Source organism: Somniosus microcephalus, chromosome 9 (assembly GCF_052327205.1).
Source record: "Somniosus microcephalus isolate GS21.2 chromosome 9, FLI_Smic_1.0, whole genome shotgun sequence".
Taxonomy (NCBI): Eukaryota; Metazoa; Chordata; class Chondrichthyes; order Squaliformes; family Somniosidae; genus Somniosus; species Somniosus microcephalus.
In genome coordinates, this window is record NC_140995.1 from 80641352 (window position 1) to 80713440 (window position 72089).

Consider the following 72089-nt stretch of genomic DNA (forward strand, 5'->3'; position numbering starts at 1 on the left):
TCTCCAACCGCCCGACCCGGGCCTCCCGCCTCTTGGTCGACCCCTTCGCATACTCCTGACAGAAGAGATGGACGTGAGCCTTGCCCACGTCCCACCATAGCCTCAAGGAGGGGAAGCCCCCCTGCTTCCTTCTCGAGTCGGCCCAGAACCGACTAAACAAATCCCGGAACCGTGTGTCCTCCAGCAGCATGTTGTTAAAATGCCAGTACGCGGACCCCCCCCGCGCGCTCAGCGGAACGAGCTCCGCCCACACCAGGTGGTGGTCCGTGCACGGCACCAGCTGCATGGAAGCTGCCGGAACGCAGGAGACGTACGCCTGGGAAATGTAGAGGCGGTCGATTCTGGACCCTCCTCCTCCAGGCCTCACGCTAGTGAAGGCGCTGGAGCCGGGATGGAGATTTCGCCAGACGTCCACCAAGTCGAAGGACCCGACCAGGTCCCTCAACTTCTCCATCGCTGCCAGGCATCGCGGGGGACCGTTACGGTCCCTCGCCTCGAGGGTGCAGTTAAAATCCCCCCCGAGGATGACGCACTCGCCCGCGTCGATGGAGCCTAGAAGAGCGGACACTTCCTCAAAGAAGCGCACTTGCTGCACACCGCCCTGAGGGGCGTACACGTTCACTAGATGGAGCGGCACGCCCCCCAGGCGAACAGTGACCTGGAGCAAGCGGCCCGGCACGTGCTCCTTGACCCCCAAGATCTCCGGCTGAAAATGCGGGGCCAGCAAGATAGCCACCCCGCTGGAAATGCTGGAGAGGTGACTCATGCTGACCCCTCCTTGCCACTCCAGGAGCCACGTGGCCTCGTCTCCCGGAATGGTGTGGGTTTCTTGCAGGAAGCACACCGCATACTTCCCGTCCCGAAGGACCGAAAGGTTATTAAATCTGCGGCGAGCCTCCCTGCTGCCGTTGATGTTGAGGCTGGCTATGGTTATCTTCATCTCAGAAGCAAAGTGCAACCTCTACCTACAACTAACGGGAGGAGGGAGCGCAGCCGCTAGTCGACCGCCACTCCCTCAGCAGCCCAGTGAGGAACGACCTGAGCTGACGCAGCTCGAGCGGGCTCATGTCCGCGCCCACGGCCTTGACGGTGGCGCGGACCGACCCGATGAGCAGCACCAGCTCCGACCACCTGGCGAGGGCCAGCTGGGTCTTGTTCTGACGACCGTGGCGCACGGCCACAAAATCCCGGAGTTCCCCGACGGGAATGAGGGGAGACCCGGCGAGGGGCACGAGGTCATCCATCGCCTCGTCAGCGATGGAATCCAACTCGTCCTCTGCGCCCATCACCGAGTCCCCGTCCTCCTCCGCTCGGCCGCAACAGCTGGCCCCGCCTCCGCCCGGATCCCACCCCCAGGATCGGTGGCAGAGGAATCCTCCTTGGGCTCCTCTGGGGGCGCCGGGCCAGAAGACGGCGGCGGTTCGGAGCCCCCCTCCGCCTCAGACGCTGGAACGACCGGAGAAATCAGAGAAAATACAAAACCGAACTCCTCCAAGTCGTCCGGCGCCGGAGACACAGTCAGAGGGCTTTCCTCTTCCGCGCCACCGGCCTCTGACCCAGCAGATGGGGTGTCTTCGGCTAAAACCTCGACCACGTCGAGCAGCCCCTGGGAAATGTCCGGGTCGCTTTGGGCGAGCTCACTTTCATTGAACTCGCCTGACCCAGACCCCAGGCCGTCCGATCCGTCGAGGGGTAACGGCACCGAAAGATAATCTATTTCAGCCGCGGGTTGTTCCGCGACCCCCCCCACAGGCAGGGTCTCGTCCCCATCCCCGGGAGGCGCGTGCTGGACAGACACATCTGCCTCAGCCTCCCGAGGGACAGGCGACCCCCGCCGAACGCCGGAGATGGTGACAGCGGAGGGGGGGGGCGCAGTACCCGCAGCGGGCAACGACTCCCCCTATTCGGAGGGACCTTCCTCCTCCCGGTCCTCCTCCTCTTCCAGGGGGTCACGCCTTCTTTTTAATGTGGAGGTAGCGAGGGAGACCTCCATGCCTGCAGGGGCCTCCTCCTCTGCTCCCTCCGACGGGGCAGGTTCGTCGGGTCCCTCGGGCCCGAGCCCGGCCGCAGGTAATAACGTTTCCGCCACGGCGGCGGCGGCCACAGGCTCGGGCACGAGGCCCCTCCCACCCTCGTCTGCCCCGACCAACTCCGCGATGAGCGCGGGTGTCAGGGGCTCTAAGTCCAGGGGCTCGCCCTCCGCGGGGGCCCCACCCTGAGATGTTTGGTTTTGTACCGTGACTTCTTTCCGCCCGGACGGGCGCCCTCCCCCCCACCGGAGGCCCCGGTGGCATCGGCCTCCGACGACGACCGCGCATCAGTGGTACCCGACGTGCGGACAGATCCGGCGGGGGGGCGGCGGCGGCGCCAGCCTCGGCCGCACCAGACGATCTGGCGGCCTTGGAGGTGGGGCAGTTCTTTCGGATGTGCCCCACCTCCTTACAGGCGTGGCACCGCACACCGTCCGATGTCCAGAAGGCGCGGTAGGCGGTCCCCTCATGAAGGACGACAAAAGCCCCGTCGGTGTCCTCCTCCCGCGCCAGCTGAATGTGGACCTGGCGCCGGAAGGAGAAGACGTGTCGAAGGCTGGCTTCCCGGCAGCCGAGCGGGATAGGTGCAATCCCCGACCTCACCTCCCCAAGTTGGCGCAGGTGGGGGAGGAGGAGCTCACCAGAAATGTAGGGTGGGACGTTGGAGATAACGATCCTCCGCGCGGTGGCCTCAAGAGGATCCACCGCCAGTAAGGTCCCGCCCACGGTGAGCCCCTTGGCGATGGCCAGGGACACCGCCCGCTCTGACCCCAGGAAGAACACAGCCTTCCCGTACATTTTTGAGGCGGCAACGATGGCTGAAGGGCCGACAACCCCAGCCATGGCCTTAACGCACGCCTCAATTGACATGTTGGGGTGGGTGTAGCTCTTCACCCCAAGCTTTTTGGTAATGAGTTTAAAAGGTGACGGGGCAGCAGAAGAAGCGGGAGCAGCTGTGGCTGTGGCTGCCACTCTCGCATACGCCCTGGCTGACCCCGCCACCGGCGAAGATGTAGTCGCCATTATGGGGTGGTTCTTTTTTTTTAAAAGAAAAAGCTACACTCACCCCAAGTCACAGGCCTGAAGGAGTTAAAAAGGCCTCCGGTTTTTTAAGTCTTCCCTTGAGCAGAGGGAGCTGTTAAATTAAAGGCCCACCTCTCCCCTTGTTGATTGGAATTGGGAGAGGGGCCTTCTCCCCTCTGCTCAAGTGGCAATTAGTAAAGAGTTTTGAAAAAGAGGTGCCTCCTGAGAGACAGAGAGAGAGACAAAGAGAGGGAGAGGGGGGGTGGCGGGAAGGAGGGAGGCCGCAAAGGCAGGGGCGCCACACAGGATGGTAGGTGGGTGGGTGGGTGTCGGCAGGGGGTGCACTCCCCGATGGAAAAATAAATAAAGTCTCTGCGGGTGGTCTTCAGGCAGGGGGAGAAGATGTCTTCGCCTGGGAAAGCTGGAGAAAAGCCTAGACTCAGCCCCACACCAGGTCTTCGCGATGAAGGCTTCACCTGGGCAGCTCCAGCTAACCCAGGCCAGGCAATGGAAGGGGCTTTTGACACCCCTTGGTCTTCCGGCCCGGTCTTCATTCCTCCCCCACCCACAATACAAAGTCTTTGGGGAATGCACCGAATGACACCGCCCTGCAGAAGTTCAATAGAAAAGAAGTTGTTCCTACCCTCCTTCCAAGTAGTGGGTGTTGAATGCCGCTCCTCTCCCCTCTCTCCCTCTCCTGGAATGGAGGCCAAATTGGGGAGGCAGTGATGGAAAAAGCCTCTCCTGTTGTAGATGCTGGCCTCCTTTTTCCCTCTCCTCTTCTCTCCCCAGGCACCTCGGTAGATGATGTTGCTGCCGGTTGATGGTAGTGGTGGCCTGGGGTCTCTCCTTCCCCTCCACTCCCTGGTCAAGGCGACCACCACTTTCCACTCTGCTGCAGCACGACCAGCTCCACAGAGAGCAAGGTCTGTAATGAGTGTGAAGGTGCTGGTCAGTTCCTTCAGTAACCTCTAGATGGCACCTTCGCTTGTTTGTTTTCCTTTGTTAATTGTTTCTAGTCTCCTGTGTTTATTATTTAACTGCCTTTTATTAGGTTTATTGGTTTCACCTGTTTTTGGTTGTATTTAAGTTCTGTGGTTTCTTCCCTCTGGTCTCAGTCCTGACAAGGGAGTTAGTCTTGACAAGGTGCTCTGTCTTGACTAGGTGCTCTGTTTCGAAAGCCATTTGCCTATGTGGTAGCTTGCCTTGACAAGCCAGTTGCCCTGTGGCAGCTTATATCGAGCTCAGTCTTGACAAGCCGGTTGCCTCACGGTAGCTTGTCTTGAGTTCCTATCTTGACTAGCCATTTGCCTATGTGGTAGCTTGTCTTGAGCTCCTATGTTTGTATTGTTTACCTGTGTGATTCTAGTAAAGTACCTTTATTTAAGACTGCATACCTGCTTCTCGCCTCGTCTGTCTGCACTTGGGTCCAGAACCAGCCTTGCCCGGACAGCACGGCCCCGTGTCTACACGGCCCCGTTGACAGCCACCCTGACAGTAGGACTGAGCCAGTATGGACCCAGCAGCGATGGAGGAATTTCGTTCTATTCTCATCCGTTAAGGTGCTTTCCTCGCCCTTCTTGCGTCACTTTGGAATATAATCCATTGAGCGTGCTAACTCTGGAAAACGATGGCTCTGCCGCTTACAAAGGGTATGATCATATGATCGTCATTACATGTACCTGCCGCTAGTGGATGAGGAGGATGATTTTGTCTTGAGATTTCTGAACATCTGCAGTTCGTGATCAGTCGGAATGGGGAATATCATTGCTTTAAAAGCCAAGAAAATTCGCTATGTGTACTAATACAGACTTTTTCATTTTTTGACTTCTAGTTCTAAATGCCCAGGAGGGTGTGTGACTGTGACTTTGGATTTATCAAGTTTGAGCCATTTAAAAGTGTGGATAATTTAAGCATATGCTCTATTTTCATTTCAATGATTATTCTGTGCCTTATGTCTTTATAATGAAACGAGGGCCATTTTATAATTGTCTGTTTCTGGTTATGTGCTTTATGGTTTGTCTTGAGCAATGTTTTGCTGCTTGTTTGCTCTCATGTTGTTGGTTACCCAAATTGCAGGAGGTGTATTGGCCATTTCACCACTGCTCTTGGGCAGCAAGCTTTCTGGGTTTTTTGTTTTGCTAAATGTGTTCTTGGTAGTTTTGTCTTAAGTAATTAGTCTCGTGGGTTTTTTTTAATGTTTGAAGCTGAGTGTCTAAATGTAGAGGCAATGATTGTGCTAAATGACTCCTTTTGTGGCCGTACAGGCATGGAGTTTTGTACACCAGGACCACGAGTACTGCCTTATCAGTCCTTTGGTTCCTGCTTTCAGACCTCTCCCTCCCCCCCGCCCCGCATGATTGAAGGTCAGCAAGCCTACACTGTTCGTCGCCTCCTTGATAGTCGCCGGGTTAGGAGTAGCATTCTATACCTGGTTGACTGGGAGGGTTTTGGTCCTGAAGAGCGTTCCTGGGTTTTGGCCCAGGACATTTTGAATCCTGAACTCATCAGGGATTTTCGCCGTCGCCACCCTAATCGTCCAGGAGGAACTTCAGGAGCCATTCCTAGGGGAGGGGGTCCTGTGAGGGTGCCGGTCAGTTCCTTCAGTAACCTCTAGATGGCACCTTCACTTGTTTGTTTTCCTTTGTTAATTGTTTCTAGTCTCCTGTGTTTATTATTTAACTGCCTTTTATTAGGTTTATTGGTTTCACCTGTTTTTGCTTGTATTTAAGTTCTGTGGTTTCTTCCCTCTGGTCTCAGTCCTGACAAGGGAGTTAGTCTTGACAAGGTGCTCTGTTTCGACAAGCCATTTGCCTATGTGGTAGCTTGCCTTGACAAGCCAGTTGCCTTAGTGGTTGCTTGTCTTGAGCTCCTATGTCTATAACTGTTTATCTGTTATGTTTTGCTTGTATTTGAGTTCTGTGGTTTTTCCCTTTGTTCTCAGTCTTGACAAGGTGCTGACAAGTTGCTCAGTCTTGATAACGTGCTCAGTTTGGACAAGCCAGTTGCCCTGTGGCAGCTTGTCTCGAGCTCAGTCTGGACAAGCCGGTTGCCTCACGGTAGCTTGTCTTGAGTTCCTATCTTGACTAGCCATTTGCCTATGTGGTAGCTTGTCTTGAGCTCCTATGTTTGTATTGTTTACCTGTGTGATTCTAGTAAAGTACCTTTATTTAAGACTGCATACCTGCTTCTCGCCTCGTCTGTCTGCACTTGGGTCCAAAACCAGCCTTGCCCGGACAGCACGGCCCCGTGTCTACACAGCCCCGTTGACAGCCACCCTGATAGGAGCGGTGCTGTCGCATAAATTCTTGGACGGCTCAGAGAGGCAAATAGCCTTTGCGTCACGATCACTAACCTCAGCCGAGCGTAACTACGCCCAGATTGACAGGGAGGCCCTCAGCCTAGTGTGGGGAGTGAAAAAGTTCAATCTCTATCTGCACGGGCAGAAATTCACCTTGCTGACTGATCACCAGCCTCTTGTCTCCATTTTTAATCCGAAGAAGGACGTTCCGGTGATGACTGCGCAATGACTACAAAGATGGTCACTTTTTCTAGGGGCGCACCACTATGAGATTGAATATAAGGGCACGAAACAGCATGGAAATGCTGATGGGCTATCCCGCCTGCCACTGCCTACTGCAGAGGAAACACCAGCAGTGGATCCTGTCGAAATATTCCATTCGACTATAGTTGAATACCTACCGGTAACTAACGCTTGTATCGAAAAGGAAACCCGAAATGACCCGACACTGTCTTGGGTATATGATTTGACGGTGAAGGGATGGCCAGCACATAGCGACTCACTGTTGCCAGCATTCTCGACAAGGAGTGAACAGCTGTCAGTGTGCCGGGGGACCTTGATGTGTGGATCCCGAGTGGTAATTCCACCCAAGTTAAGGGATAGAGTGCTCAATGAGCTTCATGAGGGTCATCTGGGAGGGGTAAAAATGAAAAGCCTAGCCAGGGCTTATGTGTGGTGGCCGGGAATCGATAAACAAATCGAGGACCTGACCAAGAGTTGCTCAGGATGCCAGAAAGTCCAAAATGCACCACCACAGGCCCTCTACACCCATGGGAGTGGCCCTCATCTCCATGGCAACGGGTGCATATTGATTTTGCTGGTCCATTCATGGACTCAATGTTTTTAATAGCCGTGGATGCGCACTCGAAATGGCCTGAGGTCATCAAAATGTCCTCCATCACCACGGAGAAAACTATTGCAGTTCTACGGACCATTTTTGCCAGGAATGGCTTGCCAGAACAGATTTGCTCCGACAACGGACCACAGTTTGTGTCCGAAGAGTTCCGGAGGTTCTTGAAAAAGAATGGGGTAAGGCATTACACATCCGCCCCGTATCATCCAGCCACAAATAGATTGGCTGAGAGGTTCGTACAAACCTTTAAGAAGGCAATAAAGGCTATGTACAATGACAACATTCCGCTGCAGCACAAGGTGGACAATTTCCTGTTCGCCTACCGGAATGTGACACATACAGTCACCAACCAGGCCCCAGCCATGATGTTCTTTAACCGAAGGTTAAGATCTCGCCTGGATTTGCTCAGACCAAACGTACAAAGAGATGTTGAGGGTAAGCAATTCCAGCACATCCATGAGAAGCCAACAAGGAGCTTCAATGTAGGGCAACCAGTCTTGGCCCGCGACTACCGAACAGAAAAATGGTAGCCAGGAACGATATGCACACGGCAGGGCCCACTAATGTACACAGTGGACGTTGGGGAGAGCATCGTGAGACGCCATGCTGACCAGATCCTAGAGTCACAGGAACAAGTCAACCCCATGCCTCGCCCATACGTACCTGGTGATGAACCCGACGTACAGGTCGCATCTACCCCAGAAACAGTAGCATCGGAAGCTGATGAACCAACCAACGACAGGGGGCCAGAATCGCCTCCGCACCAAGAGCAAGACACTCGGGAAAGGCACTATCCAGAAAGGATCAGGAAGCCTCCCCAAAGACTGAATATATAAATAGACTATTTTCAGCTAATGTTGCATGTTAAAAGTGTTAATTGTAATTAGTTTGATATTTAATTGTTAAATGAGTGTTATGGTACTGTTAATCTAAGGGGAGGAATTGTAATGTATGTACCTTTTAAGGGGGGGAACTATCTTTTACAGCTCATGCATACTGCAGTACCGGCAGTGACCACACCTGTATATAGCACTGAGTAGTAATCTGTACAGATCAGTTCCTGTTGTACCGTTTCTCCTGCAGTCTGTCTTATACACAGGCACAACATTTTCAAAGTATGCAGATGACACAAAACTCCAAAATGTAGTAAACAGCGAGGAGGGTAGTAACAGACTTCAGGTGGGCATAGACAGGTTGGTAAAATGGCCAGACACATGACAGATGAAATTTAATGCAGGAAAGTATGAAGTGATACATTTTGGTAGGAAGAATGAGGAGAGGCAATATAAATGATACATTGTTAAAGGAGGTGCAGGACATGGGGGTGTATGTACACAAGTATTTGAAGGTGGCAGGACAAGTTGAGAAGGCTGTTAAAAACCCATATGGGATCTTTGGCTTTATTAATAGAGGAATGGTGCACAAAAGCAAGGAAGTTATGCTTTAGGAAGGATGTGAAGGCCTTAGAAAGGGTGCAGAAGAAATTTACTGGAATGATACCAGGGATGAGTGACTTCAGATATGTGAAGAGACTGGAGAAGCTGGGGTTGTTCTCCTTAGAGCAGAGAAGGTTAAGAGGAAATTTGATAAAGGTGTTCAAAATCATGACTGGTTTTGATAGAGGAAATAAGGAGAAACTGTTTCCAGTGGCAGAAGGGTCAGTAACCAGAGGACACAGATTTAAGGTGATTGGCAAAAGAACCAGAGGCGACATGAGGAAACTTTTTTTACACAGTGAGTTGTTGTGATCTGGAATGCACTGCCTGAAAGGGTGGTGGAAGCAGATTCAATAATAACTTTCAAAACAGAATTGGATAAATGCTTTAAGGGAAACCATTTGCAGGGCTATACAGAAAGATCGGGGGAGTGCGACTAGCTGGATTGCTCTACCAAAGAGCTGGCACAGGCATGACAGGTCACATGGCCTCCTTCTGTGCTGTATTGTTCTATGATTCTATATAGTGCCTTTCATGCCCTCAGGACATCCAAAGTGCTTTTGAAGTATAGTCATTGTTATAATTTAGGCAAACATGGCAGCCAATTTGCCCACAGCAAGATCCCAGAAACAGCATTGAGATAAACAACCAGATAGTCTGTTTTTTTAGTGATGTTGTTTGAGGGAACAATGCTGGATAGTACACTGGGAAAACTCCCATGCTCTTCTCTGGAAAGTGCCATGGGATCTTTTACATCCATCCGAGAGGGCAGATGGGACCTCGGTTTAACATCTCACCCGAAAGATAGCACTCCCTCAGTACTGCACTGGAATGTAAGCCAAGATTATGCTCTCAAGACTCTGGAGTGGGGCATGAACCCATAACCTCCTGACTCAGAAACATAGAAACATAGAAGACAGGAGCAGGAGTAGGCCATTCGGCCCTTCGAGCCTGCTCCGCCATTCAATGAGATCATGGCTGATCATCCAAATTCAGTACCCTGTCCCTGCCTTCTCCCCATATCCCTTGATCCCTTTAGCCTTAAGAAATATATCCAACTCCTTTTTGAATATATTTAATGAACTGGCCTCCACCGCCCTCTGTGGCAGAGAATTCCACAGGTTCACCACTCTCTGGGTGAAGAAATTCCTCCTCATTTCAGTCCTAAATGGCTTACCCCTTATCCTTAGACTATGACCCCTGGTTCTGGACTCCCCAGCCGTCATAAACATCCTTCCTGCATCTAGTCTGTCCAGGCCTGGCAGAATTTTATAGGTTTCGATGAGATCCCCTCTCAATCTTCTAAACTCCAGTGAGTATAAGCCCAATCGACACAATCTCTCCTCATACGTCATTCCTGCCATCCCAGGTATCAGCCTGGTGAATCTTCGCTATACTCCTTCCATGGCAAGAACGTCCTTCCTCAGGTAAGGCGACCAAAACTGCACACAATACTCAAGGTGCGGTCTCACCAAGGCCCTGAACAGCTGTAGCAAGACATCCTTGTTCCTGTACTCGAACCCTCTTGCTACGAAGGCCAACATACCATTTGCCTTCTTAACCGCCTGCTGCACCTGCATGCTTACCTTCAGCGGCTGGTGCACAAGAACACCCAGGTCTCTTTGCACTTCCCCTTCTCCCAATCTATTGCCATTCAAATAATAATCTGCCTTCCTGTTTTTGCCACCAAAGTGGATAACCTCACATTTATCCACATTATAGTGCATTTGCCATGTTTCTGCCCAATCACCCAATCTGTCCAAATCGTACTGGAGTTTCTCGACATCCTCCTCACAGCTTACCCTCCCACCCAGCTTTGTGTCGTCTGCAAATTTGGAGATATTACGTCCAATTCCCTCGTCCAGATCATTAATATATATTGTGAACAGCTGGGGTCCTAGGACCGATCCTTGCAGTACCCCACTAGTCACTGCCTGCCACTCGGAAAACAACCCGTTTATTCCAACTCTCTGCCTTCTGTCCGCCAACCAGTTCTCTATCTAAGTCAATACCTTGCCCCCAATCCCATGTGCCTTAATTTTACACGCTAATCTCTTATGTGGGACCTTATCGAAAGCCTTCTGAAAGTCCAAATACACCACATCCACTGGTTCTCCCTTATCTATTTTACCAGTTACATCCTCAAAAAATTCCAGTAGATTAGTCAAGCATGATTTACCTTTTGTAAATCCATGTTGACTTTGTCTGATCCTGTCACTGCTTACCAAGTGCTCTGCTATTACATATTTTATAATAGATTCTAGCATTTTCCCCACTACTGATGTCAGGCTTACTGGTTTATAATTCCCCGCTTTTTCTCTACCACCTTTTTTGAATAGTGGGGTAACATTAGCTACCCTCCAATCCATGGGTACTGTTCCAGAGTCTATCGAGTTCTGGAAGATGACCAGCAATGCATCTACTATTTCTAGGGCCACTTCCTTAAGTACCCTGGGATGTAGATTATCAGGCCCTGGGGATTTATCGGCCTTCAGTTCCATCAATTTTCCTAACACCATTTCCCTACAAATACTGATTTCTTTCAGTTCCACCCTTTCATCAGGCCCTATGTTCCCCGGCATCTCTGGGAGGTTATTTGTGTCCTCCTTTTTGAAGACAGAACAAAAGTATGAATTTTGTTGGTCTGCCATTTCTTTGTTTCCCATTATGAATCCCCCTGATTCTGACTGCAAGGGACCTATGCTTGACTTCACCAATCTTTTTCTCTTCACATATCTATAAAAGCTTTTACAGTCAGTTTTTATGTTCCGTGCTAGCTTACTCTCATATTCTATTTTCCCTTTCTTAATTAATCCCTTTGTCCTCCTTTGTTGAATCCTAAACTGCTCCCAATCCTCAGGATTATTGCTTTTTCTGGCCAATTTATATGTCGTCTCCTTGGATCTTATGCTATCCCTAATTTCCCTTGTTAGCCACGGTTGAGTCACCTTTTTTGTTTTATTTTTATGCCAAACTGGGATGAACAAATTCTGTAGCTCATCCATTCGGTCTTTGAATGTTTGCCATTGCCTATCCACCGTCAACCCTTTGAGTGCCATTCCCCAATCAATCCTACCCAACTCGCTCCTCAGACCATCGTAGTTTCCTTTATTTAAATTGAGGACCCTAGTCTCTGAGTCAACTACTTCATTCTCCATCTTAATGAAGAATTCGATCATATTATGATCGCTCAGATTAAAGTCACCCATGATGACTGCTGTGCCCTTATTGCACGCTTCTTTAATTTCCCTTTTCATGCCATCCCCAACCTCCGCCTTACTGTTGGGAGGTCTATATACCACTCCCACTAATGTTTTTTTCCCCTTAGTATTTCTCAATTCTACCCATACAGATTCCACATCATCAGAGCTAATATCCTTAATTACAATTATATTAATCCCTTCTTTAACCAGTAATGCTACCCCACCTCCCTTTCCTTTTTGCCTATCTTTCCTGAATATCGAATACCCCTGGATGTTGAGTTCCCAGTCTTGGCCATCCTTGAGCCACGTTACCGTAATCCCAACCAAATCATATTCGTTTACCTCTATTTGCGCAGCCAATTTGTCCACCTTATTACAAATGCTCCTCGCATTAAGACACAAAGCCTTCAGGTTTGTTTTTTTAACGCTCTTAGACCTATTAGAATTATTATTTACTGTGGCCACGTTTGATTTAAACCGTTGATTTCTCTGACTGCCACTTTTGTTTTTCTCCTTCCTATCTTTTGCTTTTATCCCTGTTTCCCTTTCCTCTGTCTCCCTGCTCAGGTTCCCAACCCCCTGCCATTTTAGTTTAAACCCCCCCGAACAGTGCTAGTAAACCTCCCCGCAAAGATATTTGTCCCGCTCTAGTTCAGGTGCAACCCGTCCGACTTGTACAAGTCCCACCTTCCCCAGAAGCAGGCCCAGTGATCCAGGAAACTAAAGCCCTCCCTCCTGCACCAACTCATTAGCCACGCATTCATCTGCTCTATCCTCCTATTCCTATACTCACTAGCACGTGGCACCGGGAGTAATCCAGAGATCACAATCTTTGAGGTCCTGCTCTTTAATCTGCTACCTAGCTCCCTAAATTCTTGCTGCAGGACCTCATCCCTCTTCCTACCCATGTCATTGGTCCCAATGTGAACCATGACCTCTGACTGTTCACCCTCCCCCTTCAGAATGCCCTGCAGCCGTTCAGTGACATCCTTGACCCTGGCACCAGGGAGGCAACAAACCACCCTGGAGTCACAGAAACGCCTATCTGTTCCCCTTACGATAGAATCAAGAGTGCACCCACTGAACCAAGGCCAACCTGTCATTTTGCCATTCAAAAGTCCTACATTAACATTGCCTATGGGTATTTTAATATTAATTGTGTCCACATCTGGTAACGCTTATCCTGTCACATTTTTCATATGCTTTTTCTATTAGCCTGTGATTCTGTAGTTCTGTGCTTTAGCCAGCGGGTGGTGTTATAGGGTATATTTGTCAAACTCCATCTGAATTGTTTTGATCAGCCATTTTTTTTTATCATCAACTGACATTACTAATTTCCAAAATAAGGGTTTCAACAAACCAGTGATCAGAATCTTGCTTTTACAACAAAAACCTGAACAAAAACCTCACGAAGAATGCAAACTTTTCACACACCATTTAGATATAAGATAGGATTAGAGTTAAATGTGACTGGTGATGCCACTTAAAACAATGAACTCTATGTGTTGAGCTTATTTTGTCAAGAATAATCTAATTTATTGTTTAGGAGATGCAATTGAAAGCTGGAAAAAATTGACAGAGTACCACAAATCAGCCATGCATACTTCAGATAATAGATCTGTGGGCTGTGGAAAGCTAATTCACTTCAAGTTGTTGGTTTTTCAGTCAATTCTATTTTCAAACAAATCACCACATCACTGAATAAGCTTATTCGGTTAAAGTAAGTGAGTAATAAAGGCTGTCAAACACATCATGGTAAATCTAAAGACATAGGATGTAATTTTCATTTATCATGTACAAATCTCATAGATGTAGTTACTTCCATTAAAACTAATTGTCCCAGTAATCAACTAAGTATGCAATAAAATGTCAGCAGCACAGATGTACTGAGAAGCAGGCATTAGAAGCTAGAATACTCTCACATTTTTCAGAGCTACCAGTCTTTAATGTACTCATTACATAAAACAAAGTCACTTACAAACATTCAAAAATTAGCCATTTGCTTATTCCAAGGTGCCTCATCTCACAAATAATGGAAGAATGTATCTGGTCACTGAAGAGTTATAAAAGATATATAGTAACATTGGATCTGAAATCTGGACTAAGTAATGCTGAACTGATGAAGGGTCATCGACCTGAAACGTTAACTCTCTTTCTCTCTCCACAGATGCTGCCTGACCTGCTGAGTATTTCCAGCATTTTCTGTTTTTATTTCAGATTTCCAGCACCCGCAGTATTTTGCTTTTGTGTTGTGGCAATCTATTCTGTTGGCTAAAGTCTGTTACCAGTCATTGCTAAAAGGCTTGTTCTGGGCTAGTGCCAATGATTAATAAATCCAATAAATGTGTTCTCAAACAAATCTGTGGGGCATTCCTAAGGTCTGGAGAAAGCACTGATGTCTGGCTAAGAAACTATTAAGAATCCATGTGTATGGAGGTGGGAAAGCTGAAGGAATGTGCTGCACAGAGTGAGGGCCTTAAAGAACCAGCTTGATGGGAGGTAGTATACTCCACATTGTTTTGCTTTGCTAATAGTATAGTGACAAGTGTGGATGGTATTCATGCCAATTTGCAAAAAGCTGCTCTCATAAAGGTGGATGGGGGAAAAGGGGACTGGAATGGCATGATCTTGGAGAACAGTGCCAAGAAGTACTGATTAGTTTTGGAACTGCCCTTCTGAGGCGAGGGAGTAGGATTGTGTTTCATATACAAATACCCTCCAAGTTCCAAGGGTTGATGAACCTCTCTCTCAAAAATGAATGAAGCAAGGCTATCCCTATCACCCATCCTATTCAGTGTCTTCATCAACAATGTGTTGGATGGCATTGTAAGGGATGGTCTTAAAGTCTCTGGGCGTGAATTTGGGTGCTAACTTTTAACTTTTTGGAAAGTTAGCGTCCAGCGAAATCCATTGAAAAATGTTGCAAAATTGGGTGTTTTCATTCCAGGAGTGAAGCGGGGCAGTAAATGAGGCGCTAATGGTCCCAGTGGAGCGCTGCAGGGGCGCTATTGCCAGAGCACTACCCAATTCCAGCTGACTTGTGTTCAGCAATCAGCCTTCAAGCCGTGACTCGAGCTTATTCCAGCTCTTAAAGAGGAGGTAATTTCAAGCTGCAGCTGCTCATTATCAGCATTGCTGCACTTGAGTGCGACCTCTCAGCTACCAAGACAGCTTTGTGCCATGGCTGCTGCAAGGGAGAGGGCTACTCGATTCAGCGATGTGGAATTAGATATGTTCAGCTGCTTGTCTGACAATGTCTCAGCAGAGTTATGGCCGACAAAAAAGTTTCCCCAAGATGGCGCCTTTAAATAGCGCACGTGGAGCCGACTTCCGACTGCAATGCGACAGCTGATGTTGTTGTTGTTAGCGCCAGGCGGTAAGTGAGGGGGCGCGGCCGGATTTTGCATCCGGGGCACTGCACAAGGCGATGACGTCATCATCGCCGGGCATGGCCGAGCGGGGCAGTACCTACAGGAGCAGGACGTTAACTCTTAGCGCTTCTGCAAAAACCAGGCCCAATTTAGCACGGGGTGCTAATATTGCCGCACATGGGCAAAAACCCATTCGCATCCCGTTAGTGCCCCATGGAGGCACGAACAGCCGGCGCAAAGCAGCCGAATCCTGCGCCCTCGGTATTGGACATTTCTGGAAGATTTGCAGCACTCCTTTTCACAAATGAGATTATGTTGGCAGACTCACCTGGGGACCTAGTGCACTCTGCTCATCATTTTGAACAATGGGCTCACTAGTTGGATATGGTGGTAGGTACGGTGTTATGGTTTTGCATGGCACAAGAGGGGATCTTAAAGATGTTCATTGGAAGATTCAAGGGGCATTTGTCCTAATTGTTGATTTATATTGGTACTTGGGAGTCTTGGTCAGTATTAGCTTTAACCTCGAGAGCCCTTTTGGGACTACATTGAGAAGGAGCGAAGGGCACCTTGGCTCCTCTCATACTTCTTCAACAACAGCAAAATCCCAGTGCCAGTTATACCTGTGGTGTATAAATCATGAGCCCAAGCATTCACCTTCATGATTCAGAACTCTTTGGCATACAATAGTGTGGTTTCCTGTACCCTCTGTATAAGGTCCAGCAGCACACGGAGGTGGATTTGTGGAAAAAAGGTGAAATGGTTACAGAAATGGTGCACTCTGGCCTACACCAACCTATCTGTGAGTAACTGATGAGGAAACTCTGAGACTGGGACAAATCCTGCTAAGAAGTTACCTGAAGGCTGGGTATGAGAACATATTGCAAGGTTTGGATGGCAGAGAGTCAAGCAGATGCCATTAACAATTACAACTCGGGCAGATTCAGCACCACTTCTTAACCATTCAGACATGAGGAAAATAGGCCCCTTTATCTCAAGCCACAGAAGAGCCTGAAGCTTGTTGCTCCTTCAGCACCACCATCTCTACTCATGGCATTTTCTCGGTTTTCTCTCTCTGCTTCCTGCAGTACGTACTCTCTTTCCCTGATTTATATCAGTCTTTTTCTAGATAAGGTAGAAGAAACCCCTTTAGCATAAATAAATCAGCTGCAGAACCTAACAGAGTATAGTCTAAAAGAGCATAGTTTCAAAGTCTACATTTATCAGAGGATTACTTTCTACCAAAAATATTCTGATGATCCTTCTGGTGATTTTCTATAGTATTATAATTATTGAGCAGGTGTAAACAGAATGTGTTTTTCAAATACGAGGTGTCTGCAATTGATTATAGTATAAGCATCTCCTAATTAATGCAATTGATCTCACACTCCTTGTATGAGTTACAAACACTCTGGGTACTGCTGCTGTCAAATAACTACTGTATAAATATCTACTCTGTCATTTTACCATCAATAACTGACCAATAAGCATATTTTCACTGCTGACCTTCAGCTGAACTCATGAATTAGCCCAGTGTTAATTGCATGGGGAGGTCACGAGTGGAAAATATGAGTCTCAACACGATGGGGGGGGGGGGGGGCAACTACAGGCGGAATTATCAACTGGCCACTTTCATGTTCCCAGTACCCAACTTGAGTGACATTGGTGTAGGTCTGGAAGCAAGTCTTTCAAGCCACTAAAAATATCACAAGGGAAAAACAAACTGAGGAAAAGCTATGAAAAAATGGATCCACATTATCAACATGTTTCGTAATAATCAGGAGTCACCCAAAATTAGTTGTATTTTGTTTCAAGATTAATGTGTCTCAGCAGGCATTAGTTCAGAACACTGGAAAGAATAGAATGAGAAAAGGTAATTCAACAATACTTGTTTTATATTTCAGCTGTTCATGTTTGAAATACAAAGCTACTTCAACCCACCCGATGTCTTTTCAGTTAGAGAGCCATTTGCATTTGTTGGATATTGGAGACTAACTACAGACGTTGTATATGCAGACATAATTTTGAAGGCTATAATCACTTCAATAGGGATTTTTCAGACAGGCTGCATTCTTGGAACAGGCAGAAAAAGCCTGCTTTCAAAATTCCACTGGAGCACAACTGTGTTGTTCCCACGACAGGCTCAAATTACATTACTTGATATATTTTTTGAAGTTATTCCTCTTTCCACCGCCCCCCACCCATCTAATTTTCTCCTGCACTAAAAGGTAGGGTATTTGTACAGGCCAGACCAGTTCTCCAGTACTTACCCAATTTTTCCTGTGTGTGCATAAGCAGTGAATGTCAATGAGGGTGCCATCACAGCCAAACTTGATCCTGTCTCACTAATATTTTCCAAAAGGATTATAGCATGAAGGGAAAATAAAATCCAGATGTTTTAGATTTACCACTCAATTAATGTCTGCCCTCAACAACCAGCCACCCTCAAGAAAATGGAGTTTGTGGAAAAACTTCTAATCCAGGAAAGCACATCATTTATTTTTACCAGTGACTCTAAATCCTAGCAGTTTCTCTTTAAATAAAAGTCCTTTTGAGAAACAATTGGTTAATTTTCAAATATGTAGTCAGTCACATATTCAAAGCTTAGAAGGGGGGTCTGCAATGTTCCTAATTTTCAGTTTTCTTATATGTCTGACAAACGCAGCTAATGATTTAGCGAAAGATTTGCCTTCTAATACTGTGATAAAAAAGCTAATTTTGTATCATGTTATTTGCTTCTTTCTTTTTGTCACGGTAAATACAGCGTTATAAGCCAAGTTGGCTCACAGAAAATAGTCCAGCTTGTTTTAATACATAATAGCCCCAGAACAGATGTGATGTCTGCAATGTGTATCCAAGAGAGGAACCACACTATTCAATTCAAATACAAACACATTGAGTTTTTTTTTAAATCAATATATCTTTGATTGGCAGCTCTATTAAAAGATACATATTTAAATTTCCTTTGTCCTGGTCACATTTTTGAACAGTATTTCTCAGTCTGTTTTGTTTCAATCAAGTAGGGTGATGGATAGGCCAAAGAAACTCAATGGAAGGTTAACATCAAAGCACCACGAGGTTAATTATCAGAGACTTTGTACCATTTCATAACTAAATTTAGCACAACATTTGCAAATGTTTATTATTCTTTGCCTTCCGAGGAGAGGTAATTAAGCTTGTAACTACTGTAAATCTAGTGTATTAATGTTCTTATTTACTATTGGATAAACCACCTTTGCAGTTTATTGCTTAAAGCATGGTCCAGTGGAGTGTTTATTCTACCACCTTCTGAAGTCAAGGAAGCTCACATGAGAACGCGTGATGAGCAATAAGTCAAATATAGTGATTAAGGTTTGCTGTTCAACCTCTGGCATTTCTACAAATTACTTAAATATTAGGCAGGTAAAGACAACTGATTTGTAAGGAAGCAAAGGTTTGCCTATGGGAGTGGTCTTCAAATCTGAGCCCAAGAATAATATCTAGAGTAGAAAACAGCAAAACATATATAGCACATTTCTGAACTTATTAGGTAATGGTTATGTGATCTGTCCATCTTGCTAATAAGCTGTTTTGAATCTGTGAAATACTCCATTTATAACTCTTGCTTTTGTTTATGGTTTTGTAGACATGACATGGAATTCAGTCTTTATTCATTAAAACATAGAAGATAGGAGCAGGAGTAGGCCATTCGACCCCTCGAGCCTGCTCCGCCATTCAATGAGATCATGGCTGATCATCCAAATTCAGTACCCTGTTCCTGCCTTCTCTCCATATCCCTTGATCCCTTTAGCCTTAAGAAATATATCAAACTCCTTCTTGAATATATTTAATGAATTGGCCTCTACTGCCTTCTGTGGTAGAGAATTCCACAGGTTCACCACTCTCTGGGTGAAGAAATTCCTCATCTCTGTCCTAAATGGCTTACCCCTTATTCTTAGACTGTGACCCCTGGTTCTGGACTCCCCAACCATCGGGAACATCCTTCCTGCATCTACTCTATCTAGTTCTGTTAGAATTTTATAAGTTTCAATGAGATCCCCTCTCATTCTTCTAAACTCCAGCGAGTACAAGTCCAATCGACCCAATCTCTCCTCATACGTCATTCCTGCCATCCCAGGTATCAGCCTGGTGAATCTTCGCTGCACTCCTTCCATGGCAAGCACATCCTTCCTCAGATAAGGCGACCAAAACAGCACACAATACTCAAGATGTGGTCTCACCAAGGCCCTGTACAACTGCAGCAAGACATCCTTGTTCCTGTACTCAAACCCTCTCGCTATGAAGGCCAACATACCATTTGCCTTCTTAACCACCTGCTGCACCTGGGGGCCAGGTTTCCTGAAAATGTTTTTTTCCCTGAAAATGTCAGATTGGAGCACAAGGTATGTGCCAAAGGATTACTCACATCATTTGGTTTACTGCAGCATGTTGGAGAACAGCACAAGCATCTACCAGCATGCCTTAGAGCTGCCCTTCTTTCGCTGGTGAATAGAATTCTATTCGAGGCATGCACATTGTCAATGATCCAGAGCAGTTGTGGCTTCTAACTACAAGGGGTGCCTGAGTAAGTCCAGAAACTAGAGAGGAATGCAATACCAATGGCTCAGGTTTCACACATCTGCAGTATTTTGCAATTATATAAGCATAGATGATCATCTGGTGGTCCAAGGAATAATCAGAAACAGATTGGATTTTACTCTCAAGAAATGTGTAGGACACATTGGGCTTTATAGAAGATTGCAGAATATCATAAGGCTTGGGGAACCTCACTTACACTGCTTTCATCAATTTTCATAAGCCTTTCAACCCAGCACATCACTGAAGTACCACGCGAGAAAATGTAGAACCTACATTTAGAACAGTTGGGGTGTATTCAGAGTAGCGTTTTACAAAGCGACATTTTGGTTTAGCCTCTTGAAAATGGAAGCTATGGGAGCCCCTGGCCAAATTGTGTGTCATCCAGCTACAAGATATTTGCAAGAAAAATTAGACTTACCGACCCTACATCTATTGAAAGAGGAATGAGGCAAGGTTATCCATTATTACTCATCTGGTTCTGCATTTTCAATGATGTGTTGGATAGTAGCTTCAAGTATTTCTAAAAATATTACAATATTCCTTTTGGGAGACGAGAATTGTGTTGCTGAGAATCATAGCGTAGATTCTCTGGGGGCAGCCGGGGCCCGATTCTCCGGTGTACAGATGCAATATGCAAGGTACCTTGCCACAAGCGAGGACTCGGAAAATGTGCCCTCTAGTGCACTTCATTCATCATTAACCTATCTTTTCTCTACAGATGCTGACCTGCACTCTATTTCCAGCATTGTGTTTAGCATGTTTATTTCTTTTTACATTATATATGAAATGTTACTCTACATGGGAGATAAAAAAAATTTAACAGTATGTTATGGCATATCAGTATCTCTGGTGACATTTAAAATCTATTTACACTAATTATGAATATTTCATGAATTAAGCACCAACAATCCCACTCCAATTTACATGCGTGTTTCAAGAATTTAAATCAAAACAAAGTATCTTGTGTGTATTTTGGCATGATTTAAAAGTCAGTAAACAGCTCAGAGGAATATTTTCAAGAGAAAATAACTACAAAGTTTCACAGGAGAATATTTCTATTTGCTCAAATTTGCTAAACTCAGGCTTTTCAGGTTAATAGAGCTGGTAATGTGCAGTGAATATGGACACTTCAAATTAATTACTTTTCATATTGCCTTATTATATCAGTACTCCAAATATATTTTGCTAATTGTCAGCTTGTTCATCCCAGAAAAGTATTTAAATTGATTTCCGTGCGACAATGCAATTTTCTTGCAGGATAGCAATTGCCATGCTACAGAACCATGTCTCATGCATTAAAAAAGATTGAAGAGTTAAAAAAAGGGAATATTGATGCATACCAACCAAATGTTTCCAAGAAGGTATTTATTCTGTAGATGTGAAGAATATTGATCATGCCCACAGAAAAGAAACTTCATGCCAACAAAAAATAAAATCTGGAAGGAAGAATTTAAAGGAGTTCAAAACCTCAAGCTGGGTGCGCTTTGTTTTATTGGGTTTATCATCAGTCATGGTATGTTTTGGGGATAACAATGCCACCAAATGTAGTACAATAATGGAAATAATACATGTTCACTCACTGAATTACTTGCTTGTAAAAGCAGTAGCAGTGTTACTGAAATTCAGTAGACCATAATGTGTATGTCAAATTTGGCATTATGTCCTCTTGAACTGGAAAAATATTCAATATAATTGTAGGTTTTCTTCTTCCAAATGATTTGTCAAGACAATGAAACATTTAACTTCTATCAAGGATATCACTTGTCATTTAAAACTTTATAACCAGCTGCCTTTCAATGACTAGAATCTTTTAATCTGGTGGGGGGGGGGGGGGGGGGGGAGAGAAAGAGCAGGAAACAGAGCAGGAAGTAATGGAAGGTCAGAATATCTTCAGAATAATGAGCTGGAGGAGTTTCTGCATCTGCCTCCTCCCCTACCTGCCCCAAAGCAAGCCATCATCCAGCCATAATTCAATGGTGTCAACAGGGTTGGACTACAACTGTAGCTTCATACGCACTCATCACAGACAGCACAATTATCACAAATGCCTCAAATATAAAAATATTTTACATTTTATTGTACATAAACAAGTTTTTGAATACAAGTGTGCACATACTTGACAGTGAAAAAAGCTTCAACACTTGAATCACTCTCTGGTAACTTGTGCAGCCCCAGTAAAATACTTGGAAATGCAAACACTAATCTTTTGTATTTCAACTTAATTATGCTATGCTTTAAATCAGAAAGAACAGTTACATAGATGTGACTGATTTTTGATGTCTGAGCTATAGTTGATAAAGCCAAAATAAATGGCACTAACATTTAAAATAACCATCCACTTTGTTATTCTAAGTACCGTAAATGGTTTTCTTAAACTACAAAATAAATTGAGATTTATCCAAATTGCTGAGTTATTAGAAATGCTCAAGAGCCCTTTCAACAATATTTACACTGCAAAATTAAAATATAAAGACCCAATGGTTCATTTTGTTTCTGTATTGATTCCATACTTTTCCTTGAGAATTTTCAGTTGCTCTTCCTTTTTCTTTGTATCCATTTTTTGGAATGCCTATAAAAAAAATACATTTGTAGAACAAATGCTAAAATGAAGATCAGTGTGAAAACCACAAAAATAGCCAGACTTCTAAGCTACAGATTTACAAATGTGCATTTATGTCAATGGAAAATAGGAGTTACCAATTCTTCAAGTATTTAAAGTATTTAAGGTTTCAAAGGTCATTAGCCACAAATGTACACCTGGAAGAATTTACAGGACCAAGATTTCCTAAAAGCCTTGGACCCATGTTGCACTTTTTAAGCAAGGCAAAGAGTCAGCCATTGTAGCCTGCTCTAATGTACAATTGTTTGTGGATCCCTTATTAAGAATTAGATACTGTAGAATACAAGCCTTGCTAGAAAACTTCAAATTGTCCCCACCTCACCATGAACTAGATTCCTTTGCTTTCCCTGGCCATTCTCAGGCTGAACTAGAATATTGAAATCTTGGCACCCCGAGCAGATTTAAACTACACATGCATTGCCAAGACCACTTCCAGCTCTACATCACTGCACACCCCCACGCCTACCTCAGTTCTTCTGCTCCTGAAACTCTCATGCATGGCTTAATCACCTCCAGACGTGACTACCTCATGCGCTTCTTGTTCCACTCGCTTATAAACTCCAACTTGTCCAAAACTCTGCCTATCTGGTCCCACCCCAATTGCTGTACTCACTTCCTGTCCCCCTAAATTTAAAATCCTAACTTTGTTCTATAAATCCCTACATAGCTTTGCTCTATACTATCTCTACAATCTCCTCCAGTGCTATATTCCTTCACATACAGTCCATTCCTCGGACTCCAGCAACCTGTGTAATTGCCCTCCCCTTTCATCCTCCATTACAGCAGAGCCTTTTAAGCCACCTCGTATTCTTTGGAACTTCCTCTCGAAATCTGTCTCTACCACTTCAAAAACCTCAAAACCCATCACCTCAACAAAGCTTTGGATCACCCCTTCTAATCTCTTTCCTGGCTGAGTGTCTGTTTTCCATACTGCCATTCATGAAGTGCCTTGGATTTTTAAGCATTCAAGGCATATATAATTGCGAGTTGTTGATGTATCCATTCCTGTATTGATTATAACAGCAGAAAACGCTGGAAAAACTCAGCAGGCCAGGCAACATCCGTGGAGAGAGAAACAGAGTCAACGTTTCGAGTCGAAACCCTTCTTCAGAACTGAGAGAAAAGGCAAGAAATGAAACAAAAGGCAGTTTGGGGGCTGGGAAATGGGGGAGGGGGATGAATGAAGAGACATTAAGAGATATTCAAGGCGAGACGAGATGGTAATAGGACAGGTAAAGAAACAAAGGATGGCTCTAGATGAAGTGTGAAATGCGCTGACAGTGAAAGACAGCTGCCATGTGGGAGAGAAAAAAAAAGGAAAAGGCACAAACCAAAAATGTGGATAAAAAATATTAAAAAATAATAGGGGCCGAGGTTATGATCTGAAATTGTTGAACTCGAGAGAGTCCGGAAGGCTGTAAAGTGCCTGATCAGAAGATGAGGTGCTGTTCCTCGAATTTTGGAGTCCATTATTAAGGAGACAGTAACAGGACATTTGGATAATCATAATTTAATAGGACAAAGTCAGCATGGTTTTACGAAGGGGAAGTCATGTTTGACAAATTTGCTGGAGTTCTTTGAGGAAGTAACATATAGGGTGGATAAAGGGGAAACCAGTGGACGTAATGTATTTAGACTTCCAAAAGGCATTAGACAAGGTGCCACACAAAAGATTATTGCTTAAGATAAAAAAATCACAGGATTGGGGGTAATATTCTGGCATGGATAAGAGGATTGGCTATCTAACAGAAGGCAGAGAGTTGGGATAAATGGTTCATTCTCAGACTGGCAATCAGTAACTAGTGGTGTTCCGCAGGGGTCAGTGCTGGGTCCCCAACTCTTTACAATCTATATTAACGATTTGGAGGAGGGGACCGAGTGTAACATATCAAAGTTTGCAGATGATACTAAGATGGGAGGGAAAGTAGTGAGTGGACATAAAAAACCTGCAAGGGGACATCGACAGGCTAAGTAAGTGGGCAGAGATTTGGCAGATGGAATACAATACTGGAAAGTGTGAGGTTATGCACTTTGGCAGGAAAAATCGTAGAGCAAGTTATTATCTTAATGGCAAGAAACTGGAAAGTACTGTAGTACAAAGGGATCTGGGGGTCCTGGTGCACGAAACTCAAAAGGTTAGTATGCAGGTGCAGCAAGTGATTAAGAAGGCCAATGGAATGTTGGCTTTCATTGCTAGGGGGATAGAATATAAAAATAGGGAGGTATTGCTTCAGTTGTACAAGGTATTGGTGAGACTGCACCTGGAATACTGCGTACAGTTTTGGTGTCCATACTTAAGAAAGGACATACTTGCTCTCGAGTCAGTACAAAGAAGGTTCACTCGGTTAATCCCGGAGATGAGGGGATGGACATATGAGGAGAGGTTGAGTAGATTGGGACTCTACTCATTGGAGTTCAGAAGAATGAGAGGCGATCTTATTGAAACATATAAGATTGTGAAGGGGTTGGATCGGGTGGATGTGGGGAAGATGTTCCCGATGATGGGTGAAACTAGAACTAGGGGGCATAGTCTTAGAATAAGGGGCTGCTCTTTCAAAACTGAGATGAGGAGGAACTACTTCACTCAGAGGGTGGTAGGTCCATGGAATATGCTGCCCCAAAAAGCTGTAGAAGCTACATTACATAAATTTAAAACAGAAACAGACAGTTTCCTAGAAGTAAAGGGAATTAAGGGTTACGGGGAGCGGGCAGGAATTTGGACATGAGTCTAGGTTCGGATCGGTCATGGCCCTGTGGGTAGCGGAGCGGGCCCAGGGGCCGTGTAGCCTGATCCTGCTCCTATTTCGTGTGTCTAATTCTGTTAGATTCAGGAGATGGTTCTGTGATAGTGGATTGGCGGTTAGGATCAGATCAGCCATGATCTTATTGAATGGCGGAGCAGGCTCGAGGGGCCGATTGGCCTACTCCTGCTCCTATTTCTTATGTTCTTATGTTTACGGTGAGCTTCCGTGGAACAATGCAAGAGGCCGCAGACGGTGAGGTCTGAGTGTGAATGGAGCGGTGAATTAAAATGACAGGCGACCGGAAAGCTCGGGGGTCACCCTTACAGACTGAACGGAGGTGTTCCGCAAAGCGGTCATCCAATCTGCGTTTGGTCTCCCCAATGTAGAGGAGACCACATCGTGAGCAGCGAATACAGTATACTAGATTGCAAGGAGTACAAGTAAATTGCTGTTTCACCTGGAAGGGGTGTTTGGGGCCCTGGACAGTGGGAAGGGGGGGGGGGGGGGGGGGGGGAGGTATATGGGCAGGTGTTGCATCTCCTGCGCTTGCACGGGAAGGTGCCGGGCGAAGGGGAAGGGGTGCTGGGGGTGATAGAGGAGTGGACTAGGGTGTCTTGGAGGGAGCGGTCCCTACGGAATGCTGAAAGGGGAGGGGAAGATGCGTTTGGTGGTGGGATCACGTTGGAGGTGGCGGAAATGGCGGAGGATGATGCGTTGAATGTGGAGGCTGGTAGGGTGAAAGGTGAGGACAAGGGGAGGGAGGGGCAGGGGTGGGGGTGAGGGCAGAAGTGCGGGAGATAGAACGGACCTGGTCGAGGGCCGTGTCAACCACAGTAGAGGGGAATCCTCGGTTGAGGAAAAAGGAAGACACGTCAGAAGCACTGGTGTGGAAGGTGGCATCGTCGGAGCAGATGCGGCGGAGACGGAGAAACTGGGAGAACGGAATAGAGTCCTTACAGGAGGCGGGGTGGAAGGAAGTGTAGTCCAGGTAGCCATGGGAGTCAGTGGGCTTGTAGTGAATGTTGGTCAATAACCTATCCCCAGAGATGGAGACGGAGAAGTCGAGGAAGGGAAGGGAAGAGTCGGAGATGGGCCATGTGAAGATTAGGGAAGGGTGGAAATTGGAGGCAAAGTGAATGAAATTGTCTAATTCAGGGCGAGAGCAGGAAACGGCACCGATAGTCATCAATGTACCGGAAAAAAAGAGGTGAGGGAGGGGACCCGAGTAGGACTGGGACAAAGTGTTCCACATATCCCACGAAAAGGCAGGCATAGCTAGGACCCATGCGGGTACCCATAGCAACACCTTTAATTTGGAGGAAATGAGTGGAGTCAAAGGAGAAGTTGTTCAATGTGAGAACAAGTTCAGCCAGGCGGAGGAGGGTGGTGGAGGATGGGGACTGGTTGGGCCTCTGTTCAAGGATGAAGCGGAGCGCCCTCAGGCCACCCTGGTGGGGGATGGAGGTGTAGAGGGATTGTACGTCCATGGTGAAAAGGAGGCGGTTGGGGCCAGGAAACTGGAAACTGTTAAAGTGACGGAGGGCGTCAGAAGAGTCGCGGATGTAGGTGGGAAGGCACTGGACAAGGGGAGAAAAGATAGGAAGAGATAAGTTCCGTGGGGCAAGAACAGTCTGAAACGATGGGCCTGTATTGATTATATCCATCACACTGCACTTTAAAATTGTGAGCCAAGTACTGAAACACTTACCCTGTTTGCATTGTAGTATAAAACCACGAGGTATCTGTTGCACACATTGAATCCAGATAAATGGTCACAAGCATTCTTGGCATCAAAAATGTCTTCATACACCACATATGCAGTTCCTCTCGTCTCAGGTGTATTTCCACTGCAATAAATTTAAGAGTTATTTACGCAAATTCAAGATTGTTAAAATTACATTGTTTAATAAGTTTCATTAATAGTTTATTCTAGCAATTAATGTGCAGAATTGGCATTACTGTATTACAGAAAGCACTACTTCACAGAGGGTAATGGAAATCTGGAACACTCTCCCACCAAAAAGTTGTTGAGGCTCGGTCAATTGAAAATTTCAAAACTGATTTTTGTTAGGCGAGTGTGTTAAGGGTTACGGAAGCAAGGCAGATAGATGGAGTGAAGGTACAGACTGAATGGTGGAACAAGCTCAAGGAGCTGAATGGCCTACTCCTGTTCCTATATACAGCATTTTTAAATCTCTCAGTTAGAACCATTAAAGAAATTCCAAAATTAAAGAAATTACAAATTTCAGTAAAAGTATGTGTTCTTTTATATAAGAGATGCCTGCAATTTATCTAGTGAGCTTAGGAATCAGCAATATATCAAGCAACAGTCAACTTCTCTTAATACTAGGTTTGAATTTGAACCATACCAATCATGTTAAAGTTGACATCAACGAGTAGGATAAAGGATATCACTGCCCTACTGACAGACAGCCAAAGTCCCATTACATTTAGTGGTAGCAGGGGACTTCTCCCCGGTGTCCTGGCCAATGTTTATCCCTCAAGCAACGTCACTAAAAAAAACATTTTATCTGGTTTGTGTGCAAATTGGCTGTTGTGTTTTCTACATTACAACAGTAACTACACTTCAAAAGTACTTAATTGACTGTAAAGCTCTTTGGGACATCCTGAGGTCATGCAAGTCTTTCTTTCTTAGCAGTGAGCAGCTTAATTTCTTCATTCATATACTGGCATGCTCATATATAATTTTAGTTTAAAAAAAAAACTTTTGGTTTTCATGTAGTGACAGCTTTCAGCAACAATGGATCTTCTGCAATATTAGACTTTACCAAGGTATTTGGCCTTAAAATAGTTGCATCTTCAGGACCAAACCAACACAAAGACTCTAGTAAGAAATAGAAATAAGAAAGCAACTGGCACAGCTGAAACGTTGACTATTTCTCTCTCCACGGATGTTGCCTGGCCTGCTGAGTTTTTCCAGCATTTTCTGTTATATGGGCACATCTTGTTTAGACCAGTGTACCGGAAACACAAAGATCACTTTGATCTCCCTTCTTTTGCTCCAAACTTGTGTACTTCTACACATGTTGAGTCATTAAGCTGTCCATGTCTTTTTTTAGAACAATTCAGAGACCACACTGACTGCTGATGACATTCTCTGCATTCCTCGGTGATACACATTTAGAAACTATTGACTCCCATTTCCCTGGCTGCTATTTCAGACTGAACCCAGTGGTGCTAAACAATAGTGCCCCATTCAACCCGGAGCTCAGCCTTTTATGCCACATCCCATCTTTCACTGAAACCAGATTATTTCATCTCAAACATGTTTGACTTATAACCCAGCCTCCCTTCCACCATTATTGAAACTCATACAATCACCTCAAGGACTCTTCCTTAAATGTCAGTGTCATTTCTACCCATTACAAATTTCAGCTCATCCAGAACACGGTTTGTACCCTCATCACCTTGACATGTATGCTCAAGCTGTCAGGAGATGCATCAACACCAGATTCATCAGCCGCACTCACAAGACAGTCCAGAATGTCACCCGAGCACAACGCAACGCCATCCACGCTCTCAAGACCAACCGCAACATCGTCATCAAACCAGCAGACAAAGGAGGCGCCATCGTCATACAGAACAGAACGGACTATTGCAAAGTATACCGACAACTGGACAACCAGGAACACTACAGTTACCCGCAGATCGACCAAACACACCCACCAACTCAACAGACTGATCCAGACCTTCAAAGCATCCTACATGCTCTCATCCCACGTGGGAGACTTCTACTGCCTCCCAAAGATACACAAAGCCAACATACCCGGACATCCTATCGCATCAGGCAACGGAACCCTGTGTGAGAACCTCTCTGGATATGTCGAGGGCATCCTGAAACCCATCGTACAGGGAACCCCCAGCTTCTGTCGCGACACTACAGACTTCTTACAGAAACTCAGCACCCACGGACCAGTTGAACCAGGAACACTCCTCGCCACGATGGACGTCTCGGCACTCTACACCAGTATCCCCCACGATGACGGCATCGCTGCGACAGCCTCAGTACTCAACACCAACAACAGCCAAACTCATCCGCTTCATCCTTGACCACAATGTCTTCACCTTCGACAACCAGTTCTTTACCCAAACACACGGAACAGCCATGGTGACCAAATTCGCACTCCAATACGCAAACATCTTCATGCACAAGTTCGAGCAAGACTTCTTCGCTGCACAGGATCTCCAACCAACGCTATACACCAGATACATAGACGACATTTTCTTCCTATGGACCCACGGCGAAGAATCACTGAAAAGACTACACGATAACATCAACGAGTTCCATCCCACCATCAAACTCACCATGGACTACTCCTCAGAATCGGTTTCATTCTTGGACACACGAATCTCCATCAAAGACGGACACCTCAGCACTTCACTCTACCGCAAGCCCACGGACAACCTCACGATGCTTCACTTCTCCAGCTTCCACCCTAACCACGTTAAAGAAGCCATCCCCTATGGACAAGCCCTGCGAATACACAGGATCTGCTCAGAGGAGGAGGAACGCGATGGACACCTACAGACACTGAAAGACGCCCGCGTAAGAACGGGATATGATGCTCGACTTGTCGATCGACAGTTCCAACGGGCCACAGCGAAAAATCGCACCGACCTCCTCAGAAGACAAACACGGGACACAACCAACAGAGTACCCTTCGTCGTCCAGTACTTCCCCGGAGCGGAGAAACTACGCCATGTTCTTCGCAGCCTTCAACATGTCATCGATGACGACGAACACCTCGCTAAGGCCATCCCCACGCCTCCACTACTTGCTTTCAAACAGCCGCCTAGCCTCAAACAGACCATTGTTCGCAGCAAATTACCCAGCTTTCAGGAGAACAGCGACCACGACACCACACAACCCTGCCACGGCAACCTCTGCAAGACATGCCAGATCATCAACACAGATACCATCATCACACGTGAGGACACCACCCACATGGTACATACTCATGTGACTCGGCCAACGTTGTCTACCTCATACGTTGCAGGAAAGGATGCCCCGGAGCATGGTACATCAGCGAGACCATGCAGACACTGCGACAACGGATGAATGGACACCGCGCAACAATCACCAGGCAGGAGTGTTCCCTCCCAGTCGGGGAACACTTCAGCAGTCAAGGACATTCAGCCTCCGATCTTCGGGTAAGCATTCTCCAAGGCGGCCTTCGAGACACGACAACGCAAAATCGTCGAGCAGAAACTGATAGCCAAGTTCCGCACCCATGAGGACGGCCTCAACCGAGATCTTGGGTTCATGTCACGCTACATGTAACCCCACCTGACGCAGGGTCATCCAGACTCGAGTCGACATTGGCTTGTTCTCTCTACACAGATGCGGCCGGACCTGCTGTGATTTCCAGCGGAAAAAAAAATAAATGTTTTTTGTGTTTTTTTGTTTTTCATACAGACCCCAGCATCTGCAATATTTGACCCCTTGTGACCCCACCTCATTGTTCTTTGATGTAATGTTTTCCTGACTGACCTGTTTGGACACCATTCACACCTTTGATTGCTGTGATTATCTCTCTGCCGAGGTGTGATAAATGGCAGTTGGCAAGATTACCTGTAAACATCTGACATTATTCTCTGACTATATAAGCTGTGTCTTTATGCATTTCTCCACTTCACCTGACGAAGGAGCAGCGCTCCAAAAGCTTGTGATTTCAAATAAAGCTGTTGGACTATAACCTGGTGTTGTGTGACTTCTTACATTTGTCCACCCCAGTCCAACTCTGGCATCTCCACACCACACCTTAATCCTGGTCAAGCGCCACTGGCTCTCTGTTGTTAGAAATTAGGGATACCTAAAAATATACGAATAATACTGTTTAAATGATTGTATTAGAGCTCGAGACAAGGGGTTAATGTATAAGTTATGTTGCACTGTGACTGCGTAAGTTTCGGTTTCCTAGAAGCTTGTATTTGAATTTGAGATAAGTGTTTTTAGTTAGATTAGATGATCTATAACACCCCAACACAGGGGCCCACAGCGTGGCCTTGCCCTTCCAGGCTAGCTGTCTGTAAGTTAGGGTTTTGACTTTGTTGATCTAGCCAATGAAGGCCCAAACTATGTTTCTTCCATTATTACTAATAACGATATTATAATAGAGGCCAGTGTCGGGAGGAGCAGAGAGCAGCGGTACAGTGAGTACTTAAACTCACTTTCGCGGGCTTTTTTTTTTTCCCCCCGAGGCTTACCAATCTCAGACTGGCGGCGACGTTCCAGAGCCAAGTCACGATTCAAAAAGTGACACGGGCAAGAGGAAGCAGCTGACTGGGTGAGTACAGCCAGGTGAGTATTTATACTACTCTATAGTTTAACAGTTAAGATTAATAGTTTATAAAATTTAGAAGGTCTTAATTTTTGTGGTTATAGTTTCTACGGTCTCTGTTGTGTATCGGGGAGTGCTAGTAACCAAGGGCCCTCGAGTATATCATTTAATTGTAGTGTAATTAGTGGTATTGATTTGATTTAATTTAATTAAAGGGTAAGTCATGGCAGGACAGCTCGGCCCCGTGGCATGCTCCTCCTGCGCTATGTGGGAAATCAGGGACACTTCCTGTGTCCCTGACGACCAGGTGTGCGGGAAGTGTATCCAGCTGCAGCTACTGACAGACTGCATTGCGGCGCTGGAGCTGCGAACGGATACGTACTGGAGCATTCGCGATGCTGAGGACATCGTGGATAGCACGTTTAGGGAGTTGGTCATACTGCAGTTAAAGGCTGCACAGGCAGGAAGGGAATGGGTTACCACCAGGCAGAGTAGTAGGCGCAGGCAGGTAGTGTAGGGGTCCCCTGTGGCCATCCCCCTCTCAAACAGATATACCACTTTGGATATTGTTGAGGGAGATGGCTTATCGGGGGAAGGCAGCAGCAGCCAGCTTCCTGGCACCATGGGTGGTTCTGCTGCACAGGACGGGAGGAAAAAGAGTGGGAGAGCTATAGTGATAGGGGATTCTATTGTAAGGGGAATAGATAGGCGTTTCAGAGGCAGCAAACGAGGCTCCAGGATGGTATGTTGCCTCCCTGGTGAAAGGGTCAAGGATGTCTCGGGGCGGCTGCAGGGCATTCTGGAGGGGGAGGGTGAACAACCAGTTGTCGTGGTGCATATCGTTACCAATAATTTAGGTAAAAAACGAGATGAGGTCCTAAAAGTTGAATATAGGGAGTTAGGATGTAAATTAAAATATATGACCTCAAAAGGTAGTAATCTCAGGATTGCTACCAGTGCCACATGCTAGTCAGAGTAGATAGAAGGATATTTCAGATGAATACGTGGCTAGAGGAATGGTGCAAGGGGGAGGGATTCAAATTCCTGGGACATTGGAACCGGTTCTGGTGGAGTTGGGACCAGTACTAACTGGAGGGTTTGCACCTGGGCAGGACCGGGACTGATGTCTTAGGGGGAGTGTTTGCTAGTGCTGTTGGGGAGGGTTTAAACTAAAATAGCAGGGGGTTGGGAACCTGTGCAGGGAGACAGAGGAAAGGGAAGCAAGGATAGAAACAAAAGACAAGGGGAAAAGCAAAAGTGGAAGGCAGAGAAATCAAGGGTGTAAATCAAACAGGGCTACAGTAAATAATAATTCTAAAAGGACCAAAAAAGTGTTAAAAAAACATGCCTGATGGCTTTGTGTCTTAATGCGAGCAGCATTCGTAATAAGGTGGATGAATTAGCTTTGCAAATAGATGTAAACGGATATGATGTAATTGGAATTACGGAGGCATGGCTCCAGGGTAACCAAGGCTGGGAATGCAACATCCAGGGGTATTCAATATTCAGGAAGGACAGGAAAAAAGGAAAAGGAGGTGGGGTAACATTGCTGGTTAAAGAGGAGATTAACACAATAGTAAAGAAGGGCATTAGCTCTGATGATGTGGAATCTGTATGGGTAGAGCTGAGAAATACCATGGGGCAGAAAACGTTAGTGGGAGTTGTATACAGAACTCCAAACAGTAATGCGGAGGTTGGGGATGGCATTAAATGGGAAATTAGAGACGCGTAATAAGGGTACAGCAGTTATCATGGGTGACTTTAATCTACATACAGATTGGGCTAACCAAATTAGTAACGATACTGTGGAGGAGGAATTCCTAGAGTGTATACGGGATGGTTTCCTGGACCAATATGTCGAGGAACCAAATAGAGATCAGGCCATCTTAGGCTGAGTATTATTGTGGTAAACCACTGTTATTGTTGTTCGCCGTTGTTGTTGCACTGTTGTATCTATGCATGCCTCAGCTGGTTCCGCCCCTGGCTCCACCCACATGCCCATGTATAAAGGTGACTGCTCTGCAGCCCCCTGCCTTCTTGGAAACCAGTCAACCACGAGAGGCATGCTCTGTTCTTTGTTAATAAAAGCCTTTTACTTACTCTCCTAACTCTCCGTCTTTTATGAGTAATTAATAGCGCATCAATTTTATTAACAAAAACAAAATGTCAGCACCAAACGCTGAGCAGCAAGCGCTGTTGCATGCCCTCAGACCAACATGCCTGGACCTAGACCCTCAAGAGGCGGGTTCGTCTACCAAGTTCGCACAATGGCTGCGTTGCTTCGAAGCTTACCTGGAAGCCTCAGCCGTGACACTAGATGGAAACAAACAAAAAATCCTTGCCTCCAAGGTGGGCCACCAAGTCTACACGCTCATCCAGGATGCGACTACCTACGCGGCGGCTATCGATCTGCTAAAAGGACAATACACACGCCCGGTAAATACGGTTTATGCCAGACACCTCCTGAGATCCCGCAAACAGCAGTCCGGGGAATCGGTGGAGGCATTCCTACGGGCACTACAGATACTCGGCCGAGCCTGCGATTGTAAAGAGGTATCGGCCGCGACACACACGGAGGGACTTATCCGAGATGCTTTCGTTGCGGGCCTCAAGTCCGACTACTCCCGGCAGAGACTGCTGGAGAAGGGCGAAATCGACCTGAAGAAGGCAGCGTCCCTCGCGCTCTCGCTAGACGCAGCCCACCGGAATATGGACGCATTCTCCCCTAACCGCTCCGCACCGTGGACGCCACAACCTTGGGTCATGGGACCGCCACCCCCGGCACCAACTGCTGCAGCGATGTCCAAGGGCCCGAAATGTTACTTTTGTGGCCAGGCAAAACACCCCAGAGCACGCTGCCCGGCGAAAAACGCTACCTGCTCTGGCTGCGGGAAGAAAGGACACTATGTCAGCGCCTGCAAAGGTAAAACCGCTAACGCCAGCAGCGCCGCGTGTGAACCGTGGGGGCAGCCATCTTGTCCGCCATCTTGGACACCTCCAGCCGCGTGGGGATCATGGGCGCAGGCATTTTGTCCGCCATCTTGGACGCCTCCAACTCCAATCGCGGGTGACCCGGACTCAACCACCGCCTCGTCTGACGACCACAGCGACTCGCTCGACCATACGCTGGCCTCCGTGACGCTGGACCAATCTCTCCCTCACCAACTGTCCAGGTCCATGATGGACATTACGGTAAACGCCGCGCCACTACCTGCCTTTTGGACAGCGGGAGCACGGAGAGCTTTATCCACCCAGACACGGTGCGCAGTTACTCTCTCCCGGTCCTGCCAACGCGCCATTGGATCTCTATGGCTTCCAAATCCCATTCAGCAGACGTCGGTGGCTACTGTGTAGTGACCCTTTCAGTAAGGGGCACAGAATACAAAAATTTTAAACTTCTTGTCCTGCCCCATCTCTACACCGCCGTTCTACTGGGGTTGGATTTTCAGTGCCACCTTAAAAGTGTCACATTAGCGTACGGCGGAACCCTCCCCCCACTCTGTCTGCAGCCAGCAGCTTTTAAATCGCCCGCCACGCACCATTTGCAGCCTCTCCACGCTTAAAGTCCCCCCCCCCCCCCCCCTGTTCGCTAACCTCACCCACGACTGTAAGCCCATCGCTACCAAAAGCGGGCAGTACAGTGCCGGGGATAGGAGCTTCATTAAATCCGAAGTAGCAAGACTCCTGAAGGAAGGGATTATTGAGGGTAGCGCTAGCCCATGGCGAGCACAACTGGTGGTAGTGAAGACTGGCGAAAAACAGCACCTAGTTATTGACTACAGCCAGACGATCAATCGCTACACCCAGCTAGATGCATACCCACTCCCCCGCATATCTGACATGGTCAATCAGATAGCACAATACCGGGTGTTCTCGACGATTGATCTGAAGTCGGCATACCACCAGCTCCCCATCAGGGCTGAGGACCGCCAGTACACAGCTTTTGAAGCTGACGGTCGTCTCTACCACTTCCTCCGAGTCCCCTTCGGCGTCACCAACGGGGTTTCGGTCTTCCAAAGGGAGATGGACCGAATGGTTGACCAGAACGCGCTGCAGGCCACCTTCCCCTATCTAGACAACGTCACCATCTCCGGCCACGACCAGCAGGACCATGACGTTAACCTAGAGAAATTCCTCCGTACGGCCCAGCGGCTGAATCTAACATACAAGGACAAATGTATGTTTCGCACCACGCGCCTCGCCATTCTTGGCTGCGTAGTGGAGAACGGAGTCATCGGCCCCGACAGAATGCGCCCCCTTATGGAGCTCCCCCTCCCCCACTGCCAAAAAGCACTGAAGAGATGCCTAGGGTTTTTCTCTTACTATGCTCAGTGGGTGCCCAACTATGCGGACAAAGCCAGACCCCTCATCAAGTCCACCTCCTTCCCCCTGACAGCAGAGGCATGTGCAGCCTTCACTCTCATAAAAAGAGATATTGCGAAGGCCACAATGCACGCAGTGGATGAGTCCATCCCTTTCCAAGTGGAGAGCGACGCATCCGACTTCGCCCTAGCTGCAACCCTTAACCAGGCGGGGAGACCCATGGCCTTTTTCTCAAGGACTCTCCAGGGCCCCGAGATTCGACACTCCTCTGTCGAAAAGGAGGCCCAGGCCATTGTGGAAGCGGTGCGACATTGGAGGCATTACCTGGCCGGAAAACAATTTACCCTGCTCACTGACCAGCGTTCAGTAGCTTTTATGTTTAACAATAAGCAGAGGGGCAAAATCAAGAACGACAAGATCTTGAGGTGGAGAATTGAACTCTCCACCTACAATTACGATATCTTGTACCGGCCCGGGAAACTCAATGAGCCCCCAGATGCCCTATCACGTGGTACATACACCAACACGCAGGTTGATAGACTGCAGACCCTCCACAATGACCTCTGCCACCCGGGGGTCACCAGGTTCTTCCATTTCATCAAATCCCGTAACCTGCCCTACTCCATCGAGGAGGTCAGGACCATGACCAGGAACTGCCAAATCTGTGCCGAGTGCAAACCGCATTTTTATAGGCCAGACAGAGCAAGCCTGATCAAGGCCACTCGCCCCTTCGAGCGCCTGAGCGTCGATTTTAAAGGGCCCCTCCCCTCCTCTGATCGCAACGTGTACTTCCTCAACATAATTGATGAGTACTCCTGTTTCCCGTTTGCCATCCCTTTCCCAGACATGACCAGTACCACGGTCATTAAATGTCTGAATGACCTTTTCGCCTTGTTCGGCTTCCCTAGCTATATCCATAGCGACCGGGGCTCATCCTTTATGAGCGACGAACTCCGTCAGTACCTGCTCACGAGAGGTATTGCTACAAGCAGAACCACCAGCTACAACCCCCGGGGTAACGGCCAGGTGGAATGAGAGAACGCGACGGTTTGGAAAGCCGTCCTCTTAAACTTAAAATCTAAGGGCCTTCCGACCTCTCGCTGGCAAGAGGTCCTCCCTGCGGCGCTCCACTCCATTTGGTCACTGCTTTGTACGGCCACAAATGCCACCCCCCATGAAAAAATGTTCACTTTCCCCAGGAAGTCCACATCGGGGACCTCGCTACCGACATGGCTGACGTCTCCAGGACCCGTCCTACTGCGGAAGCATGGGAGGTCCCATAAAATGGACCCCCTGGTCGAGAGGATGAGCCTCCTCCACGCCAACCCCCAGTATGCTTACGTGGCGTACCCGGACGGACGGGAGGACACAGTCTCCATACGAGACCTCGCACCTACGGGTGCCCCTGAAACACTACCATTGCCATCCACCACTACCCACAACCCAACCCCTGTAGACGGCATGCCGCAGCCCCAGGACCCATCATTGACCACCCAACCACTCAATGAGACGCCAGATTCAACGTTGGATGCTGCACCATCACCGCCGCCACCACGACGATCAGGACGGCATACAAGGCCACCTGATAGACTTACTTACACGAACCTTTAGTACACTTCACCCCGCCGGACTCAATTTTAAACAAGGGGTGAATGTGGTAAACCACTGTTATTGTTGTTCACCGTTGTTGTTGTTGCACACTGTTGTATCTATGCATGCCTCAGCTGGCTCCGCCCCTGGCTCCACCCACATGCCCAGGTATAAAAGGTGACTGCTCTGCAGCCCCCTGCCTTCTTGGAAACCAGTCAACCATGAGAGGCATGCTCTGTTCTTTGTTAATAAAAGCCTTTTAGTTACTCTCCTAACTCTCCGTCTTTTATGAGTAATTAATAGCGCATCAATTATGTAATGAGAAAGGATTAATTAGCAATCTTGTTGTGCGAGACCCCTTGGGGAGGAGCGATCATATGATCGAATTCCTCATTAAAATGGAGAGTGAAATAGTTGACTCAGAGACTAGGGTCCTGAACTTAAAAAAAGGATACTACGATGGTATGAGGCACGAGTTGGCTAGGAAGGATTGGGGAACGTTACTTAAAGGGTTGACAGTGGATAGGCAATGGTAAACATTTAAAGATCGCATGGATGAACTACAGAATTGGTTCACCCGTTTGGTATAAAAATAAAACAAAAAAGGTGACTGAACTGTGGCAAACAAGGGAAATTAGGGCTAGCATAAGATCCAAGGAGAGGACATATAAATTGGCCAGAAAAAGCAGCAAACTTGAGGATTGGAAGCAGTTTAGGATTCTGCAAAGGAGGACAAAGGGATTAATTAAGAGAGGGAAAATAGAATGAGAGTAAGCTTGCAGGGAACATAAAAACTGACTGTAAAAGCTTCTATAGATATGTGAAGAAAAAAAAAGAGTGGCGAAGTCAAGCATAGGTCCTTTGCAGTCAGAGTCTAAGGAATTTATAATGGGGAACAAAGAAATGGCAGACCAGTTAAATACACACTTTGGTTCTGTTTTCACAAAGGAGGACACAAATAACCTTCCAGAGATTTCGGGGAACATAGGGTCTAATGAGAGGGAGGAATTGAATGAAATCAGTGATGGGCCTTCAATAACCACAAAACTAGAAGTTATAGACTTAAACAAGTTGGCTTTTAATCACTAAGATCAGAGCTAACATCTCAACACGCCGACTGGTTCACAGGAATGAGTCATACAGATCCTGGGATCTTTATGTAAGAGAAGTCAGGGGCGGAGCCAAGAGCCAAGACCTGGAACCTCCCAGGTTAGTCGGGAAAGAGGAAGTGAAACTATACACAGTGGGGGAGGGTAATATACAGGAGTGCAAAACGAATACAGGATCAAGACAAACAGATTTCATTACAATCAGTATTTGTTGGGGAATGGTGTTAGGGAAATTGACGGGATTGAAGGCCAATAAATCCCCAGGGCCTGATAATCTACATCCTAGGGTACTTAAGGAAGTGGCCCTAGAAATAGTAGATGCATTGCTGGTCATCTTCCAAAATTCTATAGACTCTGGAATAGTTCCCATGAATTGGAGGGTAGCTAATGTAACCCCACTGTTTAAAAAAGGTGGTAGAGGGGAAAACGGGGAATTATAGACCAGTAAGCCTGACATCGGTAGTGGGGAAAATGCTAGAGTCCATTATAAAAGATGTAATAGCAGAGCACTTGGAAAACAGTGACGGATCGGACAAAGTCAACATGGATTTACAAAAGGTAAATCATGCTTGACTAATCTACTGGAATTTTTTGAGGATGTAACTGGTAGAATAGATAAGGGAGAACCAGTGGATGTGGTGTATTTGGACTTTCAGAAGGCTTTCGATAAGGTCCCGCAAAAGAGATTGGCGTGCAAAGTTAAAGCACATGGGATTGGGGGTAAGGTACTGACTTGGATAGAGAACTGGTCGACAGACAGGAAGCAAAGAGTTGGAATAAACGGGTCTTTTTCCGAGTGGCAGGCAGTGACTAGTGGGGTACCGCAGGGATCGGTGTTCGGACCCCAGTTATTCACAATATATATTAATGATCTAGACGAGGAAACTGGATGTAATATCTCCAAGTTTGCAGATGACACAAAGCTGGGTGGGCGTGTGTGCTGTGAGGAGGATGCAGAGAAACTCCAGTATGATTTGGACAGGTTGGGTGATTGGGCAGATGCAGTATAATGTGGATAAATGCGAAGTTATCCACCTTGGTGGGAAAAACAGGAAGATTATTATCTGAACGGCAATAGATTGGGAAAAGGGGAGGTGCAACGAGACCTGGGTGTCCTTGTGCACCAGTCGCTGAAGTTAAGTATGCAGGTGCAGCAGGCGGTTAGGAAGGCAAATGGTATGTTGGCCTTCATAGCGAGAGGATTAGAGTACAGGAGCAAGGATGTCTTGCTGCAGTTGTACAGGGCCTTGGTGAGACCACATCTTGAGTATTGTGTGCAGTTTTGGTCGCCTTATCTGAGGAAGGATGTTTTTGCCATGGAGTGCAGCGAAGATTCACCAGATTGATACCTGGGATTGCAGGAATGAAGTATGAAGAAAGATTGGGTCAATTAGGCTTATATTTGCTAGTGTTTAGAAGAATGAGAGGGGATCTCATTGAAACTTATAAAATTCTAACAGGGCAGCACGGTGGCATAGTGGTTAGCACTGTTGCTTCACAGCGCCAGGGACCCGGGTTCAAATCCGGCCTCGGGTGACTGTGCAAACTCCACACAGACAGTCACCCCGTGTTTGCGTGGGTTTACTCCGGGTGCTCCGGTTTCCTCCCACAGTCCAAAGATGTGCAGGTTAGGTTGATTGGCTATGATAAATTGACCCTTAGTGTTAGGGGGATTAAATACGTGGGGTTACAGGGATAGGGTGGGATATGTGTTGGTGTAGGGATTACGGGGATCGGGTGGGATATGTGTCAGTGCAGGCTCGATGGGCCGAAATGGCCTCTATCTGCACTGTGGGGTTTCTGTGAATCTGTGAATCTGTGACTAGATGCAGGATGTTCCCGATGGCAGGGGAGTCCAGAACCAGGGGTCACAGTCTACGGGGTAAGCCATTTAGGACTGAGATGAGGAGGAATTTCTTCACCCAGAGAGTGGTGAACCTATGGAATTCTCTACCACAGAAGGCAGTTGAGGCCAACTTATTAAATATATTCAAGAAGGAGTCAGATATATTTCTTAAGGCTAAAGGGATCAAGTGATATGGGGAGAAAGCAGGGACAAGGTACTGAATTTGGATGATCAGCCATGATCGCATTAAATGGCGGAACAGGCTCGAGGGGCCAAATGGCCTACTCCTGCTCCTATCTTCTATGTTTTTATGTAATGCTAAGGTAGGAACTGGAGTTCATTTAACAGAATTGCTTGCCAATATGTCTAAGTTAACCAGTGTGTAAGAATAGAATAGAATTTAATGATTCATTTCATGGTACGTACAACAGTCTGATAATGAATTGAAAGAGTTAGGTTGTACGGCTGGCTGCCTGCATGGACAGCTTTGAACATAAACAACTGATAATAAGCAGTTACGAACAATGAGTCCTCTAATTGAAGGCGTCTGAAGGCCAAGCTTGGTTCAGACCGAGAGGAGGGGGGGGAACAAGAATGGATGAGATAAGAGACTATAGCTTTGGAAGGAAAGGGGCGGATGAGATAAGGGGAAGAGAGTCCTCAGAATGCTGTAATGCCATGATTGGTCAATTACAGAAAGCATGTGTAATGGCTGTGAGAAGATCCCTGACAGGTGAGAGATAACAGGAGGGTTGACCATTTGTCCATAGTTTAGACAAAGAACTTGACATGCCATTGGGTACCTTGGTTTAAGGGGAACCTCTATAGGTTAAATGGTCCTGTCCATATTCTACCCCAAGCCCACCCCAAAAAAGAGAATAAAAGGAAGACCCAAAGAGCCCTTAGCACAGACGGTGGAGTAAAGAGCTCCCAAGAGTGTGTAACACTCTTGGCAGTTCTAGGAGAGAGGAGAGGGAGAAAGGCCGTAAGCCGAAGAGCTGTTCGCGCATGCCAGCCGTCTGTCCGATTGGGTCCGGTACCAGCTACTTGTCACGGTCGTATGTTTTTTGCTGTATAACTAATGTGTTATATTCTGTCCTAACCTCTGATTAAACACAATATACCCATCATATTGGTTTGCACTCCATCCTGATTATTTGAATGACCAGAGATAAGTTAATCTCTACACTGTATCCCAGTGAATGATCTTCAAATCCATCCAAAACTTCCTCCACTTTAGCTGGGTGATATCCTACAGGCTTGCTTGCAACCTCTGCTCCAGATTCCAGATGACTGCTTGTTCCCTATTCCCGCTACATTACCATATTCAGTTATTAAGTCCATACCCTCTGAATTCTCTCCCCAAACCACTTTGCTACCTCTCCTTCCCAATCTTCAAAAATCTCAAGACTGATCCCTTCAATGGTGTTTGACCTTGTCCCTCTTCCAATTCCTTCTTTTCCAGTTTGGTGTCTACTTCTCTGCCTTGTAAAGTACTCAAACATTCTTCAAATGAGTACATAAATGCAAGTTGTTGTAAATACAATTTTCTTCTGAATTTCATGAGATTACTTTTCCAATCTAACCATCACAATATTCTTTTGGATCTCAGAAAAACATCTGGCTAACAAGAGCCTATGTGCTCTCTTCAGTCTCTTCTAGCGCTGCTGCCACTTGCACTTCCTCCACCAAGTCATAGAAAATATTGAATGACAGTAACAGGCCAAATAGACCTATGATTTAACTGAGCCAGAAAACACCAAGAAGATATCACAGAGACTTAAAAATGTTAACGTAGAATAAAACACCAGGGGGGGAGGGAGGGGGGAGGGGGAGGGGTGGCCAGAGGAGGCAACTTCATAACATGTACGATACTTCAATAGAAGTGCAAAACAAAAAAAAGCCGATGCAGAAAATATTCCAACACTTTGGGAAAGAAGTAACTCTCCACCTCAATCAACCTTCTCACATCTCTAGAGCATGCTCTGCCATATTAGCTTAAAAAAAGAAAAAGACTTGCATTCATATAGTGCCTTTCTTGAACTCAGGACGTCCCAAAGCATTTTACAGCCAATCAAGCGTACTCACTGTTGTATTGCAAGAAACCCGGCAGCCAATTTGATGCACAGCAAGGTAGCACAAACAGCAATGTGATAATGAGCAGATAATCTGTTTTAGTGATGTTGACTGAGGGATAAATATTGGCCAGGATACCAGGAGAATTCCCCTGCTCTTCTTTGAAATAATACCACCAGATCTTTTACGTCCACCCGAGAGGGGCCTCAGTTTAACACCTCATCTGATCCAAAAGACAGCACCTCCAACACTGCAGCACCTCCTCAGTATGGCACTGAAGGATCAACCTAGGTTTTGTGCTTAGTCTCTGGAGTAAGTCACTACCTTCTAACTCAGAAGCAAGAGTGCTACCAACTGAGCCAGAGCTGACACACAACTAGCTTTGCTATTCCATCTTTGGGTATCCTCAAGGCTCTCAGGAAGATTTGCTTAACTGACAAATTATGGGCAGTTTTGTGCCGTCTTCCGTTTGTTGCTCAGAAGCCAAGAGTAGTACTGACAAACCTCATCCTCCAGAAGCAGCAGCTCTGGTGCAAATGTCAAAAGAAACTGGAACTTAAGTTCAGGTCTCCTAATCAGTAAACACAATTCCTTATTATTGCTGCTGGCCCACCTAATAGCATATTTGCCACCCTCTGTAAATGTGCCATTGGGAGGCATGATGGCAACTGCAATCAAAAAAAACTTTCAATTAGAAGACAAATTCTATCAGAAATATCATAGTACTTACACTCTGATTTGCCGGATTGGTCCATACTTCCCAAATATATCATACATTTCTTCTGCCGTTATTTTGTACGGCAAATTTCTTATATACAAGATGCGGTTTACTTCAGGAGGCAAACGAATCTGAAATAGGAAAATAAATTAATGGTTCTGAAATAGCAGTGTCTTCGACGGCGTACTCTTAGAGTACGCTTCCGACCCACCTGCATCCCTGGGACTTTATGTTACCGTACGCCTGCAGGCCTGAGACCACAACTCTTTGCCTGGAGGTAAATTTGTAAATGTTTTGCGGGTCGGAGACCTACTCCGGAGGTACGCCCCCGACCATAATTTCTGGACCTTCGTTAACAACCTACCTCCAGGCGTTCAGGTGCCAAGAGCTGCTGGCACTTTCTGGAGGTGTCCAAGTTACTTCACCGCCGCCTGGCACTCGCCGTTGACCAGCCCTTGATAGTACCATCAACTGTCATCATGGTAGTAGGTTTTAACAGCAGGCCTGACCTAACCTGACCTGGCGATCGCAACAGGGTCAATATTAAGAGTGCAAAAAGGAACCACCAACAGACAGTAGTACATTGGGAGAACACCGCTGTTAGGCACTGTTGCCAGTCATGTGGCGGGCAGGCTCAGGTGAGACAACTGTTAAAAGCCCATCGGGCAGAAAGAGCCACTGGGTGAAAACCTGCCGGGAAGAGGAGCTGTGGCACCTGAGGTTCACCCGCTGGGGTCTCGGGCCAGCACCACAGCTGGGGACACGGGGCACCGTCATTCGTACACCGGCAGGCAGGGGGCGCGGGCGGTTCCAGGATGGAGTGAGGCCCAGTGGGACAGGCCGCTCATTAAATCACGGGGCGCCCGCCGCCCCTGTGTAAGCGCCGACGCGCCAAACGGACGAGAGACCACGAGGTCCAACAGACAACCCGGTCCGTGCGGGTAGGAACGGCCGTCACTCACATTGGCCCTTTTCGCCGCTTGCATCGCCATCCTGACTGCTCCTGTTTTGGCTCCTCGGAAGCGTTGGAGAAAAACAAGCCGAACGGAAGCTCGCCGCGATTCAACAGGAAGTGAGGCAACACTTACTTGCGCCGTGACATCACAGCGCTCGATCACGTGTGTGCTGGAGGAGCCCGGGGGCGGGCAGACCGGGGTGGGGGGATCGGTGCCTGGAGGCAGGCGGGCGGAGGGTTGTGCTCGGGATATCTGTGCCCGGGGCAGGCAGGCGGGGGGGATCTGTGCCCGGGGGCAGGCGGGCAGGCGGATCTGTGCCCGGGGGCAGGCAGGCGGGGGGGATCTGTGCCCGGGGGCAGGCAGGCGGGCGGGGGGATCTGTGCCCGTGGGCAGGTGGGGGGAGGTGTGTGCCTGGGGGCAGGCAGACCCTGGGCAGGAGATTAGTGTACCCAGGGCACTGGGTGTGCCCGGGTCAGACCGGGGGTGTATCTGGGGCAGGCAGAGTGTGTGCCCGGGGCAGACGGTGTTCCTTCAGCAGGGGTTGTACCCGGGGCAGGGGGTGGACCCGGGGCAGACAGGGTCTCCCTGGGGCAGGGGGTGGGTGTACGCGGGGCAGGCTGGGGGTGTACCCCGGGGTAGTGGGTGTACTCAGGGCAGTGGGGGTACTCGGAGCAGGGTATGTACCCGAGGCAGGCGGTGTTCCTTGAGCAGGGGTGTACCCGGGGCAGGCAGGCGGGGTGTACCCGGGGCAGGCAGGCGGGGTGTACCCGCGCAGGCAGTGGGTGTACCCGGGGCAGGCAGGGAGTGTACTCGGGTCAGGAAGGGGGTGGGTGTACCCGGGGCAGGGTGTGTACCCAGGGCAGGGTGTGTACTCGGGGCAGGCAGTGGGTGTACCCGGGGCAGGGTGTGTACCCGGGGCAGGGGATATACCCGGGGCAGGGGATATACCCAGGGCAGGGGATATACCCAGGGCAGGGGATATACCCAGGGCAGGAGGTGTTCCTTGAGCAGGTGTGCACCCGAGGTAGGCAGGGGGTGTTTCCGGGGCAGGGATTGTACCCGGGGCAGGGCGTGAGTGGGCACTGGGTGTGCCCGGGGCAGGCTGGGGGTGTATCTGGGGCAGGGGGTGGGTGTACCCGAGGGAATGGGGTGCACCCGGGGAAGGGGGTGTGTACCCGTGGCAGGAGGTGGGTGTACCCGTGGAAGGAGGTGTTCCTTGAGCAGTGGGTGTACCCGGGGCAGGGGGTGTTTCCGGGGAATGGGATGTAAGCGGAGCAGGCGGGGGTGTACCCCAGGGCAGGGGGGTTACTTGGGGCAAGGTGTGTACCCGGGGCTGGGGGTGTACCCCGGGGTAGTGGGTGTACCCGGGGCAGGAGGTGTTCCTTGAGTAGTGGGTGTACCTGGGGCAGGGTGTGTACCCGGGGCTGGGGGTGTACCCGGGGCTGGGGGTGTACCCGGGGCTGGGGGTGTACGCGGGGCAGGCAGGGGGTGTACCCGGGGAATGGGATGTACGTGGGGCAGGCAGTGGGTGTACCCGGGGCAGGGTGTGTACTCTGGGCAGGGGGTGTACCCGGGGCTGGGGGTGTACCCGGGGAATGGGATGTACGCGGGGAATGGGATGTACGCGGGGCAGGCAGTGGGTGTACCCGGGGCAGGGTGTGTACTCTGGGCAGGGAATGTTCCTGGGGCAGGGGGTGTACCCGGGGCTGGGGCTGTACCCGGGGCTGGGGGTGTACCCGGGGAATGGGATGTACGCGGGGCAGGCAGGGGGTGTACCCAAGGCAGGGGGTGTATCCAGGGCATGGGATGTACGTGGGGCAGGCAAGGGCTGTACCCCGGGGAAGGGTATGTACCCGTGGCTGGGGGTGTACCCGGGGAATGGGATGTAGGCGGGTGGTGTACCCAGGGCATGGGATGTACGCGGGGCAGGCAAGGGGTGTACCCTGGGGCAGTGGGTGTTCCCGGGCAGGGGGTATACCTGGGGCATGGGATGTACGTAGGGCAGGCAGGGGGTGTACCTCGGGGTAGTGGGTGTACTCAGGGCAGGGGGTGTACCCGGGGCAGGGGATGTACCCGAGGCAGTGGGTGTGTTCCTGGGGCCACTGAGGTGCCAGCAGCAAATCTGGTGGGCTACCAATAAAGTTTTAAATTAAAGTTCATGATAGTTTGAATTGATCCCAAACTAATGTTAACTGAACTTATGCAGAAAAGCTGCAAGTGTTGGAAATCAGGTCAACTTTTCATTGGTATAGACCATTTCATATAATTGTGGAAGATGAGCAAATCACTTTGAAGGGTGGAGGAAGGGTGGGAGAAGGGGAAGTGCAACGAGACCTGGGTGTCGTAGCTAAGCATGCAGGCGGTTAAGAAGGCAAATGGTATGTTGGCCGTCGTAGCGAGAGGATTCGAGTTAAGGAACAAGGATGTCTTGCGGCAGTTGTACAGGGCCTTGGCGAGGCCACACCTTGAGTATTGTGTGCAGTTTTGGTCGCCTTATCTGAGGAAGGATGTTCTTGCCATGGAGGGAGTGCAGCGAAGATTCCCCAGACTGATACCTGGGATGGCAGGAATGACGTATGAGGAGAGATTGAGTCGATTGGGCTTGTACTCGCTGGAGTTTAGAAGAATGAGAGATCTCATTGAAACTTATAAAATTCTAACAGGACTAGACAGACTAGATGCAGGAAGGATCTTCCCGATGGCCGGGGAGTCCAGAACCAGGGGTCACAGTCTAAGGATAAGGGGTAAGCCATTTAGGACTGAGATGAGGAGGAATTTCTTCACCCAGAGAGTGGTGAACCTGTGGAATTCTCTACCACAGAAGGCAGTTGAGGCCAATTCATTAAATATATTCAAGAAGGAGTTATATATATTTCTTAAGGCTAAAGGGATCAAGGGATATGAGGAGAAGGCAGGGACAGGGTACTGAGTTTGGATGATCAGCCATGATCTCATTGAATGGCGGAGCAGGCTCGAGGGGCCGAATGGCCTCCTACTGCTCCTATCTTCTATGTTTAGGAGAAAAGGTGACCTGAGATACTTCAGAATTGCCACCTAATTTCAACAACAACAACTTGAATTTATATAAAAATAAAACAGAAAATGCTAGAAACACTCAGCAGGTTAGGCAGCATCTGTGGAGAAAGGAAAGAGATTAGGTTAAAATTTCAAGTCTACAACCCTCGAGGAACAGCACCTCATCTTCCGATTAGGCACTTTACAGCCTTCCGGACTCAATATAGAGTTCAACAACTTCAGATCATAACCTCGACCCCTATTATATTTTTTATCCACACCTTTGGTTTGTGACTTTTCCTTTTTTTCCTCTCTCCCACATGGCAGCTGTCTTCCACTCTGCCAGCGCATTTCACTCTTCATTCTGTTTCTTTACCTATCCTATTACTATCTCATCTCACCTTGAGTATCTCTTAATGTCTCTTCTTTCATCCCCTCCCTCATTTCGCAGCCCTCAAACTGTCTTTTGTTTCAGTTCCTGCCTTTTCTCTCAGTTCTGTAGAAGGGTTTCGACTCAAAACGTTGACTCTATTTCTCCACGGATGTTGCCTGGCCTGCAGAGTTTTTCCAGCATTTTCTGTTAACCCAAATCTTGGTGTTCTGATTAAGGATTAATTTACCAATGTTACAACAGGATTAAGAACAGCCCTTTTCAAACCCACAAGTTTAAATATAACAAACCAGCGAGTAAGCACAAATAGAACAGTATTTACTGGACATTATAGGTTGCACCGCCAGGTGCTGCAGCCATAAGAATATTAGAATTAGGAGCAGGAGTCGGCCATATGCCCCCTCGAGCCTGCTCCGCCATTCAATAAGATCCTGGCTGATCTCAACTCCACTTTCCTAACCTATATCCCTTAATTCCTCTCGAGTCCAAAAATCTATTTCAACGATTCAGCATCCACAGCCCTCTGGGGCAGAGAATTCCAAAAATTCACAACCCTGAGTGAAGAAATTCTTCCTCATCTCAGTCTTAAATGGCCTACCCCTTATCCTGAGACAATGCCCCCTAGTTCTAGACACTCCAGCCAGGGGAAACAACCTCTCAGCATCAACCCTGTCAATCCCCTTCAGAATCTTGTATGTTTCAATGAGATCACCTCCCATTCTTCTAAACTCCAGAGAGTATAGGCCCATTCTACACAATCTCTCATCATAGGACAGCCTTCTCATCCCAGGAATCAATCTAGTGAACCTACGTTGCACCGCCTCCAAGGCAAGTATATCCTTCCTTAGATAAGGAGACCAAAACTGTGCACGGTACTCCAGGTCTGGTCTCACCAAAGTCCTGTACAATTGTAGTAAGACTTCCTTACGCTTATACTCCAACCCCCATTTGCCTTCCTTATTGCTTGCTATATATACCTGCATGCTAACTCTGTGTTTTTGTACTAGGACACCTAAATCATTTAATAGTTTCTCACCATTTAAAAATATTCTGTTTTTCTATTCTTCCTACCAAAATGAATAACCGCACATTTCCCCACATTATACTCCATCTGCCACCTTACTGCCCACTCACTTAACCTGTCTATATTCCTTTGCAGGCTCTTTGTGTTCTCCTCACAGCTTACTTTCCCACCTAGCTTTGTATCGTCATCAAAGTTGGATACATTGCACTCGGTCCCTTCATCTAAGTCATTAATATAGATTGTAAATAGTTGAGGCCCAAGCACTGATCCTTGCGGCACCCCAGTAGTTATCGCCTGCCAATCTGAAAATGACCCGTTTATCCCTACTCTCTGTTTTCTGTCTGTTAACCAATCCTCTGTCCATGCTAATACATTACCCCCAACCCCATGTGCCCTTACCTTGCGTAAGATAATGGCCATGCGGTTGTAGTTTGTAAATGGGATGGGTATGGTTACATATTCAGTTAAGGGCTTCAGAGAGGCCAGTGTCGGGAGGAGCAGAGAGCGGCGGTACAGTGAGTACCTAAACTGACTTTCGCGGGCTTTCTTTCACAGGCTTACCAATCTCACAGACCAGCGGCGGCGTTCTGGAGCCACGTCACGATTCAAAAAGTGACGCGGGCAAGAGGAAGCAGCTGATTGGGTGAGTACGGCCAGGTGAGTATTTATACTACTCTATAGTTTGACAGGTAAGATTAATAGTTTATAAAATTTAGAAGGTCTTAATTTTTGTGGTTATAGTTTCTAAGGTCTCTGTTGTGTATCGGGGAATGCTAGTAACCAAAAACCCTTGAGTATATCATTTAATTGTGTAATTAGTGGTATTGATTTGATTTAATAATTTAATTTAATTAATTAAAGGGTAATTCATGGCAGGACAGCTCGGCCCCTTGGCATGCTCCTCCTGCGCTATGTGGGAAATCGGGGACACTTCCTGTATCCCTGATGACCATGTGTGAGGGAAGTGTATCCAGCTGCAGCTACTGACAGACCACATTGCGGCGCTGGAGCTGCGAATGGATACATACTGGAGCATTCGCGATGCTGAGAACATCGTGGATAGCACATTTAGGGAGTTGGTCACACCGCAGGTAAAGGCTGCACAGGCAGGAAGGGAATGGGTGATTACCAGGCAGAGTAGTAGGCGCAGGCAGGTAGTGCAGGGGTCCTCTGTGGCCATCCCCCTCTCAAACAGATATACCACTTTGGATATTGTTGAGGGAGATGGCTTATCGGGGGAAGGCAGCAGCAGCCAATTTCCTGCACCATGGGTGGTTCTGCTGCACAGGACGGGAGGAAAAAGAGTGGGAGAGTTATAGTGATAGGGGATTCTATTGTAAGGGGAATAGATAGGCGTTTCTGTGGCCGCAAACGAGACTCCAGGATGGTATGTTGCCTCCCTGGTGCAAGGGTCAAGGATGTCTCGGGGCGGTTGCAGGGCATTCTGGAGGGGGAGGGTGAACAACCAGTTGTCGTGGTGCATATAGCTACCAATGATATAGGTAAAAAACAGGATGAAGTCCTAAAAGCTGAATATAGGGAGTTAGGAGGTAAATTAAAAAATAGGACCTCAAAGGTAGTAATCTCAGGATTGCTACCAGTGCCACGTGCTAGTCAGAGTAGAAATAGGATATTTCAGATAAATACGTAGCTAGAGGAATGGTGCAAGGGGGAGGAATTCAAATTCCTGGGACATTGGAACTGGTTCTGGGGGAGGTGGGACCAGTACAAACTGGATGGTTTGCACCTGGGCGGGACCGGGACCGATGTCCTGGGGGAGTGTTTGCTAATGCTGTTGGGGAGGGTTTAAACTAAAATGGCAGGGGGTTGGGAACCTGTGCAGCGAGACAGAGGAAATGGAAGCAAGGATAGAAACAAAAGATAGGAAGGAGAAAAGCAAAAGTGGAAGGCAGAGAAATTAAGGGTGTAAATCAAACAGGGCTACAGTAAATAATAATTCCAGAAGGACTAAGGCCTAGAAATTCGGTTGGTAGCACCAGCGATTAGCGCCTAAAGAGCCCGAGAATTGGGGCATTACCCAATTTTCGGGCGGGCGCAGTGAATATAGCGCCACCTCCCATATTGAGTATCCTTTTAGCGCCGGCGCTAACTCTTTGCGTGCGGGCGCAGGCAGATCATGACGTCATTTCAGTGTGCAACGCCTTTTTGGTGTCACGGACCGGATATTCGGTAGCGCCTGCAACCTTTCCGCCTGGCGCTATTAGTGACAGTTGGATGGAGCGTTCCCAGGCCCTTCTCGGACTCGGGGAGCGCTATTTAAAGGGGACAGCACTAGTATAAAAGCTGCAGCCATTTGGGCTGGCCATTCTGATCGTTGCTGGAGAGAGTTGCTGACCTTCTGTTGGACAGTACTTTTCTCATTGAGCCTTTGGAGGCACTGGCACTGGCAGCTTGAGGGCTCGGCTCCCAAGCTGGTGATGCAGCATCTGAAAGCAGGTAGATGGAAGAGTGGCTTTAGCAAAAGGACAGCTTACAGCAAGGGATGTCAGATTGCGGCAAGGCTATGACATGGGTCCACAGTGAGCAAGCATGCTGGCGGGGGGAACAAGTGGAAGGAGACAGTTGTAAAAGGTGAGAACCTTACCATCGCTGTCGACAATGGGGTCGGCAGCTGCAGTGGTTACTGGACCACTCAGACGTCCTCCAAGAATCTGGTGGACTCTCTCCTCGAGATCCGTGAGAGTGACCACTTGTGGAGGTCCTCCACCGGTGCGAAGCTGGTCTTTGCCAATCCTCGCCAGCTTGGACTGCAGGGGAAAGGAGGGGAAGTTATGTTACCTGATGCCCTGAGTGATCATCTCATGCCCCCCATGGTGCAAGAGCCCTTACATGACGCCTTGAGTCAAATGTGCATGTGTGTGCCCAGAAAGGGCCATGGGTGCTTGCTGGCAGATGGCCAATGGGGCACAGGCCACCCTGTAGCCATAAAGTCAGGTGCAAATGAAGGGATGCAGGTTTGCAGAAAAAACACCCACCCTCACGACCCAAGTGAGGTCGTTGAATTTCTTTCTGCATTGGACAGGGCTCCTGGTCACCATGCTGCTGGAGTTGACCCTCTGGCATACATCCCTCCAAGCTTGTCGGTAGTCCTTATGATTCGGCCTCCTGCCATTGTCTGGGTAGAGAACATCTCGCCGGCGCTCCACTGCGGCCACCAATTGCTCCAGAGCCTCATTGGTGAAGCGCTCTGCTCTGTGTCTCACCTTCTCCATCTGGTCCAAGTTTTTAGCGCCAGAGAAGGGCCTGCGCCGATTCTGAGGCCTGCAAGGCGCAGAGTGTGGATGCTGAAGCTGACTGACCCACCCCTTTAAGAGCTGGCCGGCGCCTGGAAGTCTCGTGGTCGGTAATTCAGAGCACCTGCGCTGCGCCCGTCCGCTCCGATATTGGGTTGCGCCGGAAGTTTAGCGCCTTAGGAGTCCCGTGTAACACCTGAATTCGCGCCTCACTCACCTTTAGGGGCGATGCAACCCAATGTCGCGCCAGGTGGCGATAAGTTGCGTCTGGCTGTAAACTTTGCGCTGCGCCAATTCTAACGTCCCAAGCGGGGCTACACCCAATTTCTAGGCCTTATAAGAGTGTTAAAAAAACAAGCCTGAAGGCTTTGGGGGAGAAATTCGGTTATTAACGCCTAAAGAGGCCGAGAAGTGGGGCGCTATCCAATTTCCGGGCGGGCGCAAAGCGCCTAGCGCCTCGCCCCATATTGAGCATGCATTTAGCGCTGGCGCTAAATCTTAGCGCCCGCTCATGGGCGCAGGCTGATTATGACGTAATTTGAGTGTGCAATGCCTTTTGGGCGCCCTGGACCGGAAATTCAGTGGCGCCCCCCTCCGTAGCGCCTGGCGCTAATAGTGACAGCTTACCTGGGCCTTACCAAGTCACTCTTGGGCTGGAGGAGTGTTATTTAAAGGGGACTGGTGTGGTTTAAAAGTGGCAGCCATTTTTGGAGCACAACTTCCTCGAGAGCTACAAAGAGTTGCTGAGCTGCACACTGAGAGCCATTTGACCACTGAGCCAGCGCAGGCAGACGATCTTCAGCCTTCTGACCATCACCTTGCTGTTGGTGAGCCTTGACAACGGGGGACCTTCCTGTGGACACTTATTATGGGGGCTGCATTGGAGGGGAACGTCCTGCTGCTGAATCACCTGGAAAGGGCACTGAGACGCTGGGAGAGGGGGACGGGCATGGCCAGATGGAGGAGGGCTAGCGGACGTCGCCACAGCAGACCTTACGCTGGCAGGGTTTTCCGACAGCAGTTTTCCTACATGAACATGCCGGAGGAGCAGTGTGTCAGAAGGCTGCGATTCAGAAAGGAGGTGGTGACTGAGCTGTGCCAGCTGCTTCAGCCAGATCTGCAGCCTCAGATAAAGTGCAGGACATCTCTGTCGGTGGCTGAGAAGATGCCTGCTGGCCTGAACTTCTACGCGAGCGGCTCTTCTCAGGCTGCGCGTCAGAGGCTGATCAGAAGTAGCTTCTAGGCCCCTCTCACGGAATGCTTGCTGCCATTCCAAGAACAGGAATGGAACCGGTCTGATACCCCCAAGCCTGTGAAGGGCAAGATGCATGTAAATAGCAGGCATGGCCATTGTAAATGAAGAAAGTGATTGATTACACAAAATGTGGTTCCTTCAAACATGAGAAAGCTATGGCAACAGAAAGCAAAACTAATACACTGACACATAACTGCCTCTCACACCCGGGAGACTGTCCAAAACATAATTCACATTCCAACCATCTTCCTTGGCCCTGATTCCACTGCGCCAACCAAAGCATCCAATGCCCCATCAGTGAGGCATTCCGCCCTCTGCCTCACCCTTTCCATGTCTTGCTAGGCTGGTGCGCCATAGGTAGGCTCCCACCGCTTTGAAGGCCTACAAGGCAGTGAGTGTGTCTGGTGATGCCAATTGACCTGCCCCTTTGAGAGCTGGCCGGCGCCAGTGTGTCTCAGGGAAACTGATTATTGACAGCACCCTCGCTGCGCCCCGCCGCCGCGAAATTGGGTTGCGCCGCCGGGTTAGCGCCTTAAGAGTAGCGTGCAGCGCCTGATTTAGCGCCGCAATCACCTTTAGGGGCGCTGCAACTCAATATCGCGCTAGGTGGCACTAAATTGCGCCTGGCGCTAAACTTTGCGCATCGCCAGGACTGGCGCCCCAAACGCGGCTATACTGAATTTCTAGGCCTTTGTGTCTTAATGCGTGGAGCATTCGTAATAAGGTGGATGAATTAGCTGCGCAAATAGATGTAAACGGATATGATGTAATTGGAATTACGGAGACATGGCTCCAGGGTGACCAAGGCTGGGAATTCAACATCCAGGGGTATTCAATATTCAGGAACGACAGGAAAAAAGGAAAAGGAGGTGGGGTAGCATTGCTGGTTAAAGAGGAGATTAACACAATAGTAAGGAAGGATATTAGCTCTGATGATGTGGAATCTGTATGGGTAGAGCTGAGAAATACCATGGGGCAGAAAACGTTAGTGGGAGTTGTATGCAGACCCCCAAACCGTAATGCTGAGGTTGGGGATGGCATTAAATGGGAAATTAGAGATGTGTGCAATAAGGGCACAGCAGTTATCATGGGTGACTTTAATCTACAAATTAGTAACAATACTGTGGAGGAGGAATTCCTAGAGTGTATACAGGATGGTTTCCTGGACCAATATGTTGAGGAACCAACTAGAGATCAGGCCATCTTAGACTGGGTATTATGTAATGAGAAAGGATTAATTAGCAATGTTCTTGTGCGAGGCTCCTTGGGGAGGAGCGATCATAATATGATAGAATTCTTCATTAAGATGGAGAGTAAAGTATTTGACTCAGAGTCTAGGGTCCTGAATTTAAATAAAGGAAACTACGATGGTATGAGGCGCGATTTGGTTAGGATAGATTGGGGAATGTTACTTAAAGGGTTGACGGTGGATAGGCAATGGCAAACATTTAAAGATCGCATGGATGAACTGCAGAATTTGTTCATTTGGCATAAAAATAAAACAAAAAAGGTGACTCAACCGTGGCTAGCAAGGGAAATTAGGGATAGCATAAGATCCAAGGAGAGGACATATAAATTGGCCAGAAAAGGCAGCAAACCTGAGGATTGGGAGCAGTTTAGGATTCAGCAAAGGAGGGCAAATGGATTAATTAAGAGGGGGGAAATAGAATATGAGAGTAAGCTTGCAGGGAACATAAAACTGACTGTAAAAGCTTCTATAGATATGTGTGAAGAGAAAAAGATTGGTGAAGTCAAGCGTAGGTCCCTTGCAGTCAGATTCAGGGGAATTTATAATGAGGAACAAAGAAAAGGCAGACCAATTAAATACATACTTTGGTTCTGTCTTCACAAAGGAGGACACAAATAACCTTCCAGTGATTTCTGGGAACATAGGGTCTAATGAGAGGGAGGAATTTAATGAAATCAGTATTTGTAGGGAAATGGTGTTAGGGAAATTGACGGGATTGAAGGCCAATAAATCCCCAGGGCCTAATAATCTACATCCTAGGGTACTTAAGGAAGTGGCCCTAGAAATAGTAGATGCATTGCTGGTCGTCTTCCAAAGTTCTATAGACTCTGGAATAGTTCCCATGGATTGGAGGGTAGCTAATGTAACCCCACTGTTTAAAAAAGGTGGTAGAGAGAAAACGGGGAATTATAGACCAGTAAGCCTGACATCGGTAGTGGGGGAAATGCTAGAGTCCATTATAAAAGATGTAATAGCAGAGCACTTGGAAAACAGTGACAGGATCAGACAAAGTCAACATGGATTTACAAAAGGTAAATCATGCTTGACTAATCTATTGGAATTTTTTGAGGATGTAACTGGTAGAATAGATAAGGGAGAACCAGTGGATGTGGTGTATTTTGACTTTCAGAAGGCTTTCGATAAGGTCCCGCATAAGAGATTGGCTTGCCAAGTTAAAGCACATGGGATTGGGGGTAAGGTACTGACTTGGATAGAGAACTGGTTGGCAGACAGGAAGCAAAGAGTTGGAATAAACGGCTTTTTTTCCCGAGTGGCAGGCAGTGACTAGTGGGGTACCGCAGGGATCGGTGCTAGGACCCCAGCTATTCACAATATATATTAATGATCTAGACGAAGGAACTAGATGTAATATCTCCAAGTTTGCAGACGGCACAAAGCTGGGTGGGTGTGTGTGTTGTGAGGAGGATGCAGAGAAACTCCAGTATGATTTGGACTGGTTGGGTGATTGGGCAGATGCATGGCAGATGCAGTATAATGTGGATAAATGTGAGGTTATCCACTTTGGTGGCAAAAACAGGAAGACAGATTATTATCTGAACAGCAATAGATTGGGAAAAGGGGAAGTGCAAAAAGACCTGGGTGTCCTTGTGCACCAGTCGCTGAAGGTAAGCATGCAGGTGCAGCAGGCAATTAAGAAGGCAAATGGTATGTTGGCCTTCATAGCGAGAGGATTCGCGTACAGGAGCAAGGATGTTTTGCTGCAGTTGTACAGGACCTTAGTGAGACCACACCTTGAGTATTGTGTGCTGTTTTGGTCACCTTATCTGAGGAAGTATGGTCTTGCAATGGAGGGAGTGCAGCGAAGATTCACCAGACTGATACCTGGGATGGCAGGGATGACGTATGAAGAGAGATTGGGTCGATTAGGCTTATATTCGCTAGAGTTTAGAAGAATGAGAGGGGATCTCATTGAAACTTATAAAATTCTAACAGGACTAGACAGACTAGATGCAGGAAGGATGTTCCCGATGGCGGGGGAGTCCAGAACCAGGGGTCACAGTCTAAGGATAAAGGGTAAGCCATTTAGGACTGAGATGAGGAGGAATTTCTTCACCCAGAGCATGGTGAACCTGTGGAATTTTGTATCACAGAAGGCAGTTGAGGCCAACTTATTAAATACTAGCTGGGGGTGCCCGGCGGTGCCGAGGCTTTTTCGAGGGCATGTTGTTGTTGGAAGAGAGCGAGAGAGCGCGAGTGGGGGGAAGAGAGAGAGCGAGAGAGACTGGGGGGAGAGAGAGAGAGCGAGAGAGACTGGGGGGAGAGAGAGAGCAAGAGAGACTGGGGGGAGAGAGAGCGAGAGAGACTGGGGGGAGAGCGAGAGAGACTGGGGGGGAGAGCGAGAGAGACTGGGGGGAGAGCGAGAGAGACTGGGGGGAGAGAGAGAGCGAGAGAGACTGGGGGGAGAGAGAGAGCAAGAGAGACTGGGGGGAGAGAGAAAGCGAGAGAGACTGGGGGGAGAGAGAGCGAGAGAGAGGGGGAGAGCGAGAGAGACTGGGGGGAGAGCGAGAGAGACTGGGGAGAGAATTATTAAATATATTCAAGAAGGAGTTAGATATATTTCTTAAGGCTAAAGGGATATGGGGAGAAAGCAGGAACAGGGTACTGAATTTGGTTGATCAGCCATGATGTCATTAAATGGTGGAACAGGCTCGAGGGGCCGAATGGCCTACTCCTGCTCCTATCTTCTATGTAAGGGCTTGCTGGAAAAATAGACATGCCTATTTCCTGAAATAGAACACATTCATAAAATTTCCTAAGATGCTAACGTGAAAAGGTTGCCTTGATATAAAGAAGACAAAAAACAGTACCAAAAGAAACATGAACAATGGTGCAATGGCAAAAGTTGTAAGCCTCGATTTTAATCCAGGGCGAGAATTGGGGAGTAGGGCGGCCGACAAGTCCCACTGACGTTTCCGGCATGGGGCCCAGGCAATTATAACTCCCGGGCCTCATTTAAATTTGATGGATGGGCTGTCCACCCGATCGCAGAATCAGGCATCCCGCCTGCATGTCCCGCGTGATTTCCAGTGCGACTCCCAAGGCCTACTTAAAGCAGAGATGCACCTCTTATAGCGAGCTTGCATCCCCTGCTTGCATTTTTCACTCAGCGACTGTGGAAGACCTTGTGGCAAGACTGATGAGTCATAGAGCTGCCCCCCATCCCCACTTTTTGATGCATCCCTGGAGGTCCTAGTGGAGGAAATGAGGCCCAGTAGGGGCAGATCGTCCCCAAAACCTACAAGGGCATCCCCAAGACCAGAATGAAGCAGGCCTGAGCAGAGTGGCTGACAGGGTCACCTCTAGGGACACTGCAGTCAGTCGGACCCTCACAGCAGGAGTCCACGTTCGCACACTTTGCAGCTTTTGTGGAAGCTTAAGCGGCTGACATGCAGACTCTGGGCTCCACAATGGAGAGATTAGTGGACCGATTTGAAAAGGGACTTTGAAGGGATCACTCATCTTCTGCAGTCTGCTCTCCCGCAGATCAGTGGAAGTGATAAGCCCCAGCCTCACGAGATTGGCAATGGTGCGATGGGAGTAGTACCTGTTGGCCTCTCCCATCCACTCCTTCCCCACCCCCACAATCAATGCCTGGGTCAGACTGCTCTGGCAGTTGCCAAGCAGCAGCTTGGCCTACACAGGCTTGAACACCCAGAACTCACCAGCCATGAGCAATTCAAGCATCCCTACATGAAGAACAGTAGCCTTCCACCAGCTCAGCTAATGACATAAGAGGAGCACCTCGTAGTAGTAGTAGAGTTCGGAAAACTTCTTTAAAGAAAAGTACTATGGGTTGATCACTTTGGTGAGAAATGAATAGAAGGCAGTTATTATGTTTGGCATTAAATTAATCATCTGTATTACATTTGCCAGTTTGGTTTAATAGCAGCTTCTGAGTCTGCATTATCAGAATATCACTGTTATCGAAGTTGTCTGAACAGTTTCAATGTAGGATGAATCGGAGTGGTGAAGGATCTAACAAGGACTACTATGCAAAGGAATTGTGTTTAAGTTCTCGGGGCAGGGGTTTGAGAAGCTCAGCAGAATTGCTGAGCTCTAAACTGATGCTGGACATCTCTGGCTGAGATGTTGAGGTGGCCCTCCTTCCTCTACTGCTTCCTCTCCTCCCCCCGGTCTTCATCTGATGATGACTGCTGTTGCTGCTCTGCCTTCTCCAAATGCAGGCTCTCTGTAATGCAATATTACGCAAAATATGTAGTAGACCGCGATAACGCATGACACTTTATCTGAGTCCCTCTGAGCGGTCAACACTCCGGTACCTCTGCTTGAGTATTCTTATCTAGTGGTCTGTAATAATCCTGGTCGTGCCCTGGGCTTTGATTGTATTTGTGCTGCTCTGGTGTGGTGGGCTTGCACAGGGGTGTCATTAGCCAGGTCTGCAGCGGCTATCCCATGTCCCCCAGCAGCCATCCTGTCATGTTGAAGCAAGACCTGGACGACATTCAGGCTTGGGCTGATATGTGGCAAGTAAGAATCGTGCCACACAAGTGCCACGCAATGACTATCTCCAACATGAGAGAGTCTAACCACCACCCCTTGATATTCAACGGCATTACTATTGCCGGATCCTCCACCAACAACATCCTGGGAAGGTCACCATTGACCAGAAACTTAACTGGATCAGCCACATAAATACTGTGGCTACAAGAGCAGGTCGGAGGCTGGGTATTCTGCAGTGAGTGTCTCACCTCCTGACTCCCCAAAGCCTTTCCACCATCTGCAAGGCACAAGTCAGGAGTGTGATGGAATATTCTCCACTTGCCTGGATGAGTGCAGCTCCAACAACACTCGACACCGTCCAGGACAAAACTGCCCGCTTGATTGGCACCCCATGCACCACCTTAAACATTCACTCCCTCCACCACCAGCGCACCGTAGCTGCAGTGTGTACCATCTACAAGATGCACTGCAGCAACTCTCCAAGGCTTCTTCAACAGCATCTCCTAAACCCACGACCTCTAACATCTAGTCCTGGCCAATATTTATCCCTCAATCAACTTCACTAAAACAGATTATCTGGTCATTATCACATTGCTGTTTGTGGGACCTTGCTGTGCGCAAATTGGCTGCCGCGTTTCCCACATTACAACAGTGACTCCACTTCAAAAGTACTTCATTGACTGTAAAGCGCTTTGAGACGTCCAGTGGTCGTGAAAGGCGCTATATAAATGTAAGTCTTTCTTTTAGAAGGACAAGGGCCGCAGGCGCCTGGGAACACCATGACCTCCAAGTCACACACCATCCTAACTTGGAAATATATCACCATTCCTTCATCGTCGCTGGGTCACAATCCTGGAACTCCCTCCCTAACATCACTGTGGGAGTATCTGCACCACATGGACTGCAGCGGTTCAAAAAGGCGGCTCACCACCACCTTCTCAAGGGCAACAAGGGGGTTTGACAAATGTATTAGAGTTTTTTGAGGATGTAACTAGCAGGGTTGATAAAGGGGAACCAGTGGATGTAGTATATTTGGATTTCCAAAAGGCATTCAATAAGGTGCTGCCACATAAAAGGTTATTACACAAGATTAGAGCTCATAGAGTTGGGAGTAATATAGTAGCATGGATAGAGGATTGGTTAACGGACAGAAAACAGGGTAGGGATAAACGGATCTTTTTCAGGTTGGCAGGCTGTAACTGGTGGGTTGCCGCAAGGATCACTGTTGGAGTCTCAGCTATTCACAATGTATATTAATGACCTAGATGAATGGACCGAGTGTAATGTATCCAAGTTTGCTGATGATACGAAGCTAGGTGGGACAGTAAGCTGTGAGGAGAACACAGAGTCTGCAAAGGGATATAGATAATCTAAGTGAGTGGGCAGTAAGTGGCAGATGGAGTATAATGTAGGGAAATGTGAGGTTATTCACTTTGGTAGGAAGAATAGAAAAACAGAATAGTTTTTAAATGATGAGAAACTTTCAAATGTTGGTGTTCAGAGAGATTTGGGTGTCCTCGTGCAAGAAACACAAAAAGCTAGCATGCAGGTACAGCCATCAATTAGGAAGGCAAATGGCATGTTGGCCTTTATTGCAAGGAGATTGGAGTATAAGAGTAAGGAAGTCTTGCTACAATTGTACAGGGCCTTGGTGAGACCACACCTGGAGTACTGTGCACAGTTTTGGTCTCCTTATCTAAGGAAGGATATACTTGCCTTGGAGGCGGTGCAACGAAGCTTCACTAGATTGATTCCTGGGATGAGAGGGCTGTCCTATGATGAGAGATTGTGTAGAATGGGCCTATACTCTCTGGAGTTTAGAAGAATGAGAGGTGATCTCATTGAAACATATAAGATTCTGAAGGGGATTGACAAGGTAGATGCTGAGGGGTTGTTTCCCCTGGCTGGGGTGTCTACAACTAGGGGGCATTGTCTCAGGATAAGGGGTAGGCCATTTAAGACTGAGATGAGGAATTTCTTCACTCAGAGGGTTGTGAATTTTTGGAATTCTCTGCCGCAGAGGGCTGTGAATGCTGCGTCTTTGAGTATATTCAAGGCTGAGATAGATAGATTTTTGGACTCTAGGGGAATCAAGGGATATGGAGATCGGGCGGGAAAGTGGAGTCGAGATCGATGATCAGCCATGATCTTATTGAATGGTGGAGCAGGCTCGAGGGGCTGTACGGCCTACTCCTGCTCTTATTTCTTATGTTCTTATGTTTTTAATTAGGAATGAGCAATAAATGCTGGCCTTGCCAGTGACGCCCACATCCCAGGAATGAATAATTAAAAAAAAAACATTGCTCACAGGGTCGAATATCGAGGGGATGGTAGACTGTCTCAGGATGAGAGCATCATGGCAGCTCTGGGTACCTTGCAAAAACCTGCATGATGATGTTAGTGTGATTGACCACTAGCTGCACATTGATAGTGTGGTAGCCTTTTCTAATGAATTTTGCTGGCTTATTCTGGTCCTCTGATGGTGACTTGTGCAGTCAATGATGCCCTGCTTGCGAGGGAAGCCAGCCACTGCTGCCATGCCCCGCATGTTGAAGTCAGCGAGGGAGGTAATGTACTGCTCTGCCCTGGCAAAGAAAGTGTTGATGACCTGCTTCATGCAGCTGTGATATGTGGCTGATTTCCCTTGTAGTAGCTTGAAAGCCGATGCTGAAGAAACTCAGGGCTGTGGTGACATTGCGGGCCACTGGTAGAAGTAGCAATCTGCGAGCTGGAAACTCTCCTGGCAATCCAGACAGTGAAAGATCCTGTGGTCCAGTGAGCTGCAGCTGAGAAAAAAAAGAAAGACTTGCATTTGTATAGCACCATTCATGACCACAGGACGTCCCAAAGCGCTTTACAGCACTTTGAAGTGTAGTCACTTGTAATGTAGGAAATGCAGCAGCTAATTTGCACACAGCAAGTTCCCACAAACAGCAACGTGATAACAACCAGATAATCTGTTTTAGTGATGTTGATTGAGGGATAAATATTAGCCAGGACACCGGGGATAACTCCTACTCTTCTTCAAAATAGTGCCATGGGATTTTTTACATTCACCTCAGAGGGCAGACAGGGTTGGTTTAATGTCTCATCCAAAAGGGACAGCATCCAAAAGCCTACATTTTGTTGTACTGCACTTGTGCACTAACAATGACAATAAAAGTTGATTTGATTTTGATTTGATCTCCGACAGTGCTCTCCCTCAGAGTGTCAGCCTAGATTTTTGTGCTGCAAGTATCTGACTTGAACCCATAACCTCTGACTCAGAGGCGAGAGTGCTACCCACTGAGCCACAGCTGACATCATGGTGGTGGTGAGGTAGAGCTGGGTGTCGTCAGCATACATGTGGAACCTGTCTCAAGCAAAAGTATTCTGCTGCAGTTTATAGGTGCTGAAAAGAGTGCATTCAGGCATCCTGCAGCTGTAATTGATCATATTTTCAAATACAACAGAAAAACTGCAGAGACTGCACTAATAGAGGCTTCAATTACTGAAGATGTCGGAGGAGGCAATTTTCAGCTCTAATAGAGTTCTATATTGAATCTCATTTTAAGTGTATTCCATATTTGATTGCTGTCTTTGACACAAAGGCAGGATTTCTCTCTTGTTTAGAATGCATGCAGGGACCATTACACCCAATGTGTACTTTTAATTCATCCTTTCAATCCCAAAACTAATAAATTAATTCAGTTTTGGCCATAAAAATTGGGAGACTGACATCTTAATCTAAGATGGTTTTAAATAGTATCCACTATAGTCCCAGGCTTTTTACGCTACAGTTGATTGGTATTAAAGCTTTATAACACTTTCCTCATGGTGACTTCATTCCCCACTGTTGGATTAACAGCAGGAGACAATAGTATTGAGGGCGCATTAAATGTCAAGAGGAGTTGCCATCTTGCAAAGAAAATGAAGCTGATAAAAATGTACAAATATGAATGACTTCAATTTCAATTACATTTTATATTGATGACTTGTGTAATTTAAAAAATAATTTTTAACAACTGCAGAACATCCTTAACACTTAGCTATACAAAATCTGTTTTCTATTATTGAAACGCATCCAGGATGACTATAAAAATGGCAATATTATAACTGAAAATAATACTGAATTAATATTTTTTATTAACTCTTTAACTAATGATGTTTGCACTCTCGTGATGGTTTAGCAAGTTTATCTGATGAGGAGCCGAACCATACAGACCAGTTATGTTTCCCAGATTCATTCCGCACCTCTCCTGAGTCAGCTGGTCACAGCAGGGGTGGCAGTAAAGGCATTACAATTGGCTTCAGAGCCTCTGGATTAAGGAAGAAAATATTAGCCTTAGTTCCCACTCTTGACAAACATGCTGCAACTGCTCCAATTGCACTGTGGGAGCCTGATTTAAATATGTTAATGAAGTGCCCCGCATCTCCACGGCGGGACACTTGGACACCCCAATATCCGCTGCCACAAAAAAAGGCAGCAGCCCCGTCCTGGGGGGTGTTAATATCAAGGCCAATTCATCACGGGGAAAAATCCATCCAGGAACATTCAGACTATTCCTGTAACCTCTTATAAGCCCAGGCATACAATCTTCACTGTTGTTGTGTGCAGATTGGCTGCTGTAGCATCAGTTGTTCAACTTCCACTGGATGTTCAGCTCCACTTCTGTGCTGTATAACTCTGTGACTTCTGGGGACACCTCAGAGTTACCATACATGGTAGTTGTCTTCCTTTTTTGGTCACCTTCTTCTCAATCTTGCTTATCTAACCTTGCATGTATGTTATTTCTCTGTATTATATAGTTACTTTTTAATCTCGACTTCACCTCCCCAGGGGATTAAAGGGACAATTCCCTGATTATGGGGGAAACTCAGCCATGATTGGTGCATGTCAGCGCTCCCCCACAAATAGAGGGGCCAGCAGACTGTGAAGGAATAGCCATATTCAGAAAAATACACCATCCTATGAACAGAATTTTGACTTTATTAAAACATGACATATTGGGTCTGGAAGCCTTAACAGTCAAAAGATGTAAACAGCATACAGGCTTTTGAGATAAGATAGGTTGTTGACACTGAAACAATAGCCCTATTGAAGCAGCAGGTTGGAGGTTCCAGGAAGTCTGCAGCATGGAAAGAACACAATAGCCATACCCAGTTAAGTGTTATAAACCAACACTTTGGAAAGAAACACAGAACATTAAAGAAACATGTGCCTTTGTAAAAATGACATCAAATGAAACATGAGACACGAATCTGTGGTACAACCAACTGAGGTAAATAAGAATTGCATAGATCACCCTAGTTGAGGTGTTTTTAATTTACACGTAAAAAAGAATTGCACAGAATGCCTTCGTAAAAATAACATCAAATGAAACACGAGGCACTAGCCATCACATTGTTTTTGTGTTGAACTTGGAACACCTAGGAGACATGAAGTCTATGGTACAACCAGTTGAGGTGTTCTAAATGCAAAAGATGCAAACAGGAGATTTTGATAAAAATGACATCAAATAGAACCACTGCTGTCACATTGTTTTTATGATAAGCTTGAGACACCTACACAGCAGACATAATCCTGCAAGCTACAAGCTGAACTGACAGTAAGAATAGGAGTCAACAGAAAAATGACTAGAGATAATTAGCTTCCATCAGCAGAAAACTTCAAAGGATATACCACTGCAGAAAGGGTATAAATATAGAACTTTCAAATGGGAAGAGAATTCGCTGAAAGGGGCAAAGCGATTCTCACGCTTCAGAGGCAGGCTCTGTAAGATTTTAACTCTTAAGTCTCGGGTATCAAAGGTATTTGATTTTGGTGGATATTCTGGAATAAGACTAAGAAATGTAAAAATGTAACGAAGTTAAGATTTGAGAATAAGGATCTGATAATAATTGTAAGCTATTTGTATTTGGAACTGTTAATGTTGTGACTGAATCACCAGCTGTAAGTTACATGTCGGTTCTATAATAAATACATTTTTTTAGAATTGTCTCACATAGTACTTCTGTATCAAACTCGCAAACTCAATCTTTGTACGTCTTTGGTGAGGTGTTGCAGAATTCTGGAGGAGTTTTCCGGACCCTCATAATATCCGGAAGGTTACAGTCTAGTTAAATTTATTAAAAGTGCTATCTGGAGGACGGTAACATCTTCAGGTCATTCCTTTCCTTTAGGGAGAGATAGTCTGAACCTTTAGACCCAACTAAGCATCTTTAGGATTCGGCTACCTCTAACTTTAGTTGAAGGTGAACGTCTGAGAAATACGCCTGATCTGGGGTAGCCCGAAAGGGGCTAGGACTAGTAACAATCCTTTCAGTTGGCGCCCAACGTGTGTGTTAACGAGTTGATACAGAACTTATATTTATATCTATATCAATCTTGTAGATTGTTAAGTATAGAAGGAGTGTTTTACTGACAGTGGTACTAAGACCCAGATTTAAGTCTCTAGAGACGACAGGACCCTGATCAGGCCTTGTAGAACTTAAATCAGAACTCCCTCAATATACCATTGAGGTCTAGAAATTTCTTATAAAGTTCATATTAAACACTAACCGAGGTTAGGTCCTGACGAAATGGCAAACTCTGTCGGAATTGGCCAAGTCTTTTTATTAGAAAATTCAAACGATTGCTTTATTAGGGGAAATAATCCTATCCCTGTACCTCCACAAAACCAAGTGATAATTTTTGAAATAGAAGGCTTTGATGCCGACGGAGCTGTTAGAACTCATGGCACGATTGAGGTTGATCCCCAGAACCAGGGGATACAGAATAGCCAGTGGGATAATCAAACAAATACTCCAAATCCACTAAATTCCTTAATGATAAGGTGCACACCTGCACAATTGGGAGGCCTAATGAATGGTGCCCAACAAGGTGGTGGCAAGCATGGCTGAATAGCAGGACCCGGAGCAGCCTATGCTGGGGGGCATGGACTCCAGTTAAGGTGGCAAGCACATGATGAAATAAATGACCAGAATCTTCGAGAAAACTATAGACAGCTTAGAATCCATTATAATCAATGGCGACAGGCACTAGCTCAATCTTATTTAAATGCTGGAGGAGCAATAATTACTGTTCCAGTAAGCCAACCCCAGCAACCACACATTGCGCCCCTAGGTCAAGTAAACCTGAGCTCTAGCTACACAATGTGTGGTAGACTGGGCAACGCCAGCCAGGAAAAAACCTGCTGGATTCTAACTAACCTTGATAAATTGAAAACCTGTTGTCAAGATTGGAATGCCCAACACCTGAGGCAACTATTGCAAATGATACTAAGTTCAGACTTAATTCCCCCATTAAACCAGTGTAACAACTAGGTTCAGATATACACTTATGTTCTCACGGCAACTCAGGGAGGGCATGTAATGAGTTCCATCAAGGAAATACTAATGCAGCCACAACTAAAGAGCTGGTAGCTGCCTACAGATTAGGCAAAGTACTTACACAGGATAACTGGGACATTGTCCACAGTTGCCTGGCCAATCAATACCAAAATACAGCCCTCAAACTTGCCTGTGAGGGTGCTCTAAACGATTATCGAGATAACCAACAAAGATGGGATAATGTCAATCGCATTATCCAATTAAATCATGACCTTTTAGGTCTACCCCATACTAAACCTATAATGAGATCAGAAACTAGTGATAAAAAAACCAGAGAAGGTACCTTTGGTACTCAGAAACAAGGACTGTATAGACCCAAGTCTCAAGTCCACCCCACCCAGACACAAACTCGTGGCTCGGGACCCCCAAGAGGGTATTCCAGAAGGTTTACACCCCCAACTCACCCACAATACACGAAAGATTTCTCCCCGGAAAGATGGGATAGTCGAGGGGCTAGACCTCAAAAGGAAAGCGAAGGACAGTGGACTCCCTATGGGGACAGCTTTTACACTGGCCAAAACTATCAGAACCATGGGAGGGTACCGGGAAAACCAAAATTGGGATCAAAAAGATTCCCGGCAGAACCAACGTCCACCCCCACAGGAGGATCGTCAAGATAATAAACGGTCCGACAAACCCCCTAAGGAATTTGGAAATCATGATACCCCCAAGAAGGAGGAACAAAAATCAGTTAAAATAATTAAAGACAGCAGCAAATGAAATTCAGGATCCTGAGGATGAACAATCCCAGGATTGGAGGCCTGGCACCCAGCCAGGGCTTCTTGAACTCCCCGATGCCCTGGCAACCTTGCCCACAAACACACAAGTGAAGGCCCTGTTTGATACGGGAGCTGATTACACTGTAATAATTCCTGCAATTATAAAAAATAAGTGGACAGATTTGGGGAGCCCAATTTGTACAAGACCATTAGGGGGATTCACACAAGACAAAACCAAAATAATTAATTTTTACAAAATACCTATTACTATATATGGAATCACGGTGACCCTAGATGTAGGACTGGTACCACAATTGGCCTGTTCCCTCATTATAGGACAACCAGACATGAAACATTACCTTAAAATCTCAACCAGACCTGTAGAAGCATCCACAGACCAGGATGACAGGGAAAAACATGTTCGGACACAGCTTGATTGAACTTGCCTAGAGGGGGGAGGCAAAGACCTCCTCGAGCAACTCATTAATAGAAACTACCCTTATCTACAACACCATCCAAATCAATGTGGAAAGATAGACATCAAACCCCACCTACTTGATGCTGGCTGGCACAAACCTAAAAAAGTGGCCTATTCAAGACCACAAAGGAAAAATAAATCGAACAATGCTCAAAGAACTAACAGAACAAGGTGTCTTAATCAAAATGGCATCTAGAACGAATTCACCATTGTTTGGTGTTGCTAAACCAGATGGGAGGTGGAGATTAGTGGTCGATTACGCAGCCTTAAATAAGGTAACAGCCCCACATACTGCACAACAGCAAAATTCCACAGTCCTTCTCTCTCGAATCATGAGGGAAAAATATAAATCTTGTATTGATCTAGCAAACGGCTTCTGGTCACATCCAATCGAAAAAGATGATTGGCCAAAAACTGTAATGACTGGCCCCGATGGTTATCAGTATTGCTGGACCAGGTGGCCCCAGGGATTTCAAAACAGTCCTGTTCTCTTTTCAGCCCACATCATTGATCTTTTAAAAGAACTACCTAACGCTAATTCTTATGTGGATGATATATATCTGTCACATGACAATCTCCAAGAGCACTTAAAAGCCATTGATAGTGTTTTATCCAGACTTAAAACTGCTGGGTAAAAAGAGTCAACTAGTTAGGGAAGAGGTAGATTTTCTGGGCCTGCAAATAACTGGAAATGGTAGAGGGTTAACTCAATCCTATAAAAAGAATTAGCCACCATTCAATATCCTAAAACTCTGAAAAATCTGCAAGCAAGTTTAGGACTCCTGAATTTTGCTCAATCCTTCACACCAACCTTTGCAGAGCTCTCAGTACCCTTGTATGCTGGAGTGGGTGAAGCAGCAAAAGGACCATTCATATTTTCACCAGACGATTACTCAAAATTGCAACAATTATGCCGAGAGGTACAAAAAGCCATAGACCTGGAACAGAGGGACTTACAAGTTCCCCATAGCATTCATCTCAGGTCATCACCTAAAGTGGCAGTTGCAGTTTTCTATAATGAAAAGAGAATAGTGCCCATTCAGTTCCATTCTTATAACTTTTCCAATGTCGAAAGGAGGTACATTAAAAAAGAAAGGGTAATGACTATGGTAGTCCAATGCCTCATCAAGGCACGAACCCTTCAAGGGACATACCCCATTACCATTTATACTGAGATTCCCAATTTAAGATCAATATTGAGGATGGCCTCTGATGAAAAAAGAGCCACCTAGATCCGATATGATAAATGGGCATCGTTCTTGAATGATCATACACTCATTTTTAAATTCCTCTCCCCAGAAATGGACTTAGAGCATCTCCCCATCATGGAGGATGATGATAAGGAGGAGGGAATCAGACAAATACCTATGAGAGAGAAATAGAGTCAACGTTTTAGGTCGGAAACCTTCTACAAGGCATAGGTTCTGTAGAAGGGTTTCGACCTGAAACGTTGACTCTATTTCTCTCTCCACGGATGTTGCCTGGCCTGCTGACTTTTTCCAGCGTTTTCTGTTGTTATTTCGGATTTCCAACATCCGCAGCATTTTGCTATCGAAATACCTATGAGACCGCTTACAGAGTAACATCAAGTCATTTACTGTGATGGATCTTCAATGACGATTAAAAAAGGGACATCCCAACAATCCTCAGCTGGGATGGGGATAGTAGTAGGGACTTTTTGAGATTCCTATTCTTTTTATCCAGAAGAATTACTGTCCATACCCCTTGGCCATAAGGCAGCGCAATATGCTGAAACCGTAGCATTACGTAGTGCTAGTTAAGTTGCCCAAGGGAAACCGAGAAGTACCCCCGAGACACAAACGAGAACAGCTTGTAAAAGAAGCTCACGAGGGCATAGGTCAAGCCCATTGTGGTGCCAGAACAACATTCTACGAATTTACCCCCTTATATTGGTGGCCAGGCATGCTTAAGGCCTGTAAAACATACGTGGCAAATTGTGAGCCATGCTATTTAACCAATAAGTCATCACTAATTAAGCCACCACCATTGGCTCCTGTGAAAGCTGATGAGCCAATGGGAAAATTCTTTATTGACTTTATTGGACCACTTACCCCATCTTTGGGATATAGATATGTTCTCGTTTGTGTAGATGGATGCACTCCCTTCTGCTGGCTGGTCCCCACAAAAACTTTCGGAAAACGCACTTGCCAAGGCTATTTCTGACATAATTACTGTAGCTGGTGCACCCAAAATCTTACACTCCGATCAAGGCGGAGCCTTTGTCTCCAAGGTCTTCAAAGACTACTGTGAACAAAGGGGGATTGGGCTAGAGCACAGCACGCCACATCATCCACAATCAGCGGGGCTGGTGGAACATAAAAACCAGGAAGTGAAAAAGCTATTGGTCAAACTGTTGAGAATCAGGGGGAATAAGTGGACCACCATCATTTCGGAGGTACAGCTATCACTTAATAATGTGCCCACATCTGCATCAGGGACAGTGTCCCCTAAAACTCCATATTATCTGATGTATGGGGTTGAGATGAATACACCACTTACCCATAGTTCTTTTATTGCCTCTACACTCTCTGAGTCCTTGACCCGACAGTGACAGTTAGATTTTAAAAAAGAAGTAACAGAGGAGATTCATCGAATTGATCAGAGGATAAGGGAAGCAAATAGGCAGAAAAAATTGACATACAAAGCATAGCAACACCTAGTAGGAGAATGGGTACAGGAAAAGGAGTTCGAGCAAAAACTTGGTTTAAGACCGAAGTGGAAAAAACCTGTTCAAATACATTCTGTTATTAATGAAAGAACAGTTAAAATACATATTAATCAGCCGAATGGCAAGCATATTCTTAAAACTGTCTCCATAGACAATCTCAAAAGATGTCCTGCGGGATACCGAAAAGGGGGAACAATACAAGGTGCAGTCGTACACTGTCTTTCAAGACCCAGCTTGGAGCACGACACAGGAAATGATGCGATCGAATTACTGACGACGGTCAGTCAGACGGTGTCGCCGACTCCTCCACACGATGCTTGGCAAAGCATCAGGAATTGGATTCGTGAAAAGCAACAACCGAAACAAGGAAAGATCAATGAGCTACTTCAACGAAGGAGGAAGACACAGCAGATGAAGAAGGTATCAACTGAGCGCCTGGCAAGGCCTTTACGAAAACAAGAATCAGTATACATGCTGGATCGAAGGAACAGCGTGTCAAACTTCAGCTAGTTTCAAATGATGCCTCCTTGACTCGTATGAATAACTCACCTCCACGGAACGTACATCTGCCGATTGGACATTCTAAGTACATGTTGTTTCACTACTTGCATGACTATGTATCTGTCATCCTTTTAAATTGTGTTCAATTTAAAATAAGGCAAAACATTGTCCTAGGATGATTTAAAAGGAATTTTCATGTAGCACATGATTGTGAATCTCGTGAAATTAATGTGCTATTGTAACATTAGGAACATTGACCAAACTCTGTCTAGATGCTCCAGCTCATTTTTTGGTCAAGAGGGGGATGTGAAGGAATAGCCATATTCAGAAAAATAAACCATCCTATGAACAGAATTTTGACTTTATTAAAACATGACATACTGGGTCTGGAAGCCTTCACAATCAGCAGGTTGGAGATTCCAGGAAGTCTGCAGCTTGGAAAGAACACAATAACCATACCCAGTTAAGTGTTATAAACCAACATTTCGGAAAGAAACACAGAACATTAAAGAAACATGTGCCTTTGTAAAAATGACATCAAATAAAACATGGAGACATGAATCTGTGGTACAACCAACTGAGGTCAATAAGAATTGCATAGATCACCCTAGTTGAGGTGTTTTTAAAATTTACACATTGTAAAAAAGAATTGCACAGAATGCCTTTGTAAAAATAACATCAAATGAAACACAGGAGGCACTAGCCATCACATTGTTTTTGTATTGAACTTGGAACACCTAGGAGACACGAAGTCTGTGGTACAACCAGTTGAGGTGTTCTAAATGCAAAAGATACAAACAGGAGACTTTGATAAAAATGACACCAAATAGAACCACTGCTGTCATACTGTTTTTATGATAAGCTTGAGACACTTACACAGCAGACATAATTCTGCAAGCTACAAGCTGAACTGACAGTAAGAATAGAAGGAGTCAACAGAAAAATGACTAGAGATAATTAGCTTGCATCAGCAGAAAACTTCAAAGGATATACCACTGCAGAAAGGGTATAAATATAGAACTTTCAAATGGGAAGAGAATTCACTGAAAGGGGCAAAGCGATTCTCATGCTTCAGAGGCAGGCTCTGTAAGTTTTTAACTCTTTAAGTCTCAGGTATCAAAGGTATTTGATTTTGGTGGATATTCTGGAATAAGACTAAGAAATGTAAAAATGTAACAAAGTTAAGATTTGAGAATAAGGATCTCTGATAATAATTGTAAGCTATTTGTATTTGGAACTGTTAATGTTGAAACTGAATCACCAGCTGTAAGTTACATGTCGGTTCTATAATAAATCTATATTTTTTTAGAATTGTCTCACATAGTACTTCTGTATCAAACTCGCGAACTCAATCTCTGTACACTCTTTGGTGAGGAGTTGCAGAATTCTGGAGGAGTTTTCCGGACCCTCATAATATCCGGAATGTTACAGTCTAGTTAAACTTATTAAAAGTGCTATCTGGAGGACGGTAACATCTTCAGGTCATTCCTTTCCTTTAGGGAGAGATAGTCTGAACCTTTAGACCCAATTAAGCATCTTTAGGATTCAGCTACTGTTATGTTCATAAATAAATAGACGTTTT

The 72089-nt window shown here is 46.7% G+C and overlaps 1 protein-coding gene across 1 annotated transcript; it reads right to left on the reverse strand.

Moving 5' to 3' along the window:
- Positions 1–21851: 21851 nt before the first annotated feature.
- Positions 21852–44203, reverse strand: sf3b6 (splicing factor 3b, subunit 6). The gene is made up of 4 exons (XM_085996803.1): positions 44086–44203; positions 43136–43254; positions 26868–27006; positions 21852–22364 (listed from the first exon to the last, which is right to left on the reverse strand). The coding sequence occupies exons 1-4, from the start codon at positions 44113–44115 to the stop codon at positions 22278–22280; spliced, it is 375 nt and encodes a 124-aa protein (XP_085852929.1). The 5' UTR covers positions 44116–44203; the 3' UTR covers positions 21852–22277.
- Between the last annotated feature and the right edge of the window lie 27886 nt (positions 44204–72089).

What these genes read in the sequence shown, in the direction of transcription:
- sf3b6 (XM_085996803.1), bottom strand. Translation starts at nt 44,115, where the DNA reads ATGGCGATGCAAGCGGCGAAAAGGGCCAAT. An exon ending in AAGCGGCGAAAAGGGCCAAT is followed by an intron (nt 43,255 to 44,085) that starts GTGAGTGACGGC and finishes TTCCTATTTCAG; the next exon opens with ATTCGTTTGCCTCCTGAAGT. An exon ending in CCAATCCGGCAAATCAGAGT is followed by an intron (nt 27,007 to 43,135) that starts GTAAGTACTATG and finishes AATTTATTGCAG; the next exon opens with TGGAAATACACCTGAGACGA.